This window comes from Fusarium tjaetaba (assembly GCF_013396195.1).
Source record: "Fusarium tjaetaba strain NRRL 66243 chromosome Unknown NRRL66243_c0000252, whole genome shotgun sequence".
Taxonomy (NCBI): Eukaryota; Fungi; Ascomycota; class Sordariomycetes; order Hypocreales; family Nectriaceae; genus Fusarium; species Fusarium tjaetaba.
This window is the reverse complement of record NW_023501448.1, coordinates 1-60,706: the sequence shown is the minus strand read 5'-3', so window position 1 is coordinate 60,706 and position 60,706 is coordinate 1. Positions and strand designations below refer to the sequence as shown.

The 60,706-nt window shown below is 49.4% G+C and overlaps 18 protein-coding genes across 18 annotated transcripts; 11 read left to right on the top strand and 7 right to left on the bottom strand.

Moving 5' to 3' along the window:
* Window positions 1–1,452: 1,452 nt before the first annotated feature.
* Window positions 1,453–4,490, top strand: FTJAE_10720 (neutral amino acid permease; the record flags this gene model as incomplete). The annotated part of the gene is made up of 5 exons (XM_037343590.1): window positions 1,453–1,608; window positions 1,663–1,924; window positions 2,113–2,208; window positions 2,259–2,659; window positions 3,495–4,490. 5 exons carry the CDS (start codon window positions 1,453–1,455, stop codon window positions 4,488–4,490), a joined length of 1,911 nt encoding a protein of 636 aa, XP_037202243.1.
* A 501-nt stretch (window positions 4,491–4,991) lies between these two features.
* FTJAE_10719 (TGF beta receptor associated 1) lies at window positions 4,992–9,042 on the bottom strand (the record flags this gene model as incomplete). The annotated part of the gene is made up of 5 exons (XM_037343588.1): window positions 4,992–7,988; window positions 8,036–8,460; window positions 8,522–8,780; window positions 8,823–8,847; window positions 8,903–9,042. 5 exons carry the CDS (start codon window positions 9,040–9,042, stop codon window positions 4,992–4,994), a joined length of 3,846 nt encoding a protein of 1,281 aa, XP_037202242.1.
* A 179-nt stretch (window positions 9,043–9,221) lies between these two features.
* FTJAE_10718 (homeobox cut-like) lies at window positions 9,222–11,494 on the top strand (the record flags this gene model as incomplete). The annotated part of the gene is made up of 3 exons (XM_037343587.1): window positions 9,222–9,333; window positions 9,389–9,556; window positions 9,606–11,494. 3 exons carry the CDS (start codon window positions 9,222–9,224, stop codon window positions 11,492–11,494), a joined length of 2,169 nt encoding a protein of 722 aa, XP_037202241.1.
* A 1,700-nt stretch (window positions 11,495–13,194) lies between these two features.
* Window positions 13,195–14,101, top strand: FTJAE_10717 (malate dehydrogenase; the record flags this gene model as incomplete). The annotated part of the gene is made up of 3 exons (XM_037343586.1): window positions 13,195–13,408; window positions 13,462–13,999; window positions 14,059–14,101. The coding sequence occupies 3 exons, from the start codon at window positions 13,195–13,197 to the stop codon at window positions 14,099–14,101; spliced, it is 795 nt and encodes a 264-aa protein (XP_037202240.1).
* A 1,457-nt stretch (window positions 14,102–15,558) lies between these two features.
* Window positions 15,559–18,120, top strand: FTJAE_10716 (f-box containing protein; the record flags this gene model as incomplete). The annotated part of the gene is made up of 1 exon (XM_037343585.1): window positions 15,559–18,120. The coding sequence occupies one exon, from the start codon at window positions 15,559–15,561 to the stop codon at window positions 18,118–18,120; it is 2,562 nt and encodes an 853-aa protein (XP_037202239.1).
* Window positions 18,121–19,042: 922 nt separating this feature from the next.
* On the bottom strand, window positions 19,043–19,973 carry FTJAE_10715 (60S ribosomal protein L17; the record flags this gene model as incomplete). Its single annotated transcript, XM_037343584.1, has 4 exons — window positions 19,043–19,195; window positions 19,246–19,433; window positions 19,551–19,764; window positions 19,971–19,973. 4 exons carry the CDS (start codon window positions 19,971–19,973, stop codon window positions 19,043–19,045), a joined length of 558 nt encoding a protein of 185 aa, XP_037202238.1.
* Window positions 19,974–20,618: 645 nt separating this feature from the next.
* On the top strand, window positions 20,619–21,811 carry FTJAE_10714 (rrna 2 o-methyltransferase fibrillarin; the record flags this gene model as incomplete). The annotated part of the gene is made up of 5 exons (XM_037343583.1): window positions 20,619–20,742; window positions 20,799–20,846; window positions 20,903–20,967; window positions 21,032–21,695; window positions 21,753–21,811. 5 exons carry the CDS (start codon window positions 20,619–20,621, stop codon window positions 21,809–21,811), a joined length of 960 nt encoding a protein of 319 aa, XP_037202237.1.
* A 763-nt stretch (window positions 21,812–22,574) lies between these two features.
* On the bottom strand, window positions 22,575–24,283 carry FTJAE_10713 (cytochrome P450 monooxygenase monooxygenase (lovA); the record flags this gene model as incomplete). Its single annotated transcript, XM_037343582.1, has 4 exons — window positions 22,575–22,999; window positions 23,053–23,818; window positions 23,872–23,997; window positions 24,047–24,283. The coding sequence occupies 4 exons, from the start codon at window positions 24,281–24,283 to the stop codon at window positions 22,575–22,577; spliced, it is 1,554 nt and encodes a 517-aa protein (XP_037202236.1).
* Window positions 24,284–26,894: 2,611 nt separating this feature from the next.
* On the top strand, window positions 26,895–29,302 carry FTJAE_10712 (uncharacterized protein; the record flags this gene model as incomplete). The annotated part of the gene is made up of 4 exons (XM_037343581.1): window positions 26,895–26,975; window positions 27,220–27,524; window positions 27,577–28,872; window positions 29,020–29,302. The coding sequence occupies 4 exons, from the start codon at window positions 26,895–26,897 to the stop codon at window positions 29,300–29,302; spliced, it is 1,965 nt and encodes a 654-aa protein (XP_037202235.1).
* A 4,059-nt stretch (window positions 29,303–33,361) lies between these two features.
* Window positions 33,362–35,212, top strand: FTJAE_10711 (methionine synthase reductase; the record flags this gene model as incomplete). The annotated part of the gene is made up of 1 exon (XM_037343580.1): window positions 33,362–35,212. The coding sequence occupies one exon, from the start codon at window positions 33,362–33,364 to the stop codon at window positions 35,210–35,212; it is 1,851 nt and encodes a 616-aa protein (XP_037202234.1).
* Window positions 35,213–36,905: 1,693 nt separating this feature from the next.
* Window positions 36,906–37,523, top strand: FTJAE_10710 (nitroreductase family; the record flags this gene model as incomplete). Its single annotated transcript, XM_037343579.1, has 1 exon — window positions 36,906–37,523. The coding sequence occupies one exon, from the start codon at window positions 36,906–36,908 to the stop codon at window positions 37,521–37,523; it is 618 nt and encodes a 205-aa protein (XP_037202233.1).
* Window positions 37,524–37,916: 393 nt separating this feature from the next.
* On the bottom strand, window positions 37,917–39,643 carry FTJAE_10709 (phosphatidylserine decarboxylase; the record flags this gene model as incomplete). The annotated part of the gene is made up of 3 exons (XM_037343577.1): window positions 37,917–38,994; window positions 39,041–39,172; window positions 39,228–39,643. The coding sequence occupies 3 exons, from the start codon at window positions 39,641–39,643 to the stop codon at window positions 37,917–37,919; spliced, it is 1,626 nt and encodes a 541-aa protein (XP_037202232.1).
* Window positions 39,644–40,612: 969 nt separating this feature from the next.
* On the top strand, window positions 40,613–42,983 carry FTJAE_10708 (uncharacterized protein; the record flags this gene model as incomplete). The annotated part of the gene is made up of 2 exons (XM_037343576.1): window positions 40,613–40,906; window positions 40,980–42,983. 2 exons carry the CDS (start codon window positions 40,613–40,615, stop codon window positions 42,981–42,983), a joined length of 2,298 nt encoding a protein of 765 aa, XP_037202231.1.
* Window positions 42,984–43,972: 989 nt separating this feature from the next.
* FTJAE_10707 (ubiquitin carboxyl-terminal hydrolase L5) lies at window positions 43,973–45,057 on the top strand (the record flags this gene model as incomplete). Its single annotated transcript, XM_037343575.1, has 3 exons — window positions 43,973–43,994; window positions 44,050–44,063; window positions 44,122–45,057. The coding sequence occupies 3 exons, from the start codon at window positions 43,973–43,975 to the stop codon at window positions 45,055–45,057; spliced, it is 972 nt and encodes a 323-aa protein (XP_037202230.1).
* A 472-nt stretch (window positions 45,058–45,529) lies between these two features.
* Window positions 45,530–47,812, bottom strand: FTJAE_10706 (major facilitator superfamily transporter; the record flags this gene model as incomplete). Its single annotated transcript, XM_037343574.1, has 9 exons — window positions 45,530–45,848; window positions 45,898–46,022; window positions 46,075–46,555; window positions 46,607–46,716; window positions 46,763–47,120; window positions 47,180–47,273; window positions 47,338–47,434; window positions 47,487–47,576; window positions 47,633–47,812. 9 exons carry the CDS (start codon window positions 47,810–47,812, stop codon window positions 45,530–45,532), a joined length of 1,854 nt encoding a protein of 617 aa, XP_037202229.1.
* Window positions 47,813–50,224: 2,412 nt separating this feature from the next.
* Window positions 50,225–52,082, top strand: FTJAE_10705 (uncharacterized protein; the record flags this gene model as incomplete). Its single annotated transcript, XM_037343573.1, has 3 exons — window positions 50,225–50,742; window positions 50,792–51,291; window positions 51,340–52,082. 3 exons carry the CDS (start codon window positions 50,225–50,227, stop codon window positions 52,080–52,082), a joined length of 1,761 nt encoding a protein of 586 aa, XP_037202228.1.
* A 492-nt stretch (window positions 52,083–52,574) lies between these two features.
* Window positions 52,575–55,029, bottom strand: FTJAE_10704 (ankyrin repeat PH and SEC7 domain protein; the record flags this gene model as incomplete). The annotated part of the gene is made up of 4 exons (XM_037343572.1): window positions 52,575–53,913; window positions 53,963–54,048; window positions 54,488–54,731; window positions 54,788–55,029. The coding sequence occupies 4 exons, from the start codon at window positions 55,027–55,029 to the stop codon at window positions 52,575–52,577; spliced, it is 1,911 nt and encodes a 636-aa protein (XP_037202227.1).
* A 1,884-nt stretch (window positions 55,030–56,913) lies between these two features.
* On the bottom strand, window positions 56,914–58,392 carry FTJAE_10703 (G coupled receptor like; the record flags this gene model as incomplete). Its single annotated transcript, XM_037343571.1, has 3 exons — window positions 56,914–57,760; window positions 57,810–58,076; window positions 58,127–58,392. The coding sequence occupies 3 exons, from the start codon at window positions 58,390–58,392 to the stop codon at window positions 56,914–56,916; spliced, it is 1,380 nt and encodes a 459-aa protein (XP_037202226.1).
* Window positions 58,393–60,706: the final 2,314 nt, after the last annotated feature.

The following is a 60,706-nucleotide window of genomic DNA, read 5'->3' as shown; positions in this document are numbered from 1 at the left end:
CCACCACCACCACCACCACCACTTTATAGCGACTTGGCGTCATCGACCACACACACCAACGATCACCAACTGCAACCCCTCTCTTAAAGTATACGAACAAAAACACACCGAAAAAAGGCATAACGGGCGCGGCGTAAGCGGGGCTGTATTAGAAAAAGGGAACACCCGGGTATTTCGGACACTATTTTATGACTGGGTTTAGGCTTGGATTTGGGAAACAGGACACATCCGCTTATGAAGAGGCATAGGTCGAGAGATTCGAGCAAAAGGAAAGGAACGGAAAGGGAACTGATTTGCGCCATGGAGTTGACATATCGATACCCATGTTTTTACTGTTGTTTTATCTGGGATTTGGACTGGTACCTCACCCATTGATGGCTTAATGACAATAATGGACTATCTTGACAGCAATACTTATTTGAGGACTCTGTCCTAATCTGCATATTGTTCAAGCACTGTTTGTTTGTGGTGATTGGTGTTTTCCTTGAGTGTCTGCTGAAGTTGGTGTACAAAATATTTGGACTGGAATGGGCTTGCGCGTATGTTTCAGGATATGGGAGTTTCTGATGGCGTTGGTAGCTGAAACAAGGATGTATAATAATACGACTTAATAATACCCCGATCTGACATGTTACTAGACTTGTGATGACCCATAACTAACTACCTTGGACATCATTTGCGTTTCTTACTGCACCGCATCAAGCACGAACATGTCCACGTCCAGGCCTTGCTTGATAGATCGCCTCTTACTCGGCATGGTAGCTTATCTTAAGAGTGTAAAATAGCTTGGTGCCTCTGATTACAGTTGGTTACCTAGTAAGAACGTGGAAAACAAGGTTGGTAAGGTGATCAACAGCTTAGGATGAGCAAGCCCTAAAATAATCTAAAGTTATCTAAACTTAATCTAATAAGATTTCTATTGCAGACTATAATTAAGACGCATGACCTTCAATTGCATGCTTTAATAGATAGAAACGAAAACCCAAACACTCTACCAAGATGCTAAAGACCAAAGGGCCAGTTGAGATAATACGAGTACATCATTACGATACAGCCACGGACTTTATGCAGTCGTCCCCCCCCACGGCAAAGCAACTAGATTAAGGAAACTGGCCAATCTTGAGGACCATAGGGGCGCGTGAGAATGGATTCATTGAGATGTATTCCGTTCCGATAGGCTTACAGGTGATGTGAATGCACGAGCGGACCATTCAAGATGAGAGAGATGCTCTGATACGATAGAACCACTTCATCATCGAAACGAGAAATGCCATGTGAGCATCAAGAAAGTGCATGGGGGAGAAATGGGCGTCCAGTGTCCTGAGAGTAAAGTTCTGGCGGGCCGAATACGTGAGGAGAGATGAATATTGAAAGGATATATACATACGGTCAGCTATCTTTTTGATCTTGGCAGCTTTCATTCTTCTCATTTTCTTCTGAATAAAGAGCAACATGGGTATCATACACGCCAACAATCGAGAGTCTGGGGCATTGGACCCAGTGCCAATTCTTTCACAAGATGGTCCGAATCAAGACGACGCTCGCCCAACCGTAGCTCACGACGAGGTCTTTGGCGATATCACAGAAGATGGACCCAACTACCGCGATGTACGTGCTCCCCACAGGTCCTCTGCAGCACCAAATAGTTACTGACGCCAACAGGTTGGTTGGCTAGGCACTTCTGCACTCATGATGAAGACCCAAATCGGACTGGGCATCCTCTCGATCCCGTCGGCGTTTCACACTCTGGGTCTCGTCCCCGGCCTCATATGTCTGCTCGTCATTGGAGGCATCACCACTTGGTCTGACTATATTATTGGGACATTCAAACTTAACCACCGCGAGGTGTACGGTATTGACGATGCAGGCGGTATCTTGTTTGGGCGCTTCGGACGAGAGGTGCTTGGGATCAGCTTTTCTTTGTGTAAGTGAAGTGAAGTGATGTGAAGTGAAGTGATGACGGACGGACGCTCCGAGTTGAGCTCACTGCTGATCATGACTGTCTGTACAACCTAGTTACCATTTTTGCTTCTGCATCGGGAATATTGGGCATCTCTATCAGTTTCAATGCTTTGTCGACGCATGGGACATGCACAGCTACTTTTGTCGCAGTGGCCGCAATAATCGTCTTTCTATGTGCTAGCATCCGCACCCTGGGTCGCATAAGTTGGCTTGCATGGGTGGGAGTGATCTCTCTCCTGGCAGGCGGTACGTTGAATATCTACCATCGTTGTCATTCATACTGACGGAAGAATCAGTCTATGTCGTTACCATAGCCGTCAGCATCCAAGACCGACCCTCAGCAGCTCCAAAGATAAATCTCCAACACGAATGGAAGTCCGACTACCAGCTGTATGGAAAGCCGAGCTTCACGGAAGCAATGTCGGCTCTCTCGACAATGGTCTTTGCCTATGCTGGCACACCCCTGTTTTTCCCTATTGCTGCAGAGATGCGCGACCCTCGCCATTATACCAAAGCGATGCTGCTCTGCCAGTCCGTTGCGACGGCGACATATATCATTGTGGGAGTTATCATCTACTATTACTGTGGCTCCTATGTTGCCTCGCCTGCTCTGGGTTCCGCTGGCAAGACTATTAAGCAAGTTGCTTACGGCCTTGCTTTGCCAGGTCTGATTGTTGGTGCAACCATCAATGCTCATGTAAGTACTTACCTGCTTGATATGATTAAAATTCAGCCTTGAAACAAAATGGGTACTGATACAAAATCTCTATACCTAGGTTACAGGAAAATACGTCTTCGTTCGAGTCCTTCGAGGCTCAAGGCATCTCACAGCCAACACTGTCACTCACTGGGCTACATGGCTAGGCCTGACCTTTTCTGCAGCTTTGTTGGCCTATATCATAGCGAGTGCAATTCCTGTCTTTGGAAGCCTTGTGTCTCTTGTAGGAGCTCTCCTAGGTACTCTGCAAACGTTTCAGCCATATGGTTGCTTCTGGTTATACGATAACTGGAGCGCAGGAAAGCAGGAGAGATCCCTAAAGTGGGGTTTTATGGTTACATGGAGTAGTTTTGTGATTCTCTGGAACATTTCTGATGATTGCTGGAACATATGGATCTGTTATCGGCGTTGTTGACTCTTACAAGGCGTCAGGAGGGTCGGCAGCCTTTTCGTGTGCTGACAATTCCAACTCTGTGTAACTCGTCCAACTCTGGGTAACGAAGGCGACCAAGTATGGCATAGAGATAATATGCACCGCAATGTTATGAGCAATTTATGAGTCGTCTGGATGCTACGTACATCTTATCCTTAGGTAGTTAGGTAGTCTCTGAAAAAGCGGTGCGGTGCGGACTTAAGCAAATTTTCTTATTGCCCTTGCCCCACAATCGTTATCCACGCCTGGCTACCTACGTTAGTGTTACTCAACTCATCCTTATTCTGACTAGTCTTCATCTGTACATTCCCGTGGCCATGTTCTTATTTGTGTCTGTCTGAGCTGCTCAATATCTGATCTGCTGTATGATACGCCATATAGGAGTACTGTCAGAGTGATCGGTCTTATAAGCAAATCGAGTCAGATTATCGGAGCAGAGATATTATATTCGAGGGGATCCAATTTAATGAGGTCATGTCTCTCACCTGGCGCATCTCAGTCAACGGGGAGACTGATAGCCCTGAAGACTATCTCTCAACTGCCTTGGGCGTCATCTTCCCCGACGATATCACGAATCAGCATGGCGATGATGAACACAACCTCTCATATGCCTCACCTCATCTCCCCAAGTCCCTTGTTATCGACCTCGCCGACCCTGTAAAGGAGGATCACCGCAAGCTGTTCTCACACTACCTCTGGAATTCTTCCCTCCTGCTCGCAGAGTTCATCGAGGCCGACTCTCTCAGCATTCCTCTTGAGAACCCTCGTGAGGCACAGGATACCATTTCATTCAACGTGAAGGGGTTGGAGACTCTTGAGCTCGGAGCCGGAACCGCGTTACCGAGTATCATGGGTGGCCTGCTAGGCGCAAAGCGCGTCGTTGCCACAGACTATCCAGCTGAGCCCGTCCTCAAAACCCTTCGCACCAACGTCGCTCGCAACATCCAACCCTCTCTATCACCCGCTGGCGCTGAGGCAACTCCCTCCTCTGCAGTCTCCGTCCAGGGCCATTCCTGGGGTGAGCTCGATGACACTTTCAGCACATCAGCTGCTCACTCGTTCGACCGTGTCATTGCCGCCGATTGTCTCTGGATGCCTTGGCAACACCAGAACCTTCACCGCTCCATCGCCCACTTTCTCAAGCAAATCCCTGAGGCTAGGTGTTGGGTTGTCGCTGGTTTCCATACTGGTCGAACAAAGATGAGCGGGTTTTTTGATGCAGCGGCGCTTCAGAAGTTCGGACTCGAGGTTGAGAGGATCTGGGAGAGAGACTGCAACGGCGAGGAGAGGCCATGGGATACTGAACGTGAGGACGATGTTACGGTGCGCAAGAGGTGGCTCGTCGTCGCTTCGCTGAAGTGGATTTCAACCTCATGAGGCTTATATGAGACTTTGATGAGGAGCCCGGCAATTTCACTGAGCCAGAGGGAAGAGAAGAAGCTTTAAGCATCACGACCATCTCACGCTCGGACTCTAGGAAACACTTCAACTCATCGTGGCGGAGCAAGACACTTGTTCTAGTTGCGTCTTCTCTGTCTCATTGATTGGCTCACCTTGCTGAGAGGACTCGACTCCCGCCCGCAGAATGAGGCGGAGCAACAGCTTCGTAGGGGACGGATACGGAATAAGATGGTAGCTCTCCGTAAAAACAAACAGGGCAGTCGGGTGATGACTGGTTAGAGTCGTGGAGAAGTCATGCCAGGTGAGGAAAAGTAAAAACTGTACGAAGATACAAATGTATTAGATGCATAAGATCACGATATCAAGAATAAACAGGCAATTCCTGAATTACGATGTATATATTCTCGGCACATACGCTTGCTATGTATCCCCCTCTTTATATAATGAAACAGCGCAGCTTCCTCGGCTGGGGACGTATTAGTTCGATGCTTCAATGCTCGGCCCCTTTTCATCAATCTTGGCAACGCGATCGTAGCTCACGCGCAAGTTTTGCGCTCCGCTCAGGGCGCGGGTCAGCATCGCTTCGTGCCGCTCTCCCACAAGACGTTTAAGTGCTCCAACTAAGAAGCCTGCGATAATGTCGACAGACCAGTCATCAGGGATAAGACTGAGTACGTCGTCAATCTCAAACCAGCTGCCAAACCGCTCCAGGAGCGCTCCAGTCTGCTCGACACGATCACTGATATTTTCAAGAGTGAGCAATTCATGGAGGACAACATTGAATAAGCGGCGTTGTTCCTCAAAAGATGGTCGTAGGGATGGAGCAGCGCCAGTTGTGCTTGCACCACCACGTAGACAATATGAAACTGCAGTATCATAGTCACCCAGGTTATGGACCAGCAGGCGTAGGGCATCGTCGTGTTTGCATTCTCGGCCAGCAAGTATAATGGTCTCGGGCACCAAAAGATCATCAGGCAGTTTAGAGATCCGATCTCTGATGGCTGCTGCATCATAGTCATTGGCTTCGCCTAAGAGTTGAAGCAACCTCAAACGGCTGTGCCAGACCTCGTTGTCCTCTGGGGCGTTGTCCCGAAGGAAGTGGCTGTATGCAGGCTTAGGAGGCTGTAAAGCGCGGTATGCCTCATATGTCGCTCTGATCAAAGTTCGGCTCTCCTCAGATGATTCTAGATCATGAACCACCACGTCGAGGTAGTACGCCATCAGGTCGTTGATATACGTGGTATGGCCCTTGCCAAAAACCAAATGTTCGAGGTAATACTTGACTGCATCAGGTGCCTCCTCTCGTAAGATTGCAACGGCTTGCGCTGGCTCAAATTTGGGTGCTCGTCCCTTGTCTTCAGTAAAAACTTGGACACCAAGCTTTGGGTTGCGATTTGCAAGCCACACACCATATTCTTGGACAAGAGCCTGGCTGCTGATCTTGGTCAGATACTCACGAACTCGCTGTTCCCCCTCACGGAGTTCCTGCCCTACGTCCTGCTCGCCTTCGATGATCCGCCTCCAAGTGGCCAGAACATCTCCTGACAGTTTCCGGCTCTGGTACAGGCGACTTAGCACGAAGAGTCGATGGTATGTTTCGAGTAAATCAACTGCACGGTCAAAGCAGTCGACACCCTTATCTACAATCTCGTATAGCTCAGATCTCACAACGCCCCCCTTACCCAACCCCTTGGGTGAGTGTTGATCAATCTCGAGAAGGACGAGCAGCAACGCCGCATCAACTGTATGAAACACTTCTCTCTCGTCGGCCACACTGCCGAACCCTTTCTTCTTGCGCCATGTTCCAAGAAATCTTCGAATAAAGTGCATCGTCCTCGGCTCCAGTGTCCCAATACTGTCCTTAGATGTCATCTGGAACTCCCTGCTTCTGAGGTAAGCATCGGCGGTTCTTCTGACGCCGCCATATATCCAGATACCGCGTGAGCCTTCTATTATTTCGTTTCGAACGCTAGGAATCAAGGAAAGGACCACTCTGGGGTCAAGACCACTCTCGATTAGCACTTCTTCAAGAGCTTTTACGTCTTTTTCCGTAAACTGCTTATCTTCAGGAGACTTCAGCAAGTTCGTCAAAAGCAAGATGCCAGCTTTCTGCCGTATATATCCATAAGTCATAAATTCCAACTCGCTTTGGGGTTCTCGGCCCCTGACGGAGTTGATAGTGGTGAATATTGCCTGTCTGTCCAGCTCGGCGGGGCTAAAAACATCTCCAACGCAAGCTGCTTCCAAGGCGGCATCAAGTTGTATAAGTAAAGGATTGCGAATAGCCCACCAGATGCGGCTTCCACTCCAGACTGCCAATCTTGCCTCAGCCTTGGCAAGTTGTCGAGCAAATTCCTCGCCCTCTGCATTGCGATTTGCCTCCCACTCTTCTGGTAATGATTCTTCGTCTTGTGAGTCAATGTTTCTGTCAAAAAGTTCCTTCTCTTTTGAGAGATGTTCTATTGACAGTGCTGTCCTCGAGTCTGGTGTCTTGGCTGAAGATGAAGGATCCGGGGTGCCAGGCGATATTGAAACAGAGAAAGGAGTGTATCGCCTTTGCGATAATTTCTGAACAATCTCATCGAATCGCGTTTCTTCGCTGCCAGCAAGCGAACGAATGCCGTAGACCCCATCAGCCTCTCTGGCCGTCAACCAGAACTTCTGTGGGTTTGGGTCCGAACCCGCATCAAATCTTTGAATCTCTAGTCCATATTCCAAGCCTTTCTTTTCTCTCGTCATCGAGGCCAGAACATAACCGTCTTCTTCCTGCATTGAAGATGGCTGTGACGAGTTAGCATTTAAAGGCGGGCTATCTACGACGACCTCCTTGGGGTATCTGGTAAACTCGAGAGTAGGCCTCGTGGGATCGCCATCCAGGTTCACAAACATGCCGATTCCGGGCTCCAGGGGGTCAGTTCCAGTAACAATCAGGAATTCGTCAGGAGTCGGAGAAGTGATGTGAGGCTTTAGAAAGACGGACCCAGGCCTTGGTCGAGGGTCCGTAGACTGAGAAGGTGTGCCGGATGGTGACGGGGCAGCTGGGAGAGGTTTATCGAGTGAAGGAGGATTTGGTGTTGAAGCTCTCTCCATTGATGGCCTGGGGCTTGTCGACGGTTGCGGCGAGGTGTTGCGGCCAAGGAAATCTTCACCCTCGTTGCCGCGATGATCTTGTCGACGGATACTATCCAATATTGAGCCCCCCAAGCTCGTGCTCCGACTATGGCTTGGGACTTCGCTAGACGTGCGGTTTCCGGCAGAAGAGGAGCTTCTAAGCAGCCCACTTGTTGTGTCCGCTCCAATCCTTTGAGCATGTCCAATTTCACTGGGCGAAGTTGTTTCTTCCAAGGATGAAATGCTCATCAAGGGAATCTTGAGCTGTTGTTCCACATCAATAAGCGCATACGACTTAGAGTCCGCGACACAAGCGATTGAGTCCCTACGGACTGAGAGTGTGCTTCCAGAGAAGTCGATTTTCTATATTATGTGAGTGGTGGACAATCACTCCATGCGCTGATACGTACCTTAAAAGCGCGCGCGTCCTCGCCTACACGCACAACCTGGATCTTTCGCATAAGAGAGAGGAGGATAGTGACACCTCCACCCCTCTCTGCACTTCCATCGTCGAGCAAGGGCTCATTCAAATCAACACCACCTATCCAACTACAGTTCTTGACTAGAGTTGTTCCAAAAACGGGGCTAAGTTCGGGCAGGGAATAGAAAGTGACGGTCCAATTGCAAAGGATACACGCTTTGCCGACACGAGGTAGTAGGAGGATTTGCTGAACGCCGGGTCGCGAGTTCGGAGTGCCTGGAGTTTCGACATATTGAGGACATAGTCGAGATGCGAGGATATAAACGGGCTGCCCCGATCGATCGTTTGGGTCTGGTGGAATTTGTACGAAGTGAAGTAGCTCGGAGGCAGATGTGCCAACGTACAGATTCGCATCTGCATGTGCAAAGGTCAACTGTGAGCGCAAACACTCAGTATCAATGCCGGAACTACTTACCTAGATAATCTATGCAGTTGATCTTGATATCATCTTTGGAGCCGTCTGCAGATAGTGGCACCTCATCCAATAAAGTCCTGAGAACATAAGGGCCAACCTCGCGACTGGTACTGGTTAGCCCTGGGCTTGTAATTGAAGGCCCATCGCCTGAGCCATCTGATGTCATAGCGGCGTTGTTATCAACAGCATCATTTGAGCGAACAGCGCATGTCGTGTTTGCCTCTGCGGATTCGAAAAGGTTGTATCCAGGCACCCGAGGCTGGCTGGCGTATGTTGACATCAATCAAGTGGATCTACGTACCTGAAGCTCTGGGAGCTGACGGGACCTAGGTACCTTGAGTGGATAGTCGCCGGGCTTAATTAGTGTCTATGTTCACTGACCTGCAAGGCTGCGGGGGATCAGTCCATGGAACTGCCCCTGGAACCTTGGCGTTATCAGCCTGACAGCTCTTGTGGCCAATAAGCTTGTTATGACACGCGCAACCTGGCCGCAAGTTATCGAGGAGGGAGACGAAACACATTCCTTCCTATTCATCAGCACAACCTCATGGCCCCCATTTAACCACAACAGCAACGACCTCCTACGACCATTGAACGACAGCATCAACTGCAAAACACTCGCTTTAACACATCCGCGGCGTTCGAGGCTGCCATATCCACTCCTTTGCGCCGCCCCTGATCGCCAGCTCAATACAACGCCATGACTGACGCAGCCGTCGAGGCTGCTCTGGCGAGCACAACCGAAGCCCCTACACCTGCACCCACCTTTGAAGGAGAGAACAAGTTTCAGCATGCGATATCAGCATGGAGAAGTACGGTTTCCAGCGAACACCAGTTGTAGCAGTTACTGACAGATTGCCTGGATAGCCATCGATCTCACAACCCTAGTCTCGACTCTCGACAATACAGCTTCAGACATTGTCGCATACCAGCGGGACTCAACTGTCCAACGTAAAGAACTCGCCCAAAAGACCAAAGAATTCCGGAAGCTCGATGATTCGGCCAAGCTTACAGAAATCAAGGGGCTATTGAAATGTACAAGCAATATCCTATCATATACTGATACAGACTAACATCATCGCAGCCTATCAGACCTTTATCGACCTCCTTACGAACCACTCCAAGTCTGTGAACTCGGCATTTCTTCAAACATATGCATCTTTCTCTGATGCTCCCGATCCGTATCCACTTCTTGAGGCCTCAGTTGATTCTATGCTCTTGTCCGAAGATACCTTACCAAAGATTACCGAAGAAAACCAGCACCTCCAAGAGAACGTCTCGAAACTTTCAAGTCAATTGGAAGAGACCGAATCAAAGCTCCAGAATGAACGAAAGGTTCGAAGAGAGCTGGAGGACAACCTAGAGAAACGTGTTAAGGAAGTTGAGACGTCATGGAACGCTGTGCTAGAGGAGAAGACAGATAACTGGGAGGCCAAGGAGAAGGCATTGGAAGATAAGCTGGAGAAGCAGGAGCGTCTTCTGACCGAGATGCGCGCAAGTTATGAGGTTAATCAGCGCCTGGGCAAGAATGGCGACGACCAGGAGGCTCATCGCAACAATGTTTCGAGCGCTGAGCTTGAGATGCTCCATGCAGATTTGGATCGCACAAGCTCTCGCCTAGCCGAGGTTGAGGCACGAAACGAACAAATGCGACTGGAGCTGGCACAAGCCAAGTCATCAGCCCAACAGCAACCTGAGACAAGTCTTGAGGACGATCCTGGATATATGCGTGTGAGGTCAGAGAACCAGTCCATGATCCGCAAGCTGGATGCCGCTCGTGTGGAGAAGGAGGGTCTCAAACGAGAACTGGATGGCAAGTTGCGATCTATTGAAAGAGAGGTGAACATTCTCAAGGAGGAGAGGGATACCTTGAAGAGCAAGGTTCAAAAATGGAGTGACTACGAGGATATCAAGCAGGAGCTTGAGGTTCTCAAAAGTATTGAGTTCTCCACAGGTGATGATGACGAAGTAAGAGAGCACCTTGAGGCAAAGGATGCGGAGGGTAATTCTCTGGAGAAGCTTCTCTTGGCGCGAAACAAGAAGTTGGGCGATGAGTTGACGGTGCTACGTGTTTCGCATAACGATTTGCAAAGTCAATTGGAGGATCTTCAAGAGGAACTCTCGAAAACTAACGCCGAATTGGAGAGAGCCCAGAAGCTCAACCAGAAACTGGAGAGTGATTTGGAGGCAATCCAAGAAGAGGGTGCCAACGCATTCCCATCTGGTGCATCTGTAGCTGGAACATATGTCACCCGGGCAATGGGCCGCAAGAGTGGCAGAATCTCACCAACATCATCAATCATTAGTGGTATGGATCCTCGCATGGGAGGAGGCGAGCCCGGCGAACGAGTCTATGGAGGAGGCTCGGGCATGTTGCCCATGGTCACGGCCCAGCGAGACCGTTACAAGAAGAAGAATGCAGAACTTGAGGAAGAACTGTCAGATACGCACCGAACAGTCTCGCAGCTTCGCCAGGAAGTCGCAGCGCTTCAGAAGGATAACCTGAATCTCTACGAGAAGACAAGATATGTTTCGACATACAACCGAGGAGGAGGTGCAGCGACATCGTCGGCGTACGGGGCGAATCCAAACCCATCAACAGTGTCGATTGGCGAAACGGGCAATCCTGGTATCGCTATGGACCGATACCGCCAGGCATACGAGTCCAATATTTCTCCGTTTGCAGCTTTCCGTGGGCGAGAGTCTGCTCGAGCCTACAAACGGATGAGTCTACCAGAACGCGCAGTCTACTCATTGACGCGCACAGTACTTGCTTCGCGAACTAGCCGAAACTTGTTTGCTGCATACTGCGTAGCACTCCATTTGCTGGTGTTTGTAACATTGTATTGGCTCAGTTCGTCAGATGTCCAGCGGGTAACCCATCTTGAGTCCGCCGCGGCAGCGGCAGCTGGAGTTGCCGGGGCCTCACTTGGCAGTCCAATGGACGGGGCGCCTAAAGATCCTGCCAAGTAGAGGGCGATGCGCCGTCTTGTTTTGTAAGTGTTTTGCTCAAAAGCCGGAAAGGGAATGTGTCAATGAATCTCCGCGGGAGATGGAACTGTATCAATATCAGGATAGACCTGCGTTAAGACCGGGTCGGCAGTGGAGTCATTGGATACTGTATCTGAGATCTCGTGCTATGTGCTGTACATATCAGGGAAGCAAGCGATATCTCGTGCGTTTGAAGCGAGATCCATGCCATATCATGCCAAGAGGGATGGTATTATTGTGTTGGGTGGAGAGTACCTTGAATTAGACCATAACATGATCCACCTAAGCAACCCCCTCAAGAGAAAATCAAGTAAACATGTGACAGACTTGTTCTAGACAGCCTCTGAGGTCCGCTAAAACATGCAAGTCATGATGTCGATAGAAGCTTGGCTATATTCGTCTTGATGTGCGAAAATAGCCCGTCCCAATAAGAGGGGTCGCGGGGCCAGTTGCTATTTTCTGCAGCCGCTGGCCGCCTATCGCGGCCCGCAGACATGCATGATCCGCGGTCCAATCAGAGACTCGGAGGCTGGCGGCAAGCTACACATGGCCCTGTATGTAATTTAATACGGTCAAGGGACTTTGTTTCTCGTTTCTTGGGAGGTCTTGGATGTTTTGATGCTGGGCTGAGGTTGGTTCGTCAGTGGCGCCGAGAGATCTTGGGATCTATTAAAGGGATCCTTGGGTTGGCTTGGGGATGGAGCGTGACTTGAACTCGAGAGTTTTCGTAGCAATGCGGTCATACAGAAAAGGGAAGCGAATGTAGTACAACGGCGGCTCTCATCAATGCTGGCTGGGTACCGTTGTATGACATGTATAGGCCATCATAACTTGCACGTAAACAGTCGGTCTATCTGGAGAACGGGGTCAGATATATGTCTGTGTATTTTTTCAATGACAGACTCGGCTGCACGAACCCAGATCGCACATGGCAAAGTGCATAAAAAAGCGGAATTGTCATTGTCGTGGCATTTCCTCGTGCTCATCTCCATTTCTAAACGCCCATGCATGCACCCATGGATGGATGCATATGCCGACGCCCGAGCCAGGCGCTTAAACTAATCACTCCCGCCAATCACAACCCCAGCAACTCTCTTGAGCAATCAAATGGTTGGCTCTCGTTGCTCAATCTTGTTCCCGGATCACATATGAGCCAGACGTGCATGCCCATCTCAGACATTGCAAAAAGGCTGGTGTTTATTTTTGTGTCCAGATCTTGGCAGATAATCCAATCATGGATGGCCATTTGCTCAGACCTACCGCCCGTACTGCAGTGTACTGTACGCTTAGGCGCGTATAACAGGGTCTTGGCCTGAGGGGAAGGCTGGTATATTAAGAGATGGGTTCGTCGCCTCACGGTGTTGAGAAAGAAAGAGGCAGGAAAAGAATCTCTCTGCATTTGTCTGTCTGTCTGTCTGTATACACTCAAAGACGCTGAGCGTTCTTTTTCCTTTTTGTCTCTTTTTTCCTTTATCTGTTATTTCCTTATTTCCTAGGGTCAACAAGTTTTCTATCTCAAGTCTCGTTACGGTCGATCATCTATCTATAAACATTGGATTTCTGTTGTTTCTTGGGTTCAATTTCTCTTAACGGCATACGTCTTGACGACTCGAAACAATACCGACACGCTTATACCCTCGATATCACACACAAACCTCTCTCTATACTCAACCAACTTCAAGATGCAATTATCAACACTTGTCGCTTCCGTCCTCGCGGTGACTGCCTCTGCGGCACCAACCTATCCTACTGCTACTGTCACAAATGCTGGATCCGCCATTGACACATTAGGGTCATTGTCTGGTTACTTCAATTTGGTCGCGGATAAGGTCAAGGCGGTCAAGTCCTATGGAACGGCTCCTGTCTGTGATCTCTCACAAGCCAAGATGCCTCTCGGTACGTCACCACTATTCAGTGCTTGTTCTCTTTTGGCTAACAAGTGTTTTCAGATGGTCAGCTACCTTCCCCAGCCAAGGGTCTGAAGCTGGTTCATGTCGCTATCGGCCGTGGTACACAAAACTATACATGCGATACCAGCAAGCCTTCATCAGCCCCCGTCGCTACCGGTGCTGTAGCCACTCTCTTCAACGGCAGCTGTGTCGCCGCGATGTACCCAGATCTGATCGAACGCATCCCTGGAATGGCCGTTCACTTCCCTCTGTCAGATGCCAACAAGCTTGGCCCTGCATCTCTCGCTGAGTCTGGTCACCATTATTTCACCGCCGGTGGTACGCCCTTCTTCGACCTCCGCACTCCCAACCAAGACATTGGCGAGGCTCCATGTGCAAAGAACAGCAGCGCTCCTGCTCCATCTCTCTCTGCCAAGGGACAGCTGGGTGAGAATGCTGTGCCATGGCTCAGACTCACCACCATTGAGGGTGCTACCCACAAGATGAAGGAAGTCTACCGAACTACAACAGCTGGTGGCAGCGCCCCTGCAACTTGCCAGGGTATGGATGCTGAATTCGAGGTTCAATATGCCACATTGTAAGTGCTTCTTAACAAGATCGAGTAGATATAGAGCACGATGACTAACATTGTATCAGATATTGGTTCTGGGCTGGCGATATTGAAGAAGATGATGCGTAAAGTGAAAGAAAGGGAGCAAATGGATTTTCATGGATTGGTATTATTTTGAATTTGATGGTATTCTTCTCTTATACACGTAGATAGTATTGTTTTGGACGTAATATCCCGGTTCTTAGCGACGTGGAGGTCAATAATTCAACTTGTGACTTGAGCTTCGATTCTTTTCAGTGAACTCGTACGGTCGGGGGTTTTACCGGAGCGGAAGACTTTTAATCATATAAAATCATATCATTTTAACGCCGTGATGGACTTCGTAAGCATACAGTACGCATTTGGTCCCTCTAATGTTGTAACGCAGCTTCATGATCTCCGGCATTCTCCGGGCTCCAGGCTACCGTCCGTATTCCGATGAATCTCCCATGGGGATGCCCACAGGGCTAATCCCTGAACTCAAGTTGAATCGAAGCTGCAAAACGGAATTCAGTGTAACTTTCTTTTAGAGGTAGTGATGATGATTTGCATCATCTCATAGCTTCTAAAGAGAGTTAAAAATACGCCTCTCCGTCCTAAGCGAGCAACGATTACCTGTAATTCAGAAGAACACACTTTACGCTGTTCGAATGTCGCTATAAACTCTAGGCACGAGGAAACTCAATCCTAGAGGCAACATACTTACTAACGGCAGCAAGCCAATATAACTTGAACAGAGAATTTCACTATTACTCAATGCTTAGTACCTATACAGCATCCGTACAAAGATTTGCAGGCGGCTTCACTTCCAACTTGCACCCGTCGTGAAGGTGTATTTGTGCCACGGAACATGGCCGATGGGGCACTCAGGTACCCTCCAAAAGTGGATCACTCGCTACCCTGGACTGCCCATGTCTCTCCCCCACATCCTAAGGTTAGGTTAGTTACCTTTACGTCTAACATAAACATGCCATCCCCATCTTCAACTCTTTAATTTTCTCCCCTCGGAGCCGCAATCGCACAATTAACCCCGGCATAGATCGACAGCTATTCTACCAACTACCGGGAGACGAGGGCCCTGTCCCCTCGATTTCACTTTCCCCCAGACACATACGTTTGCCACCAGGCATTGGCTGCATCGATCCGATCCAACCCGCTCATGTACCTCCAGTCTGACCTTGACTACAGCCGACCGAGCACTACATCACGGATTCATCCATTCACCTATTCACACTGATTACGACAAAAGAGAGACATCCCCGGCGGCTATTCACCTCCAACATTCATCCTTGTTGCACGACATCGAATTATTACTATTATTTTTCTTCTTCATACCAAACCCCTTCGTCCTCTTCTCTCTCTCTCTCTCTCTCTCTCTCCAGTCCCTGCTGCTCCAACGCCCCGCCATCAGAGTGCCTTGACGACATCTTCGCCCAACGTCCGACCGAAAGTAAATCGCCTCAACCGTTCCTTCTCGCACTCACTCGATTCTGACAGCGCTTTCTCTACGAAACCCAAGACTTGCAGTCCGTCCACCCATCGCGCACATGGATCCTAATTGGATTGACGCCATCGACCCAGCATTGAGCCAGAGAAGACCAAGCACTGCTCCTCCGTCCTGTGACGAAGAAATGCCCACTCTCCTTGAACTGCCAGATTCCCATGAACGAGGCCAAGCGATGTCCGCCGTTACATGGCCCACGAACGAAATTCCGGTTGAGATTTTCGAGATCATTATTTCGTACCTCACCCGCCTCGAGGTCAGATGTTTGCGACTTGTCTGTAAAGAATTCGAGAACAAGGCTTCTGCACAGTACTTTCGAAATGTTGTCGTACCCTTCAAGTCGGAGCTTTACAGCAAGTTGGATCGTGATGAAAACGGGGCCTTTAAGCGCACGTCCTCCGCTCTTCTCTCAAATGGGATGCGCATCTTCCAGTCTTTTGGTCCACACATTCGGCGCTTTGCCCTGTCTTTGGAACTTGACGAGGACACGCTCTCATACCCTCCAGTGAAGCCTTCTCAGGAAGCTGTACCCTCTTTCTGGGGCATATACCGCTGGCCACATGGCACTTACCACCGATATACTGATCTTGAAGGTCTCGAACAAACGGCTGACGAAACCGAGGCCATGAAGGAAGCGCTCAAGTGTTTGGTGAAAGTCACAAATCTTGGACTCTGTTGCGATGCTGGCCTTGGATTTCTGTCGGGGCCCGATCACATCGCACGAGGTGCAACCACTCTCCATCCTGTGTTTGCAACGCAGAATTGGCGTCACACGCGTTCTGAGTCACAAGCTCGGAAGCAACCAATCGTCACCATGTCCGACCTGAATGAAATGGTCAAGGATTTCAGAAAGCCTGTGTTTGAGAACCCCATTAGTTTCAAGCGAACAGTTCTGCAAAAGATGGCCTCAGATGCTGGGTACTCAGGCTCCCAGATCAACGAAGCTGTACTCATGCTGTTAGAGACTGAAGGCACCAACATCAACGCGATTGACTTTGATGAGAGAGCAACCATAATCACTGAGATGGAAGCTAGACGAGTAATGGCGCAAAACACACATCGTGCTGACTTTGAACCAGCCGCCCCAGAGGCGGTCAACCACCCGCTGATTCCCGCCAGTCTCACAAGAGCACAGAAAGAAATGCTCCTCGAGCTCGAGTGGGCACATCGCGCCATGATCCAGTCCTATGTTATTGGCCTTATCGACAATGCCCGGGACGACTGCTTCAAAAATCTTACCACCATCACGATTGCTAAGATTCCCAGTAGCCATGTGTATATCCTTTGTCGGCATGAGCTGTGGCAGAATCTATCGTCTCTCACCAATGTTTCGCTGGGTGTTATTGCCGACTGGCGACGCGTTTCCAAGTCTGCACCGGGCTGTGTGGAAGATGACGCAGTTTCTCCTGTTGAGGCTGTTGGTAAGGTTTATCAATTGCTCAACAATTACATTGGCGCTCAGCGACACATCGAAAGCCTTCACTTTGAATGGATCTGTGGTGGAGAGTTCGCTCCTGGGACATATCAGCGAAACCACCACATCCTTCCAGCACCGTTCTTTGAACAACCTCAACTCATGACTCGCATTGATAGCCCCAAGACTAATACGGACGATCTCTTGTCATTGCCGTTTATTAAACATTTATCACTCAAGAACTGCTGGGCCTCACCGCATGTCCTTTTGCAAACAATACGCAATATGGCCTTGTCTACACTCGAGAAGCTCGATCTGGAATCTGTATCACTTTCCGGTCCACCGACTCTCACTCCCCAAGCTCCGCTCCAGCAAGCTGGGGCAGCAAACAATGCTCATCTGTTGAACATGATTGGGATGCACCCTGCACCTCCTGGGGTGCTGGTACCTCCGCCTACCAATATAGCGAATGGAATTGTTGCACCATTCCCGTTCAACGCAACGGCTCAGCAGATTGCAGGAGTATTCGGAGCGGCTTTCATGCCACCGCCACCACCCAACAATCAGGCTCCTCCGCCGCCCCCTCCACCTGCAGCTATGGATATCTTACAGCAACCAGATGTATTATCTTGGGCAGGCATCATAGAGCATTTCTCCCCAAGCATCAAGATCAAAGACATCTTGAGTGCCAGAGACGAGCTGAATTTGAATATCTCGAGCCTGCCAGCCCCTGACCCGGCAGAACCCCTAGCGCAGCACATCCCTGCGCCGCAGCGCCTACGCTTAGACGAGAAGAAGTATACCTTGAAGTGCCTCTCCTTCAAGTCCTGTGGGTATGTTACAGTCGACTCACCGGCTTTAAATACTCGGAGTATCTTGCCGCATGGCGCTCAGGGCCTCGGGGCCAACGGCAATCCGCACATCCAGGATCTATCGCCTCTGATGCAGAAGTGCCGGGACAAGCTTCTCTGCCGGATCGTTCCTTGTTTAAGGAACCAGGAGCTACTGCAGCTTACAACTGCTTTCGGTATGGACATGGGATGGGCCAATGTATATGATGAGCGTACAATTTACGACGCTAGAGCTGATGGTGTTGAGCAACCCGGAAAAGGACGATTTTCGGGCACAGTTGATGCTGCCAGTATTGCAGGGGCACGAGATGGCGAGGCCATGGTGAGCCTAGACTTTTAGTTCAGGCTCTATGGTGACCATACTTGATTCCCCATTTTCGTACATGTCGCTGTCCTTACCGCCGTTGTGGGTAATCCTGTCAATCAACAACCATTTGGCTTACCGCTCAGTAACCAAGATAATGGCCAGACGCTTCCGCAAGGGCTGGATGATCAGGACGGCGTATAGTAACCACTGCTGCTAATAAATGACGACTCACCATGGACAGATGGTGAGAACCGAACGGTTGGGCTTAGCATTGCTGTAATAGAAAGGATGGCAGAGGCGTTTGGTAATTGTTCACGAAAACTGGCATGGGAAAGGCAATCGGGCCTCGCTGAATTGGACGGGATGGCTAATGTCGTAATGATCGCTGAGTGAAAATCGAGCCAGGGGCTTTGCTCCCATCGCATTCGCTATGTTGCTAGTTGGAATCAGTTAAGTTTGCTCAATCGATAGCTGCTAGCAAGCATTGTATAAGTAATGATATCGAACACCTTGGAGGAGTGTGATATATGTTCAGTGTCGCTAAATCCAGCCTGATTAATGCCTCACTCGTGACCAACTATCGTGAGTCTACAGGGCGGATGCTGACTTTTACTAATTAATCATGTCAAATTGCTTCTTCTGATGCAGGACCGGACATAGGAGGACTTGAATGATTTTATTTCGTCAAGAAAACCTTGCGAACTTTTGCATGAATTTCCCTTTAATGCCATGCTCACCGTAGCCTGCCATACACCAGTTGATGAAAAGCCACGAACCACCCTCGCAAAAACCCTAGAACAATTGATCGAGTTTTGTAATGTAATCTTGGTGTAGTGTCCCTTTGTTCAAGAGTCTTGTCAAAAGTCACACAGTTACAGCACAGAAGATGCCCGACGTAAACCCAGTGTTCAACCAGCGCTTAAATTTTGTCTATTTGATAGAGGTTGGTGATTGTTTAAGCGGCGGTGATAGCCTTGCGGAGACGGGCACCGCGCTGGCGCGAGTTGAGGTGCTCGCGCTCGACAACAGCATCGGACTTCTGGACAACCTCCTCACCCTCGGTCAGGATGAGCTCGATGTGGCAGGGGTTGGACATGTAGGGGTTGATCTGTTTATGACGTTAGATGAGTCTCGAGGCGGAAGAGTTGGACAACATACACGACCGTGGGCACGGTATGTCCTTCGTCGCTGCTTGGGGGCCTGGTTGACCTGGATGTGCTTGACAATCAGGGCACCGGTGTCGAGACCCTTGGCATCAGCGTTGGCCTCAGCGTTCTTGAGGAGGCCGAGGAGGAACTCGGCGGACTTGACGGGCCATCGAGCCTTGGAGACACCGAACTGCTTGCCTATTGATTGAGTCCATCAGCGTTTTTGTTCTTCTGACGCATATATCCCAGCCATTTGCGATCTCCGAATTTCTCACAAGTCCATCGCTAACGGGGGAAGAATTGGCCGAGTCGTACCTTGGGCGGTGCGGCCAGTGCTGCCGGCATATCGTCGCATGGGGACGGCCTCCTTGTGCTCCTTGACGTTCTCGAGGAAGGTAACAGCGCGCTGAAGCTTCCAGCCGTTGATGGCCTGGGCGGTCTCGCGAGTGTTCTTGAAAGACACTCGGAGGTAGGCACCGCGGGCGCGGGCCGACTTCGAGGACTGGATCTCGGTGGCAGCGTATCGAACCTATATGCGTAGAAAAAGTCCAGAGTCAGCCATGGCACATCTTCAAAATCCCTGCCTTCACAGCCATCATAAATAAAACCCAGCGGTTCCGGGCCAAGATGCACGTTTCGTCAAAAATTGCACGAGCAAGTTCGTGACAATTCGCACAGCACGAATATCCTCCTCTTACTCATGATGGCGGTCGACGGGGGCTCGCAGTTACTCACCATCTCGGCGACTTGGGTGGTGAGTGACGGTTTCGACGTGGGTTGACGGGCGTGAAATTGATAAATTCTGAGCTCTTGCCCTAACAGATCGGAGGGACCACAAACTCGCTTTCCCCACTCCTTTGGGAAAGAGCCTTAGGGCTGCCTGCCCTGTTAGTGCGATTTCCGAAAAGCAACCTCGAACGGCCAAATGAGATGCGAGAAAATGGAGAGCAACGAGTGGAAGACTGTGATGAACTGGAAATCGTACTTGAGTAGTATTGAGATATTTTATGACTTATTGCGCTGTGATTTTGTATATCATTTTGCACACTTGGATGTAATTCAAGTCACCTGACTCTTATCAACTATCACCACGTGACTCTATCATAACCAATATCCGCTCTATCTCCGGACCCGCCTCGGAGACGGAGAAACTTGGACAGACAAAGTGGGCCTGAGCTTCATAGAGCTTCAAAAAATTCTTTCTCGAGTGTCTCTCAAAACGCCCAGCGTCCCCAGACAAGGCTATACAAAAGACAAGTTTGGACTTTGATCCACGTCCGCCTTCTCTCGACGATATCCCTTCGTTTGGAATACTTTTCGCCAACGACATATAGTCGTCTCTAATTCTTCCAAACTTATTCAATTCCTCTTCATCCCATTAAGATGGCTCCTTTCACTCCTCGAGGAGGCGGCCGTGGTGGTCGTGGCGGCGCTCGTGGAGGCCGCGGTGGTTTCGGTGGTGATCGCGGCGGCTTCGGTGGCCGTGGTGGTGCGCGCGGTGGACGAGGTATGAATAGTGCTCTCGCGGTGTTGTTGAACTTCAAGACTGACTGTTTCGCAAAGGTGGTGGCCGTGGTGCTCCCCGTGGCGGTCCTCGCGGTGGTGGCCGAGGTAAGCATTAGTCCTCCTCAACAGCATCATGATTGCGATACTAACAGAATGAAAAGGTGGTCCTCGCGGCGGTCGCGGCGGTGCTGGTGCTGGTCAGCGAGGTGGTGCCAAGGTCATTGTTGTATGTTGATCCTCAAAGTCTAACTTTTTCGCCAAGTTTTGCGATCTAACTTTTTTCTTCACAGGAGCCTCACCGTCACCCCGGCGTCTTCGTCGTCCGTGGTGGTAAGGAAGATGGTCTTGCTACCCGCAACACAACACCTGGCGAGTCTGTCTACGGCGAGAAGCGCATCTCTGTCGACGAGTCTGTCCAGAACGACGATGGTACCACTACCACCACTAAGATCGAGTACCGCATGTGGAACCCCTTCCGAAGCAAGCTTTGCGCTGCCATCGCCGGTGGTGCTGATGAGATCTACATCAAGCCTGGCTCTCGCGTCCTCTACCTTGGTGGTGCCTCCGGTACCTCCGTCTCTCACGTCGCTGACATTGTCGGTCCTACTGGCTACGTCTACGCCGTCGAGTTCTCTTCCCGATCCGGCCGTGATCTCATCACCATGGCCTCCAAGCGACCCAACGTTGTTCCCATTGTTGAGGACGCCCGTCAGCCTGCCCGTTACCGCATGATCGTCCCCATGGTCGATGTCATCTTTGCCGATGTTGCCCAGCCCGATCAGGCCCGTATTGTCGCCATGAACGCCAACTGGTTCCTCAAGGTTGGCGGTGGTGTTCTCATCTCCATCAAGGCCAACTGTATCGACAGCACTGCTCCCGCTGCCGAGGTCTTCGCCAACGAGGTCCAGAAGATGCGAGCTGAGTCCATCAAGCCCAAGTTCCAGCTTACCCTGGGTATGTTTTACATCCAACAACCAATGACTTTTGGTCCATCTGACTAACATGTTACAGAACCCTTCGAGCGTGACCATTGTTTGGTTGCCGGTGAGTACCAGCGCTACAAGTCCTAGACGTACTAGGTCGAGCTTCTGTGTAATTCGCTTCAAATGAAGATTGGAAGAGATGGTCTGCTTTGTGTCATGCGGTTTCCCAGGTATCTCACGGTTCCCGGTAGACTTTTTGTCTTCAGCTTGTTGCATAAGGGAAAAAAATGGTTGACGGCATTTTCTTCAACAACGGCGAGGGGCGTTCCGGGTGGGTTGGATCTGTAAATATCAATGTTTGTCCGAATCTTAAAGCTTTTTTGGTGTTGCGCATCCCAAAAAAGAATCTGAAAAGGAACAAGGATATCAATTACTTATTTTGTTTTCTTCTTCAAACGACTACGGATCTACTTTTCAGTTACAACTGCACCTTTGCCCTGGGACGCGCCGTTGGTTAGGCCGTTGGGAGAGAGATGGCACGGGATCAGAGAGGATTGTACGATGCTATAAGGCCAGGCCAGTGGCTCTCGTCTGCCTGACCTACGACTTGATGATACCCCCAATACGATAGCCGCGCCCGGAGTCCCAGTGTTGTGTCTTTGTTAGATTAGAACAGTTCGAGCAATGCAATTCGTTACCTCTAGTTGTCTATGCTCCGACCATCGCTCACGCTTAGCTTTACACACAAGTCTCGGGACTTTTTGAACTAGTATTTTGTTCTCGAGGCTAGTCAATCTTATGCGTGTCTTTCCTACTGCGCATCTACAATGCCACGTCTATGTTCTATGTACAAGCTAAGCTAAATGTACTGGGTATCAAATAGTTCATGATCAGATTATACTCCCTTCCTTCAAGCTGCCCATGATCTTCGTCGAAACTCCAGTTCGGTATCTGGAGAGGGAGCCTTAGCCATGACCACCGCCATGGCCTTTGGTCTATCTTCGCCTGCTTTCAAGCGGATGTCATAGTTAATGAGTATATGTGCCAGCACAAGTTTGATCTCATTACTGGCAAAGAAACGGCCCGGGCACGCATGCTTGCCTGCGCCGAAATTGATGTATGTATCGTTGAGGGAAGTGAATTGCCATCGATTGCTGGCTTCTGCAGATTCTTGACGAAGCTTGTAGAAGCGGAAGGCATCGAAGCGTTCGGGGTCGGGGAAATAGCGCTCGTCGAGAGCGATGCCGGCTTGAGGCGCGAGGACTTTGGTGCCTACTGGCAGTTCGGTGCCATCAGAAAGGGAAATGGGCTTCATGACCTTGCGGATGAACGATGCTATATCATGGTTAGCTTTCGTCGAGATGTCGAAGGGTCTTGTTGGTACTCACTGATGTTTCCGCTGAGACGCTGGACCTCTCTCATGAAACTATCCAGCTTCTTCAGCTTGGCCATGCTCTCCTTGTTCTCCCATCCATTGTCAACTTCCAGAATGCGATACGCCTCTTCTCGAAGCTCTTCTTGTACTTCTGGGTATGCTGCTAGGTCGCAAAGGCATTCGCAGAGCAGGTTGTTGGTTGTGTGGATTGAAGCCGCTGCAATAATCAACTGCAGTTCTGCCTGGGTTGTGAGGTCGGCCTTTTCCTCCTCTGGCAGTGCTTCAATAAGCCATTGGATCATATCGTCTGGTGCATCTCCACCGTTGGAAAACTCCATATCGTGGAGTCGCTCTTCGAGGATTGGCTTTAGCATTTCCTTGGCAATCTTGATGTCCTTGCGGATCTGGCGAAGCTCTGAGACAAGATGCTGGCCTACAGGCCGAGCCCATTCAGGGATGAACTGGAGCTTGACGCATGCTGTAAAGACGTGAACGGCAAAGTTGATCGAAGTGTCCATCCACTTCTCGTCTCGGTTGATGGATGGTCCAACAAAGGCTCTACCACTCAGACGGGCTACAGCACGAAGACTGAACGGTTGCCATTTCACCGGTGTCCAGTCTTCGCAGGCTGGGAACTCAGTGGCCAAAAGATGTTCCAGTTCCTTTTTCAGAAGGGGTACCACTCGAGTGAGGTTCTGTGTAAGTTTTGTTCTGACCAACAACGCCAGTAGTTCACCGTTGTGGCCTGGAGAGAATTTTGTGTACTTGCTTTGGAGAGCCTAATGGTTGTTAGTATTTCAAGTTATAGGCGGACTTGAAGAATTGGACTTACATCTGACACGGCTTCTGTTGCACTGAGGATATCTTCTGGAAGTCCTTTAAGTTCACCAACGAGACGGGCGGGTACTATGACTTGAACTCCCTCGGTAGCCTTGATCTGATAAACCCGATCCCGAAACTAGTGCAGCATAAGTATATATGGAGTAAGTGATACCGAATCGACCGACCTTTGTGTAGCTGTCTTTGATTAATGTTTCGGCATCGAATATCCATTTGGTCTTTGAGGCCTTGTAGAAGGGTATCTCGAGATGGGATGTCTGCTTCTTGGGGAAAAAGAACCACGCTGCAATAAGGAAGATGGTGATGGTGATGTAGTATCCAGTGCAATGGCCCTCACTGACGAACTGGGGGAGCTGATAATCGACACCAATAGGTGAGGCAGCAAGACTTGATACGTTCTCCATACTGAGTGTGAGGGTGGGTGTAAGAGGGTTCAAGAAGGGAAATAAAGATAAGAATAAAAGAGGCTCTTTGGTAAATAGATAGATATCAAAATTGATTCCTCCTTGAATACGGTTTCAAGATGCAAGGCTAGTCTATACCGAGGGTGTGTTGAGTTATAAGTGAGTGGTATCAGTAGTGTATCAGAAGAGTGTCCCCTCCATGAAAGGAAACGACACTGGAAACTCGATCGGTGATGGACAGATTCGGCGAGACTCGTACTAAACATGCGAGACACAAAATACCCGAAGCGAATCACAGACGGAGTTCTTTACAGTAGCCGTTGCTTATGCAGATGATATGTGTGATATAGAGAGAGAGAGAGAGAGAGGGCGATGGTGGTGGTACAGAGGCAGAGCCAAGACGGAAGCCGTACGGGACGCCATTCCTTTTGACAACTGGCTCAATGTTGTTGATCTCTTGAGTGGACGATTACATTTCTGTGCCGTCTCTGAGAAAAGGTCTGAACATCGTTGGTCTGTGTTGCTCTGAGACAGACTTGTTCAAAGAGCCGCTCTCGGGATGTGGCATTTCCGGGTGTTAGCCTGACGTTGGGTATCAGACTATCAGTAGCGTGAGCTGGCTGGTTCTATCTAGTCTGTGGTCTTGTATGTATACAGAATTGTCTCTAATAAATTGGAGACTTCGCTCATGTGGATGGAATTTGACCGTCCGTCTTTACCGATCATCGTTGTTGATGAATGGAATGAGATGGGCGAGGGAGTTGAAGATCTTGACTCGGTCCGTTTACCGTACGTAGGTACTGTACTGTACTCTATGGAGGTGGTCAATCTCTTGTCTCTTGTCTCTGAGTATCTCATTTATTCTCATTGATGTTATTACCATCTTGGATGAGGTGCTTCACTTGCAGTACAGTATAGTCCAGTACAGCTCATCACACAGCTTCAGTGATGGTCATTACATGGCCGTGCTGCGTGTGATGCATCGTCCTAGTAGTGAGTAGTGAGGCCCTAGTTTCTCGGATGTCGGGACTTCCACTCGCTAGCGTCACTGACCAGCAGCGGAAACTCCAAGTTCCGTCGGGTCCTTGCGCTTCTGGGATATTTCGATCTGCCCTACAGCTAACGGCAGTTGTCGAATTCCATCTGAGACCATCTGGATCTGACACTCGGTCGCTATCCCTGATGATAAAAAATCAATAACTTGCGGCCTGAGATTTCGGATCTGGATCTGACTTGGGCGCAAACCCAAGTCCAGCATGAGAGACAATAGATGCCCTTCAAATTCGCTTCGCTTCGTCTCGCTTCGTCTCGCTTCAGCTCGATACACAGACGAGGCAGCTTTGGGGTAGCATACGTTACATATCTGTTACCGCCATGTTTGATAGTGTAATCAGCATTATCCAGTCATCAACTCCACGCATCAGATACTGTTTCTTTCCGTGTCTCGTTCAGATCCGAAAATTATTTCTCAAACGTGTCCGATGATACGGTATCATTAACTACTTGATTAGATTTCTCCTTGATTTATGTTAACTTGGTTAATACCCACCTTCGACTCTCACTCTGAACACCTTTGATCCTCAAGTTGGCCAACAAACCCTTGCCCGCCCATGAAACCTCGAATATTTATAAGGTCTTACTTAGCCCAGGCCTTTTTCGCAATGTCAATGTGATGGGCAAAAGTTTGTCTCATTTAGCGGACATTGCCGCTCTTACAATGGAACCACGAGAGGAGCTTCAATCTAGACTTTGAAGCACGACTTCATACTTCTACGGAACAAACCTTCCTGGCATCCTTTGCTCATTCAGCTCAACAACCCGCGGGCTCAGATCTGCGTTATCAATTGTTTTGCAAATGAAAATTTTTCACTCATGCCGCCAGTCAGTCAGAGTCAGCCTTGTCGCGGCCATGTCAGCGTCTTTCAAACGATAGATCAGATCCAGTTGCACGACTGGCACCTCGATTCCTGCTGCGCAAGGTCCCCTTTACCGTATCGAGCGGGATACATGGTTACACAAGCCATATCTATTTGATAATGAATAGTTCGCCCGTTCACTATAGATGTCTCTGCGATCCGCTCCGCTCCTCCTCTTGCGTGCCGTCCCCCCACACTGTTCCTGTTTCTATTATGCACTTCAGAAGCAGGCAGTGCTCGAGAACCAATCATGACAAGCAATGCTTACCCCAGACGCCCGTCGTTGAAAGGTTTTCACATCATTCTTCGGGGACCCTGGCCCTAGGGATATTTTCCGTCTTCTCTTTGGCTGATCCGGGTTTATCTATCGTATGCGTCTGCCTTGCCAGCAATCAATTCATTTCGAACGAGGCACCCGCAGCCACGTTGATAATGTAAAGCCAACCGGGCGCTATTCAGCCCATATGCGAACATGATCGACGTCAGAACGAGGGAGCCAACTGCAGAATGGGAAAATTTTTCACTGTCTTTGAGGGGGTTGTGACATATGGGGTGATGGTTGTTCGTGTACTTGCCAAGCTCTCTTGATATATATATCAGACATCGATCTCGCGTGCCCTCAGCCGACATTATAATACATCAAGATATCTCAAGCTCAATGGTCCCTGGCATGCCCCTATTCCGTGCACTTCAAAATGGCAGACTTTCAAGGACTCGGGGCCAAGTTCGAAGGCTTCCAGAGCTCGACAAGTGGTAGCTCATCAAGTCCATTTGTAGTGAGTGTTACTCCTGTGATACACCCAAGGCTGTCTCTGACTTCAAGAAGCAGGCTTCTGATACATCTTCACATACATCCATATCTCTCGCTTCAAATGGCTGCTTGCCACCTCTTTCTACTCATGATACAACAAAGTCGCAGCATCACATGAATAACTTCCAGCAATTTGTCGACGATCTTCAATCTGTACTTCCATCTGTGATTCTGTACTACGTACTCTCAGGATTATTGACAGTCTTTAGGCCGCCAAGCGAGCGTTTCCCAACTCTGCGTATTCTCGTTACACCGAGGTTCAAGTACTCCTCATAAGATGGGAAGAAGACGAACTCGAAGTTGAATGGGAACTCAACGAGCTACAAAGGGTCTTACACCATCTATACGGCTTCACAACAGACAAGTTTCTCATCCCAACCCAAAATTCTCATCGTAAGCTCAATCACAAAGTATTGGGCTTTGTGGAAGAGCATGAGAATGAAGATACCCTTCTCATCGTCTACTACGGCGGGCATGGGATCATCAACAAAGCCAGGCAGTCGACCTGGTCTTGGTACGAATAGTGTTCTCCCTGTCTGACTCAAGCTGACTCGGTGTCTCAATAGTAAGGGTGACACAAGCTACGCGACTGTGGAGTGGTCTGCTATCCAGACTCTCTTTGAGATGGTCAAATGCGATGTCCTTCTTCTCCTCGACTGCTGTGCTGGTGCAAGTGCCGCTCCTCTGACTGAAAGACCGACAAACATCAAAGAGACCATCGCTGCCTGTGGATTTGAGACGTGGACACCTCGTCCAGGCGCGCAGTCCTTTACCCATACACTAATCGAGGTCTTGAAGGAGTGGGCCTCACAGCTCCCTTTCTCGGCCGCAATGCTGCATAGCGAGATATTAACTCGACTCAAACACGCTCAGCCCGATCGGTCTTCGCAAGGAAGGTTGATCGAGTCAAGGAAGACACCTGCTTACATCCTCTCAACGTCTGATCCACATGCTGCTTCCATCACCTTGGGCAGAATGTTTGAAGAAGAGTCTAGCTCGGTGTCGTCATCTCGGGCAATACCTGAGTCAGATCTCAGGAGTCTCTCGGAGAGAGTGCAGTCAGATACTTATATCTCGTCTGAGGACCGCATTCAGGCCTTGTTGGCTGTTGGTGCAAAAGGACAGCGAGCGGCCCCGCATGTTCTTCTCACTATTGCACTGGAAGAAGAACAAGTCTATGATGCAGCGAGTTGCGCTCGATGGCTCAAGCAGTTTCCACTCTTGGCAACTCATGTAAGTGTGGAGTCTGTCTACCGCAGTTATTCAACCCTGCTCCTACTTTCTGTGCCAGTCGTCCTTTGGGATTTACTACCAGAACATCCGGCGACTCAGTTTGTGGGCTACGTCAAGTCCCGTAACCTCTTGTCGATAGACATGGCAAAGGATGGAGCGGCTACGCCAATCCCCATTGCCAGACAAGTGACGGGTGACAAAACTGGCGGCGACTCCTTTGATTGCGTTTCTCCGCTAAGATCAGTATCAGGCCTCAGTAGCTTGGATTCTGGATACGACTCCTGTCTCTCACGACCCGCAAGCTTAGGTGTGGCATTGAGGCATAATCGACTACCCATGGATGGGACAATGGGCTCCCTGGCTAGCCAAGCACTAGCGAGCAAGAGAAGAAACAAGTTGTCATCAACGGAGCTTCTGGGACCAGAGAGGCCAACTTCTACACCAGTCAATGCACGTTTCAAGCCCAAACAGGGGTCTAGTTTGAAAAGTCGTAGATCAAAACGGCTGGTCGTGTCAGTTGGCGAAGCAGAGCTGGACAACGACAAAATCGGCTACACTTGTGTTCTCTGGTATGGATATGATGTTCAACAAAGCCAGTCCACCAAGAGAACAACACCAAAACCAATATGGTAAGTCAGATGTTAAATCGACCAGGTTCGGTGAATGTGACTCCCCAGCTATGTGTTGTCATTTCTGCTGGCGCACGTTGAAAATCTACACCACGGCCGACACATTTATTCTGATTCAAGAGGGAATAATCGCTGAGATTGGTCTAGGAACGAGGACTTTCGGTTTGAAGCACATGACTCGCCAATGTACTACCATTTGAGGGTTTCTGTGTGGGGAGCGCAGATGCTTGAGCTCATTGGCGAGCTACATGTTGATCTCTGTGAGCTTGTATTGAGGGGACAGCTGCCAGAGCTCGGAGCATGGCAAAGTTTGAGTCTCAACAGTGCAGCGGTCGGGAGAATTCGAATCAAGCTGGCATACATGGATGCCAACGAGTACGAGGAACAGCAAGCCACGGCAACCAAGGTTTCTGCAGCGAAACGGCAATAGCAGCGGCAGAAGTTGGAACGACAGCAGAGCGATGACGGGCAGGCTCGGGTTCATCAGATGGACTTCCAGGTTTGGTAAAGAAGTGTTGGCCTCGGTATCAGGAGAAGTCAGGGAACAGCGAGTCGGGTCGGTTTGTTTAATCCGGTAAACTTTCAACGAGGATTCTAGCAAGCATGACATGGCACTCGTCCTGCAGGTAAGTGTATTACTCGCGCTGAGCTAGCTGAGTACGTTGAAAAAGGAGTGAGGAAGACAGCGGGGATCATTGAAGCGATCGAATGTGACAAGAGAAACCCCTGTCTAGTGACGGGGACGGTACTTGGTAGTCTCCCCACACGAGGTAAAATTCCAGCTCCTTTCCATCTTATCAGATCGTGGCTTGCTGTTCCGACTCTGACCCATCGGGCTGGGTCAGGGCTGACGATGGCGTCTTATTTCCCACAGTGGAACAAGTCCCAACATTAACAAAAGTTTAACAAATGCAATCTCATTTCCATCCCTGCTTGAACAAGTTCTTGTCCGTCGAATAGCGTGATGCCAGGCTTTGTCGGTGAAAGGTATCTATCCCTGAAGGTGCTGCCATGGCTGAGAATATGGCATCAAAGGGAGGTCAATGCTGGCACAGACCAGCTCACTCAGCAGGGAGTAGGGTTGACTGACTGTATCCTCTGTGTGCAGTACATGTGAGTACCACAAGGTTTTGATATGCAGCATGGGATGAATGCGTCAAAGAGCCAGCGAAGCAACCCAACAACAATAGGCGGTGGGTACGTTGGGCATTACCAGTAAGAGTGTAGTTATATCATATATAATTGAGGAAATGGCCAATGTGTCCTGTCCTGTTCTGTTCTATTCTGCTCGACGGGTTCCGAGATCGGTGAGCTTGTCCGTGTACATACAGTATTCGTAATTAGCATGTCGCATCTCATCATCTAAAGGGATTAGATGGGATTGATAACCCCCCAATCAATCTGATAACTTTTTAGCATGGTCAAGGCTGAGAACCATGGCTCGTTGGGACGATCCGATTGGCCAAGCCGTGGCAAGCCACTTGGAAGAATGGGAAAATGAGGGAAAAGTGTCCGGAACCGGGATGTCCTGGCAATGGAAGGCCACAAAAAGCAAGTTTCTGTGTCCAGAATTAATTTCACTGATTTTACGTAGTACGAAGTACTCAGTCTGAGCTTGAGGCACGAGAAGCCGAGGAAAGTCACGGGTCACCAAATGTTGTTGTTGATGTTGGCGTGTCAATCAGTTGAGTTTGGAGAATGGGGTAAATGAGGCATGTGACTCCCTTCCAAGGCGCACCCCTTCTCACTACTGACGACTCCCGATAGAATGAGCCGGGGAAGAGGAATGATTTACCGCAGAAATCTCGCACTGTCGCTTGGTCACGATCTGTACGATTGCGGGGAGGCTGAGGCAGTCACAGCTCATCAATTACCATACCCTTTACCCATCTTGGAACAGCTGCATCTGCATCTACACATCGGCTCAGCTTTCGGAATCAAAGATGGGGGGAACTTGGAAACTGAACAAATCAATAATATTGCGGGGGGAGCGAGGGGGAACGAGGGGAACTTGCTTGACAAACATCCTTCTTCAAGGCACAAATAGGTACTAACTAATCGTGATCAACGGGCTGGGCGATAACGACGGAGAAAGAGATAGCGTCTGCGGGCGCCGCCGTTGTCCAAGACGAAGCAAAAGAAGGCAACCCAACCTTTCCTTTTCCTCGGGACGCCCCACGGAAACGCTCGGTTCGGCCGTCGGACGAGTTCCGCCAAGAGGCTTTCAAACATTCGGCTGTGGACCGGATACTGATACTGATGGGTGAGAGGAAGAAGAGAGGTGAACAATCACCTGATTTTGTGTTTCCTTTTCTTCAGTTTGTCCATTGAGGTGATCCTCGGTCAATAAATCGTCGTAATCGTACCTGTCTGCTATATTATATTCGGTTGTTGGGGGACATAGACGGAATTGACAGGCCACAATTGCGGGAATAGACGGCATCTCTCTCTTGTGGTGGCCTGACCCGAAAGCTGGAGCCGTTGAACTTATTGAGTCCGTTACATTGACGCCTACCGTGAGTGGTCGGCTACAGGTCCCGGTCCTTGATCAGACAGAGCCTCATGGATATTGAAATCCTGGCCGCTGAGTATTGAGCCGTTGTTGACTGATGAACCGAAAAGATCCGCTTGTTGAGTAGCTCGTATGATCTAATTACATGAATGCGCCGTTCAAGTTCCTGAACTGTAATTTCCGGCTCTCTGTAAGTCTGTATAATATGACCATGAGGCGTGCGTGTAGCCCGTCAATGTCCAACAGTAAAATAAAGATTGAGGGGAAGTTGATCTCTCACTGTGAGAGCTGTGTGCAGCGAGTTGTGGTGTCGGCCAAGCCGATTCATCAATGTTGCTCTATGCAAATCATCTTACCCTAAACCGAAGTTTGAATTTTTCTAGATTTTCTAGCTTTCTGGCTACGTCTGTGATTGGCTCAATGACTAGATTATCAGATCATTGGTAATTATTGGTCGTCCTTCACCATTTTCCTTAATACTCCATGAATGTTAAGAACCGCAGAACAATTGAGGCGGTTCGATCAAATATTGAGATTAGAGAACGTAAGAACTAGGAATGCCAAGACTATGCACCAAATACTGCTATTCGCTACAAATGCTTGATGTGTCAAGACAAAGAATCGACAATCAAGTGGCTGATTGATAAAGGTGGCTCCCCAGCCAGGCGAACCAATCAGCGAAAATACTTTGTGCAAGCCGGGCAGCGTTGCACAAACCGGTCACTGGATCGGCAAGCATTAGATCATAGCCCGTCATCATGGAAAAGAAGCAGAGGGAACTCTTTCGCCGATTATCGATAATAAGATAACAAACAATGCATAATCGAGTGGATGATTGTTTTGATCCGGAGAAAGGATTCCCGTGGGTACTTTATGTTTATTACTCCGTAGTGACAGGAGAAACAATATTTGGAGATGCTGAGCCCACGTGCATGGATTCGATTAGCTCTGGTGAGACAAACACGCACTGACTGACTGACTGACTGACTGATTGATTAAGCATTGATTGATAACGAAATTGCGACAAGGGGAATGGTCCTGTTTCGGAGCTCCTGAGCATTGGGCCAGAACAATAGACAACCCTCGATGCCCCTTTTTCATCATCATCATCTCAAAGCAATTACTATGCATTTATTCAATCTATCCTGTGGCCTGTTGTTGTAAGGAGAGTTGCTAGGGGCCTAGATCGGGATCGTTCGAATTCGGGTTTTACGATGGGCTGGGGAAGAGAATAAAGATGCCTGTCGCTGGTGACCCGACTGCCAGGTGATTGGGTTACAAGGGATCCAATTATCGCGTGTACCTGAAAAACACAATGCATATTTGATGTAATTCGAGAGATTCCAGTGAAGACTTAGTGAAGGTTTTATAATACATTGCTCATCAATTGCATCTTACAGTATCAAATGGATCTGGATGGCAAAAGGCCCCAATAGGTACATCCCTAGCGATAGTGGTCGTTCGGGACTGGCTACAGCGCAGTAGTCTAAGGCCACACCCCCCTTTGCTTGGTCTGATAGCCCCACGGGATATCCCCAACCCGCATCGGGGGGCGCTTTGTGTTCAGTTCAGTGCAGGCCAGGCTCAGGTTCCCTGGATTTTTTAAAACCTCCCGCTGTCGGCCACTACCTACTATTTGAGTCTTTTGCCCCCTCCAGCTTTCTTCAGCTTCTTCCTTTCACCACACCAGCAAAGCTTCCTCAATTCAGAAGCACCTATCTTATCAATCGATTCTGCTGCAACTCGAAGTCTATTGATCCTACAATTTATACCTTATTCGCCTCTAGACGACAGACAGCACGCACCCGCATCCCTGTTAGTCGACCGTCATGCTCTTTGCGTCCTGACGTCGCTTTCGAATTATATCATACCACACAAACCGTCATAATCTACTTGCTGCGAAGAGCAATTCAACAACACCCACACCCGACTCTACTCAACTTTCAGCGGGTGGCTCAAACACAATTTTGGCCCATCATGACTGCTCCTGCTATTCGAATTGACGGCATCGTCAACCCCGCCGCTCCACCTCATCCCGAACTGATCATGGCTGAGGGTGCCCCTTCAATTGCGCCCTCATTGACTTACTCAGACGACTCAGACTCACAAGAAGATGAGCCCGTCATCCCTCTCGAGCGCCGTCGTCGCGCATCTACACGTCTGATTGCCCAGAATGCCAGAGACATTCAGCGAATCACTGGTGAGACACCAGCTGAGTATATGGATCGCTGCTGTGGTGGCGCTTGCTGCATGGGTGACCGAAATAATGTCGAGTATGAGCAAGTTACTCTACCTGATAACGATGCTTTCAAGTCTCTCGGTCTAAGACTTGAAAACATTCCCACCAACTTGACTGGCATCATCGATATGCCTGAGCAAACTGTGTCTTTCACCTCAATCCCTCGGCCAACTTCTTCGCCATCCGACTCGGCCATCTCTCTCGGCTCCGACTCTGAGTCGTCGTCTACAGCCACTACTTCCAAGAGCAACTACCTCGTTCCTGGACCTGGATATGAGGGTGTTGACACCTCAATTCAACCCCCTCGCTTTGTTCAACCTCATCCTCCCCACAATGTCTATCCGGCGAGGATCCACAACACCCGTGAGCTCACCAAGCCTGGCGCCGAGAAAAGAACCTTCCACTTTGATCTCGACATTACCGACTACCCTCCTGAGGAGGTTTTCGACTTCAAGGTTGGTGGTGCCATTGGTGTCATGGCTCCCAACGATGAGATTTCGGTCGATGAGATTCTGGATGCCCTCATGATCCCACGCTTCCAGCGTGATAAGCCTGTCCTCATGAAGACCACCAAGGGCCGCTGGCCTACCGTGTGGGGTGATGACAAGCCTCGTGAGCTCGTCACCACACGTCGCGAGCTCCTTACTTGGACCACCGATATTCAATCTTATGCCCCAACCAAGGAGCTCCTCCGTGTCATTGCGGAGCATGCCACTGCTCCTAACGAGAAGAAGATACTCATGTATCTCTGCTCCAACGAGGGTGCTAGCATTTTCTCCGACTTCCGTGGTGGCCCTCACGTCACTCTCTCACAGATCCTCAACGCGTTCCCCAGCTCGCATCCTCCTATGGATCAGCTCCTGTCCGTCCAAGCTCAACTCATGCCACGATTCTACTCTCTCTCCAACGATCCCACGGAATCATACACTCTCCGAGAACATGCTCAACGCCGCTTAATTGAGATTGCCGTCACAGTCCACGACTCCATGGATTGGCGACGTGGCTGCCGTGCTGGCGTCGGCTCTGGATTCTTTGAGCGACAGGCCCACAAGTTTATGCGAGCTCAAGCTGCTGGCGAACGTTCCCCTCAGATCTTCATTCCAATGTTCAAGGGCCTGATGGCCAACCCTCTGGCTAAGCAATTCAACTCGGATGGTCCCATGCTCCTGATTGGTGCTGGTGTTGGTATTGCCCCTTTCCGTGGCTTCGTCCAGCGCCGCCTCAAGCAGGCCAACTGTGCCAATAAAGTCTGGGTCCTGCAAGGTATCCGGGACTCGCTTGTAGATGAGATCTACAGTGGTGAGTGGGGTGTTCATGAGGAAGAAGTGAAGCGTGTTGTCCAGAGTCGAGTGGGTACCGGCAAGTATGTTCAGGAAGAGGTTATGAACCAGTCTGATCTGGTCTGGTACATCATAAACTCTCTGGATGGTCGAATCTTCGTGTGCGGAAGCAGCAAAGGCATGGGCGAAGGTGTCGAAGAGGCTCTTTGCGATGTGGCCATGGAGAAGGGCAACCTTGAGCGCGAGGAGGCCCGCAACTTCTGGAAGCTCAAGAAGGAAGAGGGCAAGTACATCTCCGAGACATGGTAGATGTTCTAGCCTGCGAGTCTATTCTAGCGAGTTGATTGGGAGGTTTTGGATGACGTTTGTTTTATACTGAAGAGGAATTATCGGGATCTTTGTAACAAGATAGGAAAAGTTGCAAACCGGCGCAAGCTGGATGGTCGCATGAAAGAAGGATAGCATATGGCATTATCTGATTCGAGACAAGAGGAGCATTGGGCTGGGCATGGTAACGGCGTTATGGGAGTTTAAAGTATAAGGTGGCAGTTCGCATAGTGCTACTATTTTTCCTACAAAAATACCCTCGGCAGCGGTCTGGACGGGATAGGATTGACAAAGAGCTTGCTCTATCCTCGCCGAGAAATCAATTTACAAATATAGAGAAACTTATTCTACTGGAGTTCCAGAGATGATGTGACTGTACAGTTTACTTATCTCGAGTCTTTGGTGTACTCTACTCGTCTGATTTTCCAAGGCTTTTTACCGTAGTTAGTTGTTATTTGTGCCTTGTACCTATCACCAATCAAGGATCCTCCTCACATACAAGCAGGTGATTAAAATCTCACCAACAGAAGACCTGTCAAACATGAGCCTCCCGTTGTCAGATTTCCTTTTTTGGCATCTGGTGAGATATGATAGGGCAGATGTGTTCGGCATCCAATCCAAGCGGGAGCTCCAATGCATGGGTTCGTCTGCGTATAAAAAACAATTATGGTTATGTCAGCGGATCTTTGTACCATGAAGCCATGCGCCCGGGTGCATTATCGGTCTCTCGCGCGCGCGCGTATTGCAAATCACCAGGCGGTCAAGAGTTAGGAAGTCTCCGAGTGTACTCCGTACTCGAGTCTCGCGATTAATCAGATGAGACAATTTTGGAACAGAATCAGTCAGTGACTGACTTGCTCGAAGCATGTTTTACGAGTGCCCGAGGGAACGTTTCAGAGGATACGCAGCTGAATACCCAGTATCTAACTAGCTGATGCTTTGCTTACACGGAATTATCAAGCTGCCAGGGCTGCTCAGTGCATCTGGATGGCTGGTTACGTTTGTCAGCGGAATTGTAAAGTCTCGTTCCGATTAATATATCCGAGTTTCTCCAAGCTCCACCATGCGAAGAGTAGTCTAGGTACTTCGTAGAGAATTCAAAGCAACTATCGCTTCAAATACAGGAGATAACAGAAGAAACTACTACTCGCAGTGATACTATTTTGGCAATCAGCTGAATGATTATCTCCATTCGTTATCCAAGAAACGAAGCCCAATTCAATCGTGGCTTCATTGCTTTAGGGTAACTCCAGACAGACGCTAACCTCTTTTACTATATGTATATCCGGATGGAATCGTTCGGAAAGATATCCCAAGTCTAGCGCGCGCGAGCAGAAATTATTAGCCGGTAGCTGACAAACTGATTACCTAGACAGGCACAGAACCCTTCACTGATGCCATCCCGGCGCTGCATTAGTCGCATTAGTCAGTGGAGCTTGGCGATTGCGAAAAGTTGGCAGGGTCTGATGTGTTTCTGCTCTTTACGAACGGGACAATGGGGAGGAGGGGTCGATATGGCGGGGCCGTTACTTTGATACAGTAGTTGAGGGTTTTGTTATATATACTCTAGTTGATTCCCCGTGTTGTCTGTCCTTCCAGATCATCATCAGTCTCTCAGCTCATATCACTTACACCACTAACACTGACACCTACAAACACCTACAAACTATTCACAATGGCCGCTAAACTCTCCGCCAACGCCCTCATCGAGCTGGCCAAGAACCGCCGCTCCATCTACACTCTCTCCAAGAACCTCCCCATCTCCACCCAGCGCATCACCGAGATCGTCAACCAAACCACTCTCGAGACCCCCTCATCCTTCAACTCCCAGTCCAACCGTGTCGTCGTCCTCTACGGCGCTGAGCACGACAAGCTCTGGGACATCACTACCGATACCCTCAAGGCTATCGTCCCCGCCGAGACATGGGAGGGCACCTCTAAGCGCATCTCAGGCTTCAAGGCCGCCGCCGGAACTGTCCTCTTCTATGTCGACAACGCCGCTGTCGAGGCCATGCAGACCAAGTTCGCCATCTACGCTGACCGCTTCCCTCCCTGGGCCGTTCAGTCCGCTGGCATCCAGCAGTACCTCCTCTGGACCGCTCTCGAGGCTGAGGGTCTCGGTGCCAACCTCCAGCACTACAACCCCCTGATTGATGAGAAGGTTGCTGAGACCTGGAAGATTCCCTCTACCTGGACTCTCAACGCCCAGCTTGTCTTCGGTGCCAAGACCGCTGAGGCTGCCCCCAAGGACTATGCTCCTCTCGAGGAGCGTGTCAAGGTCTTTGGCGCTTAAAATACCTTTACGAAAGCATGAGAAACGTCAACTAGAATTGGCATAGAAACCTGCATTTTTAGCGAGTTGCAATTGAAACATGGAGCCCCGAGCTCTTGCTTTCCTTCAATAGACAAAATTATCAATCCCAATATAAGCGTTTGCATTGACGATGCCCTTCTCCTCTGACCGACACTTGAACATCCATGTTGACTATCTGCGCATGCACCACATGCCAACCCAAATCATGCCATGTTCTAATGGTATTTCTTTCTTTGTAGCCAATATACGAAAGTGAATTTTGAAATATTCTTCATAAAACGTGACATCATGTATAGTAGTATACAATTATATATATCTGTAATTATCCAAACGCTTAACTCGCTTCTTGGCTCTGCATAGCCATGCTGTACCTCACTCAATGACCCGTCCCAGTGCTTGCCCCATTTTCACCTTCTGTCCCTTCTGTACAGCCCAATCCCAACCGACATGTCTGTTGTTCTCATCTGTTTTGCTTGAGGGTGCCTCGAAAACGAGTACGATGGTGCTACCCAACTGGAAACCGCCCATTTCTTCACCGCGTCGGAGCGCATGACCCCGCAGAACAGGGCTGGCTGCTTCGTATGTCGCTTCAGAAAATCCATGATACACTTCACCCCTACGGGCAGCTTCCTCCGCTGCACGGTCTGCTGCCGTGTCAGTCAACAGACTATTGGTTCGGAGTTCCTTGTCAAAGTTGATCACAATGGAACCGACGTTGGTGGCACCAACTGGGACATAGCTGAAGAAGCCCCAGCGCCAACGGCCCAAAAGAACCACGCGCTCGTTGAGTGTGAAAAGACCCGGGAGGGTTCGCTGAAGATATGGGGATACGCTATATAGTTCTCCTGCAAAGTGGCGTCGGCGGTTAACAACCCAGTTCGTGGGAGAGTGAAAGCGGTGGTAGTCGCCAGGAGCCAAGTAGATAACTGCATAGTAAAGCGATGTGGTATTGTCGGGAGATATGAGATCGTACCAAGGTCGCTCACCGAGAGCGAGTTCGGCACGAACCTCAGAAACTGTACCAGGAGACGCGGGCATAGACTCGTCCTTTGCCGAAGGAGCCTGTTTTCCAGTGCCGGTGAGAAGATCGGGAAGAGTGTATGAAATGCCATTGACTTGAGCAAACTCCTCGTGTTGCTTAACGAGCGACTCCTCCTCTGAGACGTCACCTTGGCTTGTTGCGGGAGTTGAAGTACCGGAGGCACCAGAGATGCTTGGAGCAGGAGTATTCTTTCCAAGAAGAGCATCGATAGTGTAAGTCATACCCTTCACTTGCTCAATGTCGTTGCCTTGAATCTGGCCGAACTGAAGTACTTTTCCATCGGAAGGGCAGATGAGCGTATGGGGATCCTGATTAAGTGGCCGAGCACCGGGCTTGAGCGTACGGTAGAAGAAGGATGCGAGGTTGGGATAGACGTGGAGATCGGGTTCGGCGACTTCGTCGAGGCTGCTATCGTTAGCAAAGGGATTTCGAGCGTTGAGTTGAGGGTACAAACTTGACACCGAAAATCCAAGAATAAAGCTTGAAACCGGGAACTCGAAGATAGTAAGGAATAGTAAGTTCGTTGAATCGACCCCAAAGTCTAGAGATAGCCTTTAGGGGTAGAGTTGACATGACCTGGACCTGCCTGGGATTGATTGAGTTAGCATTGATGGGAATAGGGGCATAAATAAGCAACATACCAAGGACCATCAGGTCGGATTCTGGCACGCTTCTTGGGTGCCCTAGAACCCTCCTGTCCATCTTCATTCTCGAGTCTCTCCTTCTCACGGGAAGAGACCTTATAAAACTGGACGAGGCCGAGGAAACCAATACCTAGACCGACAGGGATCCGGTACCATTGAATTTTGGAGTTTCGCATGGCCTCGCCGAGGCGCTGGGAAAATCTTGGTCTCTTGCCCGAATTGGAGGCGAAGGTTCGAATTGAAGAGACCGAAGGCCGTGATAGGCATCGCGATCTTGTAGAGGCCAGAAACATGTGTCGCGAGGCAGATGGCGAGTAACAATTCGTCCAACGGCCGTTGGTGTAGAATGAGTTGCGGAGCATGTGACTACCGAGCTTGGAGGAGCCAGGCCCAAAACCAAGGGTTGGAGCCATAGCGGACAGTAGAGATTGACAGCGATTGAACGCTGCCTCCTTGCCTTTTGTACAATTGCGTAGAGTCTTTGGGTAGAAGAGAGGTAGCTGAAGCCTCTCAAAGAGGACTGGACCCTTATTTTCGATGGATGCTGACGTCAAAACCAGCGATGACGATGGATTGCGGCTGCTCGAGCTTGTTAGCCGCACACAGCCAAGACACACACAGCTTCTTAGACAAGCTCTCGGAAGCAAAAGACGCCGACCGCCGAACGATGATGATCCATCCATTGATCTCGAAGGGGCTAACTAAACAGGGGGTTTTAGGACACTGGCCAATCAACACTAGCGCTGTAACGACCTGATCTCAACAGACCGACACCGCAACAGCGGGCTGTCACTCCCCTGGCCGTTCCCCATTGTCGCAGGCTAAGGTGAGCGTGTGCCTGAGCTTACCTGAATATGGCCCCAACCCAAGGGCAAAAGGCCACCCTAACCATTGTCGTAGGTTGCCATTGTCTTCCATGTCTTGATTGTCACATAGTAATCAACCATCAACTATCAAAACCTTCTGTTCCCTCATTTCACCAAATCCTATTTACACAACGAATCACTGCAATCTATTTGAGCACATCTTTGTGCTGCTTGCAGCCGTCGCATTTTGTCATCCCTTTCTGTATCATCTGTCGCCAGACTCCCTTGGACATGCGACCCTTTTAGTGTTAGTAAGACGACACAACCGACGTCAGTTAACGAGTCGGTGCTTTCTCTCAACACGCGAGCTCTCGTAGATCGACAGCCACGATTAGGAAGCGGCGAAACCCTGCTGTCGATTACCGACATATGTTCCTGAATTATAACTTCATCGACGACGACCCTACCTGTCCTTTCTTCTTCGTCGCCATTCCTTGATCCTGATACTTCGGGCCACTTCATCCTCCCTCAGCTCGCCTGCCTACCTGGGGGTGGTATGCTATCAGCTTGATCATCATGGCTTCCATGCCTTCTGCTACTCGTCCTCAGGACGATGGGCCTTCCGCCGCCTCTACTGCGACGGCCGACGAGCAGACTGTCAACCTGCAGGTTGTGTCACCGTCTGTTGGTGTGAATCGACCATTACTCTTCCCCAACATTGCTGCAAATACTACGATCAAACAGCTCAAGGATAAAATTCGCCAGACTCTTCCTTTGCGGCCCGCCGACGACCATCAACGATTGATCCATAGGGGACACGCACTCGTCCGCGAAGCGGATACACTAGTTGACATCTTTGGCGCTGATGCGGTACGTGACTCCTGAATGGTGATCTGTCCAAAGAGTTGCAACAAGCTAACCCGACGACTTGTCATAACTACAGGTTCGCACTTCCGAGCAGCAAACGATTCATCTTGTCCTTCGCGACATGTCCGATAGCACATCTTCAACTCCCAATGCGCCCTCTGCGCCACCGTCCCTCGCCGCTCCTGTACCTGCACCTGCACCTGCGCCTGCGCCAGGTCCGAGTCCAACCGCTTCTGCACCACCAACGCATCCGCCACGCCCTCAACCTCAGCAAGCCCCCGGTCAAGCTTTTGGATACCAGATGCCTCCAGCGTGGCGAAACTCGATGCCTCCGACTTCCAACCCGTTCCCTCAACCACGCATGCCATCCCCTTCGCCTTCGCACACTCCCGAGCAAGCGGCCGCCTTTCAACACCAACATCAGAACATGACACAGTGGTTGAACAGCATCCAACGAGAGGCCATGGCTAGAGCTCTCAACCAGAACCAACGAACGAGAGCTCAAATGGGGATGCGCGGCGTTGGTGACCCCAATAACCCTGGAAATACTGGTGGAAACAATAGTGGCCGAGCAAGCCCAGCGCCAGGCCATACTGTTTACCGTGAGCACGTTGGACCAAACGGGAGCACCTATCAGTTCGAGACTGTGATTCGGACTATGGTACCCGGACAACAGGGTAATGGTGGTGCTAGTGGCTCAATGTCTCCCGCTGATGTACAGAATCTTTTTCGAAACGCTGATATCAACCAAGCTACGTCGGCCATGGCCAGCGCAATGCAACGAAGCGCTTCGAGCACATCTCTTCACAACCGACCTCAACATGGACTGACGGCGCCTATGTGGCCCATGTCCCAGCCCATGACCGGCAGTGGTCGTGGAACCCCTGATTCGTCTCTTAATCGACTCAGCACCACTGTAGCGCCTGGAAATTCACAGACCAGGCAAGGACCCGAGGTATATATTCTCTCGTCGCCCGAGGGGCCCAGAGCCTTGCTTTTAAACAATACTAGTTCTGAAGCATATATCACCCCTCGGTTGCGAACTCAGACGAGTCTACCTCACCTTCGACAAGCCGCTGCTCTTAGTAGTGCCGCTCTGGATGCCCAGAGTCAGCTGCGAGCGAGACACCACCACCACCACCACCATCCTCATCATCACCACCATCACCATCCTCGATCCCAGATCGCGCCGCAGCCGATACCTCAGCTCCAGGCACAAGGACGACCTCTGAACCTACAACCCCCTCAGCCTTTCCAGCAGCAAGCTCAGCACCCTGCGCCGCAGCAGCAACCCGCATACCCGGCTCAAGTTCAAGGCCAAAACCAGGCGCAAGAACCGGACCCTGCGGCGATTATGGCTCCCCTGATGCACCGGGGAAACCCACCTATGGCGGCGCTTCCACCTCTCCTTATGCAGCTCTGGCCGCAAATCTGGCTACTCTTCCGGCTGGTTCTGTTTGTTTGGTTCTTCACTTCCCCCAACGCAAGCTGGTCCAGATGGTTCACCATCATCGTGATTGCGGTGCTCATCTTTTTGCTTAGCACTGGGATATTCAATGGCGTTCCAGATCATGTTTGGCAGCCTTTGGGACGACACCTAGAAAATCTGATTCCCGCTGAGCCCAGACGTCGCCAAGCTATCGCTGGAGAAGACCAGCAGAATCAGCAGCCTCGACAAAACCCAGATCCTACTGAGATGGCACGTCGACTTGTAGCTCAGCACCAAGGTCCTGAGAGTTGGCTGTTATCACAAGTCAGACGCGTGGAGAGAGCCGGTCTCTTGTTTCTGGCCAGCATCGCACCGGGTGTTGCAGAAAGGCATATAGCCAATCTGGAAGCAGCTGCACGAGCGGAGAGAGAGCGTCGAGAAGCCGAGGAGAGAGAGGCCGAAGCTGCGGCGGCAGCAGCGGCAGCTCAAAATGAAGAGAGCCATGAGAACCAGGACCAAGGCGAGAATCTTGGTGAAGAGGCGACCACCAGCACTGGCACAGAGCACAATATGGAAGTACAGGCGGAGCAAGGAGTTCAGGATGATAACCAGCGAAACGAGCCAGCCAGGGAACAGCTTATTGAATTGTAGCGTGAATCCTTACGATGATAATTTAATTGATGGTTGAAATGTGCTCAAGCGAGATGTGGGATGAGTGGAAAAGTTTAGACCAACGCTATATGACAAGCATTGGAACGAGGTGGAAAATATTGGAGTTGGTGGTGTTTTCTTTTCATATGGAACCTGGCTTAGTCCAGTTTTGTTTTTATTTCTTGCATTTCCTCAATGAGCGAAGATATTTACCGCAGAATAAAGTCGAGCCCAGGCCTTTTTGCTATTTGGCATCGATGATTTGATAGTTATCGAAGAGTGTTTGTTGCTGATACTGAAGATCAGAAGGATGCACTGTCCATAGATTTGATGTGGAATTTGAGTGTAGCTACCTACAGGTATGAAAAAGAGGGAAGGCTCTCAAGTTATTAGTAGTTAATCATATGTCGACAACTGGTCTTGCAAGTGTGGCACAAGTTTGAGAGACATTGATTTCAAGCTTATTCAAGGCAAAGAATTGGAGATTATGTCGTGTCAAAATTGTATAACCCTTTCTTTATAGAGGGAATTCTGCATTCCAATACCTGAGGAAGGACTGCTAGGGATAGGTAGTCCTTGGGGAGCAAGAAAACATCAGAGCTTTATATAACGTTTTGAAATAAAGTCAGCAAAAAGGTATCCTAATCTTATGCTAAGTTACCTAAGGCTTTTTGTCATTTTGGATCAAGGTCCTGGAGTGTACCTTGAATGATGTCGTAGCTTGTTGCTGCCTTTGGCTTTTCTTATCTTATCAGCAACAGATGATATCAGTGTCGTGTGGCTCCAAGCTCAGTTGTTTGCCGTTGAAGTTCTTACTTTTTATTCTCTCCCTAGAACAACTTAATACATCCGAGAAACGTCCACACTCTATCAATCGAACTGCATACACGTTGAGGGACTGCGTTCATTCTTGTTCCTTCAGTTACCCTACTCATAACCTCTAGTTCTAGCTAGAGTTGCTAGTAGGAGACCCCGGACTTGTCGCAACAATGAGTGGCGGATGGAATACCAGTTAGTCTCCTGCGGCGTGCATGGTCTTGACTGATATACTGACTTAATTCTATAGTTGAGTCGGATGCGGTATGATTAAATTCTTCTGCGAATCGTTGAGATTGGAGAGCTAATTCGAGGCTGTCAGGGTGTCTTTACCTCTCTCATCGAGAATCTTGGCGTCAAAGACGTTCAATTCGAAGAACTCCTTACCCTCGACCCATCTGAGCTTCTATCCTTACAGCCCATCTACGGTGTAATCTTCCTCTTTAAGTACCCGACTGATCAGCCATATGCGACACCCGAAGGACCCCGCGACGGCTCGTTCGACAATGCCGCATCCGAGAACATCTTCTTCGCTGCCCAGACGATTCAGAATGCATGCGCCACACAAGCTCTTTTGAGTGTACTGCTCAACAAGACAAACGATGTTGAAATAGGCGAGAAGCTCGGCGACTTCAGAGAGTTCACCATGGTGTTGCCGCCCGAGTTCCGTGGTGAGGCGCTGAGCAACTCTGACCTCATCCGTGAGGTACACAACAGCTTTGCTCGCAGCAGCCCTTTTGCCGACGAGACAGACAAGACGGGCGCCGAGGCGGAGGATGCTTTCCATTTTATCGCTTACACACCTATCAACGGTACACTCTACGAGCTTGATGGTCTGCAACCGGCGCCCATCTCTCACGGTGCTTGTAGCTCTGAGGACTTCCCCACCAAGGTAGTCGATGTTCTCCAACGTCGCATTGCACGATATGATACCACCGAGATTAGATTCAACCTCCTTGCCATGTGCCGAGATCTACGACAGCGTGCGCGCGACTTTGGGGATGAGGAGCTGTTGGCAAGAGAAGAGCGCAAGCGACGAGATTGGATGTTTGAGAATGCTCTGCGAAGACATAACTTTGTGGGCTTTGCGGGTGAAGTGATGAAGGGCGTTGTGCGCAGTAAGATCGCCGAGGGTGGTGACGCTGCCTGTGAGAAGTGGGTGAAGGAAAGCCTAGAACGGAGGAAGAATGCAGAGCAGGCCATGAGGGGTCGAGCTGGAGGTGGTGACGGCGATGGCGATGTTGATATGGGAGCTTGAAATGCTTAATGAATGTCATGGTGGAGATAGATATACCAGGTTCTATGACTGAACACTTAGGCAGACGCTCCATGATACCAGGTCTACAATACTAAGAGCTGGTGCTTCTTGATAGACGACATATAGAGAGAGAGCGAAATCTCCTGTTGTATCACTGCACAGTCACCTTGTCGTTTGCAGCGTAGTGATGTTCATGGCTCATAATTGCTTATATACGTTACTACATCACATTTGACATTTCAGTATCTTGCCCCCTTATTGGTAGTTCCCCTCCATCCCCTTTTCTCTGGTATCGACAATACCAGGCTGCGCAGGCTCCTATATAATGCCTTGAGGGCGATACTGACCTTTTCCACTGTCATCATCCAGAAGCAAACATTGTCCCACAATTCCAAAATGAGGCACCAGCTCTCAGAAATTGATCGATACAGAGAATAGAAAGTGTCATGTGTCAAGGCTGATCGTCGTGCAGTCAACGCTCCCATCGTTCATTGGGCGACATAGGCTGATCGTCTTTGCCGCTGGAAGCAGTTCTGGAGCTGCTGTTCTCACGACGATTGTCGTAGTCAAGATCTCTCATGGCATGACCAGAATCACCTGGCTGGTCTTCATCATTCTCCTGGCCAGTGTTTCGACCGTGGCGAATGGCGCGAATGAACCAGGGAGCGCGGCCTGAACCCTTCCAGGTCCAGTACTCCTTGAGATCGTACTCGCGAGGCTCAACATAGCCACGTGTAACCCAGACAACAAGGCCGACAAGGCCATTGAGGACTGCGTAGACGAAAACACCACTAAGGGCTTACATTAGTAGGCATATAAAGGAAGAGATGGGGCACTTACGCGATGAGACCATAGGCCACACTGTAACTGAAAGGGATGAATGTCATGACGACGAAAGAGGGCAGGACGTCGCCAATATATCGCCAGTTGATTTGTGTGATTTGTCGGATCATCATGCAGCCGACCTACACATCTTGTTAGCTGTGATCCGAGATCTAAAGAAAGAATACAAGCTACCAGAATCAGAGTGCAACCAGTTGCCCAAGGTGGTACAGAGGCAAAGATGGGCGCAAAGAACACAGCAGCGGTGAAGCATAGTCCAGTGGTCATGGCAGTCAACCCAGTTCTTCCACCTTCAGCGATGCCAGCGCCACTCTCGATGAAAGCGGTAACAGGCGAACTGCCCAACAGAGCACCGACAGAGATGAAGAAAGCATCAGTGCAATATGCAAGAGTCGAGCGAGGAAAGTCACCGTCGCGAGGGTTCACAACACCACAAAAGCGAACCATGGAGTAGAGAGTAGCGGTAGCGTCGATGATGTCGACATAAAGGAAAGTGAAGAGAGCGAGGGCGAATTGAGATGCCGAACCACCAAAGGACCAGTCGAGCTGGTTAAGAGTTCTTTCGATTGGGTGCCACATAACAACTTGACTGAAGAAGCCGAAACGGGAGTCCCCCTCGTCAGTGTGTGGAAAGTATGTGATGGGCGTGTTGCGACTGTGAGGAAGAATGTTAGTTGATGTTGGAGGATGAAGGGGGAGAACATACGGCCATGACAGAACAGAAACGAGGGCAATGCCAAGGATGAGGGCGTATTTGACGCGGAACGCCATAAGAAAGGCAGTGACAATACCGCCGCAAAAGACAGCAACCCATAACTACCTGAATAAGCACACGAATCTTGACAGAGGTCAGCCAACTTACCTTGGGACTCGACATCTGTCCTTCTGTACACATGCCAGTCACCTCATCAAGCAGTTCCTGGGGACAGCCTCCAAGCGCAAGAGGGGTAGCCTTTCCACCGCCGGTGATAGCACCAATACCGGCAGAGTACGAGAGACCGATTTCAGTAAGGAAGAAGCCGATACCAACGCCTGTGGCAGTTTTGATGGTAGAAGGGATAAGCTTAACGAGCCACTGGCGCATGCCCGTGAGAGCGAGAAAGATGAAGATAAGGCCTTCGACGAAGACAGCTGTAAGTGCGAGACGGTAAGAGATGGGGCCGCTTCCGTTGTATCCGACAACTTGGAAGGTGAAGTACGCGTTGAGACCCATACCGGGGCTATTGGGAACCACCATCAGCATCATATCATAGGTAGTGTGAGAAGGCGAGAGACTTACGCAAGGGCAACAGGGAGGTTAGTAAGGAAGCCGAACATGAAGCTTGCGAGACCGGAGACTGCAGCCGTAGCAGTGACGATATCTCGTCGAATGTCTATTGCACAGTCAGCATCTGTCCCCCCATGATGTTGGAAGTCTGTCAAGACATCTTGACTCACCTTCTTTGCAGGCAACATAAGAATCAATCTTGTCACAAGCATGTCTATCCGTCAAGTCACATACACAAGTGCCACCAGACTGAGCGAGCAGAGCAGCCTATCTATCGTTAGCCAACTGACTGCGGCAAAAGAGAATCGAGAACTCATACGTTGACGGCGATGATGTATGCCATAGTCGCAAAGGTTGTGATGCCAGCGCGAACTTCTCGAAAGAAGGTCGCTCCAGCAATCTCTTGAGGCTACAAAATCATCAGCTTAGACAATTCCCAGCAAAGACAGAAACAGCGCATCTTACGTGTCCAGTGCCGCTGAGGGTGAAGAAGTACCCAAAGGCCGAAGTAGTGACATAGTGGTCAATACGATCAAAGAAGTCACGAAGACCAAAGTATCGAGAGCGGCCAAAGTGTTGAATAATGTCGACATCTTCTTGGTTTGGAGGAGGCGTGACGCCTTGCTGTCCTGGTGAGGTTTCCATCTCGAAGTCAATGTGCGTTTTGTGGTGTTTGCTTTGAAAACGCGAAGATGGAGTGGAGGAGAATTGGAAGATAAAAGGAATAAAGGGGACTGATTAAGTGTGTGATAATGTGAAGAAGAAATGCAAGAAAGAGAGGAACAGAGTGAGGTTGGTGGTGGCGTCGATAAACGCTGTGAAGAGGAGGAGGTGACACCAGAAGAAATGAGGAAGAGAGATGCTGTCTTGGGGCAAAGTTGAAGAAGCAGAAGATTAGATTATATCAGAGAAAATCAAACAGAGGCTCTTAGTTTCTGGTGTCAAGAGGACGAACCACAAGAGCAGAACTGTAACCGGCAGACACTGGCAGCCGTCTCGCACTGCACTGCCAACAACCTCGACGTCAGTCGGTATCTACACCTCGAACCCGATAAGATGAGTTCTCTCTCGTCAACTCTTGTTACCGAATTAACGGGTATGCATCACAAGACTCGAAGTTCGAGTCCAAGTTGCGAGTTGCGCAAGATGCACACACACGTACAGACAGACACAGCATAAGCCCAGAATGAACAAGAACAAAAGTGAACAAGATCTATAAGGCTGTGGGTGGTTTTGGGTACTTTTATGTGTACACAGCGTTGAGAATGTTTGCCTTGGTCAAAGGGGAGGGCATTGTTTCCACGGCCCGTCTGTGTAATATTCGTTACCTTGGTTCGAGGGCTGGACCTAGCATTTGGGTCTTGGCTCCTCGTCCGAGCTTATTGTCAAGGTGATGCGTTTGAGGCGTTGTGATAGTGAACATGCTGGCAAACGGGCCTCATTATAGGCAAGTCTGGGATGAACAGTGATTAAGAAAGGAGTTTGACTCATGAGGATGTATATTTATACTGAACTGATAACTGAGATACAGTCGAGATCAAATCCATCTCGACAGGAGCCATTGGATACCTGAACATGGCCAACAGTCCGAGTTGATTCACCTACCACACATATCCTACCCCTGAATTCACCAGAAAAGGGTATTCTTCAATGAGATCATGATCCAGGGGGATCCCGTTTCCACCACTGAGTTCCTGGTACCGACCCCTAAGGACACGGGTTGAGTGTCGTACAGACCAGGTGTTCGTCCCACCACATGCAGCTCGCCGACGTTCGCGAAGCGAGAAGGCGTCGGGTGTGAATGGTGACAAAAGGCGTGGTTGGCTGATACAGATGTAGGACAATGCCCGGTATGTCTGTAGCCGAAATGGACTGGTTCTTGCTGGTGTTCTATCGACGTGGGATGCAGGCAGAGAACTATTCGGCGGAAGGGGGTCACTCATGTGTTTACGCTCGATAATCACAGCCGAACAAGAAAGAACACAAGGAAAGACATGTCTATCACCATATTGTATAGTAGGTTCTTTATCCTAAGTTAATGCCTAACAATGTGACTGACCATTGGTTGATATCTAATGCACTGAAAGTCGCCCCCTTTCACTTACACAGAGAGCTGGCTGAAAGTCATGTGGTCTTTTTGTGAAACCAGTCAACATCCTGTATATCAATCACATACAGGCAGAGAATATGATCCTCTTAATCAGGGACGATTAGCATTGCCCGCATGGCTTGATGCTGACATTCTTACCAGGCTGTGAGGCCCTCAATGACACCTTGCTGCATATATCAACTCGTCTCAACTTCTGCTGTCACACATCCGCCCCGAAATCCACACTGATTAACTGCAGTAGGAATATTTCTGGAGCTATTTTATGGGGGCCAGTGAATCTGTGACATGAGTAAACCTTGAGTTGATCATCCCAACACTTGATCTCACACCTAATCATCGTCCTGTCTACCAAACGCGTATAAGTGACCCTTCGTGACCCCAGAATTACTCCTCACAGTAATTTAACAAACTCTCACGTCATTGCTACTTCTGTAACCACTGGCTCTTTTTTCTCCGAACTGGGACCGACATTCTCGTTTGACACTCGCAATCGCTTGGTGCACCTGACACTGACACGCGGGTGCTCAGCAACTGTCAACCACATACTTCACTTGATACTTAACAGCAGTTTTCACACTCTTAATACTATTATTTGGACCTTGTACTAGAGGCTAGTGACTCTCTGAGGCAGCGACCTTTCGTTTACCTTTACTCCTCAACTTCTCGCAGCCTCCACCCCCACTCCTCCGAAAACACACACATTTATCTAACAACACCACCTCCTTCGCTATCAAGAAATAGAAGATAAAGGCATCTGGTTTTTGTTTCCGAACCCCTTGAAGCTTATGCGAAGTCTACTTCGTAACCCATTCTTTCACCTAGAATAGATACATTTATTCACTGGACCTACACACGACTTGCTCCGATCTCTCTCATAAACAACAAAAAATCACCCACCTTAGAATAAACCGCAACAACTAATATAAAACCATAGAGCACCAAACACAATGTTCGACGTCATCTGGGTCGACCCCGACCGCGAGCTCGTCGGCGAGCATCGTGCCAAAAAGGAAATAAAGCGCGAACTGAAAAACAAGGAGAGGGAAAAGGAACAAGAGAACTCAATTCTCAGCCGCTCAATCTCCGTCACAAGCACTCGATCCTCTACAGAATCTCGCTTCGGGTTTCTTCGACCCCGAAATGGCAAAAATGCAAAGGGCAAAGAAAAGACTCCGTCGGGTCTTTTGACTCCAAGTCACCACTCCTCACGCTCAAACTCGGGGAGCTACCATCGCTCGGCACTTATGGCAAACTTGTCGAATGTTTCCCTCGGAGCAGAGCGAGCACACAGAGCGAATACTCCGGTTTCCACTGATGCGTCGTCTTCACACGTTGTTAAGCGCAACGAAGTCTCGCAGCCTCGACCATCCGACTTGGAGAACTCAGACCTGTGTTCAGAGGTGTACGGCTGCTCTGAGCTAGAAGGCGATCACCCTCCAACGCCGACTGGTTCCATGGGAGATAGGTAACTTGATCACTCACAGAGAGGGAGAACACCACTGACCTTCTTGTAGAAACTTCCCTGTTCCGATACTCCAGCCAGAATCACCCAACAGTCTCGTACCAAGTCCTAGTCTCTCCAAGGAACCGAAAGCTCCCATTGTGATCAACTTCCGACCCAACGATCCCGACTCATGGCGCCCACCCGAAGAGTGGGAGTACATCGACCGACAAGCAGAAGAGGCGCGAATGCTTGAGAATCAGGAAGATGTCGAGATGACCGTTGATGCAGAAGAGACGGTTCGAGTGAACCCGTGCACAGACTTTGAGAGTGTAAAGGATCAAGTCAAGGGTATGGCGGCTTCGAGTCCCAGCATGATTCTTGCGCGTATCAAGGAGATCTGGACCGTTACCGACGAGAAGCTCCATGGAGAGTTGAACATTGAGCTGAAGCGATGGATGCTTTCTGTCCTGCACTATCTGGACATTGAGGCGAGGGATAGTGCTGGTGTTGCTTGCGCTGTCACAAATACGTCTGACAATCTTGGGGTACTGGCTCTCTACGAGTCTGAGAGTGAGTGAATCTGTGACTACCATAGTCGCGTAGTGCTAACAACATTAGACACGGCAACATATATTGCAGCTCTTCACTCAAGCAGGGAAGTATACACTTTGACAACAGCGTCCTTCCAAAATAAAGAGCTTCCGGACATTCACCCGGTATTGGTCCCGTCCATGACTCCCTCGACACTCCCGATTGACCAGCACTCATTCACCATCGTATACTCGCTCTCTTTACCCGCCGTGTGCTCTTCACCCGAGATACCAGGGGTCCTCAAGAACATCAGCAACCGCCTTCGAGTCGGTGGTTCCCTGCAACTCACTCTCATCGACCCGTTACCCTGCGCAAGTACACTCGGTCATCGCATGCGAGCATGGCTTCAAGAGCATTTATTGATCAACCTCGAGCGACATTTCAAGTGCACGAACCCAAGCAGACTGTTCCCAGAATGGATGGGTGATGCTGGGCTGCGCGGTCAAGGAAGCACTCTCACAACCTCAAAGTTCTACGCTGTATCAGCCAGTATTCGGAGCCAAGCCGACGACAGCGACCCTTTCATAGACAGAATCCCTTCTGAGAGAGAAGTGAAAGCAGAAGTCCGTAGCATCATCGGTCGTCTGCTTTGGATGGAAGTCTGGGGTAGTTTCGTCACTGGGGATAAATGGTGGTGGGAAGACGAAGGCTGCGTCAACGAATGTCTCCAGCTGGGCACAGTTTGGGAATACCACATGATAGATGGCGTGAAGCAAGGTCAAGAGGACATTCCAGAAGAGGTAGAAGACCTCGAGAACTTGGAGCACTAGAGATACAGGGAAGATGAAAGACGTTGCTGATTTGTGTTTTTGCACTGCAGTTATCCTCATTTCATGCTTCATTCGTAAGAAAAGAATCAGGGGCAAGGGCCCTTTTTAGAGGAAGATGCCACACTATGGAAAGAAGGGATTATAGGGCGAGGATAGGTATATGGTCGGATATGTTCAGAGAGATAGAAGCAAGTTTTTATTTTGAGGTTGGCCAGTGAGCAACTGTGACGAGATGTATATGTAAGGGAATTGTATGATCAGACGAATGGTAGAGCCCTTCAAGGTAGAATTCATGGCATCCTCTGTTAAATGGCACTTATCTGAACTACCTAAGTATCTTATAACCTTGACCGTGTTTCTTAATTCAAAATCCGCGCTTGCTTCTGCCCTCGTATCGACGAATCTTGCAACATTTTGATATGGACTTTTGACATGGACCCTGCTGCTGTGCTGTCTGAATATTTACCTTTATACCCGACGGTGTCACCAGTTTTATTCCCAGGCTGCCTGGGCATCATCCTCATCTTCGGCCGATTGGATAGAATCATCTGAGGTTTCAGATCCCTCTTCACTGACTGATTCCTCACCATCAAATTCCCATAGGTATCCGTATCCTGATGGAGTCTCCCAAACTGGGGTTGCGAGTTCTTCTTGCAAGTCTAGTAGATGATCCTCTATATGTTCTGTTGCCAATTTCCATTCCGCGTGGTTGATTCGCTTGTCGACAGCTCGATACCAAGCAACCAGATTTTCACGCTCCCGCCGTTTCTCTTTGTCAACCAATAAGGCTAGGTGTTCTCGCGCGACTGCAATATCCTTCTCTTGCAACGCAACAAGTACTCGCTCAAGATTCTGAGTATCATTCTGTAGGGCTTGATCTCGAACGCCTTGATAAAGCTCGACAAAAGCCTGTTGCTCAGCGAGGCTAGGCCTACGAGCTCTTCCCAAGTCCCATTCGTCAGTAATATGAGAGAACTTGACGAGATGATCAAAGGGTGTGTCGCCAAATGAGTCTTGTTGATATGGGTCAATGCCGGATAGGTCCAAGTCAGAGATATAATGAAGTAGTCTTAGTGAAGCGTTTCTGGCGGCAACATGCAGCACGTTTCGAGAATCGTGACTAGAAATATTGACAGAGCAACCTGCATTTGCCAAAGCTCTGGTTACTTCCAATTTATCGCGACAAACTGATAGAAGGAAAGGGGTATTCCCGAGGTTGTTTCGTGCCTCGAGGTCAGATCCTGCCATGAGCAACATCTCAATGGCTGCTTCGATGTCTTGATGGTTGGTGTTTTCAGATTCGGCCAGATAATGAAGTGGCGTGTTACCAAAAGTATCTCGCTGCTTTACAGATACTCCTGCCGCGAGCAGAAGGCTGATGACCTCGGTGTTGGCATTCATCGAGGCGCGATGCAATGCTGTCATGCCTTCCTCTTCGCACAAATTAACGTTAGATTTGGAAATGAGCAGCATCTTTACAGCCTCGACGTTTTCTGCGTCGACTGCGATCATGAGAGGTGTCCATCCATTGTACGCTGGTTGATTAACATCGGCTCCAGCTGAAATGAGAACTTCCATGGACCTGACTTGGTTTTCATAAGTTGCAAGAAGAAGAGGGGATTCTCCAACGTCGTCAATCGTGTTGATAGCCCAAGGTTGCTCTTGCAATGCTTCTTGCAGATCCGTGCATTGCAAGATCGCCTCGTGAACCTTGGTCGTTGTCACTTCAGGAACATCCCGACAAAGATCAACGACTTTTTGAACAAGATAAGTTTGTTTGTCGTCGAGTTTATGGTATTGTAGTGATTCGGTGGCAGCAATCGCAGCACGTCTATCATTGTTCAGATAAGCTTGGATGAAAAACGTGATTGACGACTGACCTGGGTAAACCAACCTCTGTCAGGATGTTCTTCCATACATCTAGAAGAACCTCTAAAGCGGAGTAAAGTCGCTGACCAAGAGCATACTATTCATGTTAGTGCACACATACTGCTCCGTGGTGATTGGGGATTTTGACCAACTTCTATGAGTCCCATGCCATAAATATCCGTGTCATGAGGGTGAGTCCCATACTCTGTCACTGACCTCCTAACTACTTGGCTTGAGCCTTCTTGGTTAGCCCACACCACAGAGTTGTGTTTGATCGATCTAAAGGGGCGCAGGGCGCATGTCAACCCAGAGAGGCTGCTATAAGACGCACAAATCTTGAATGTTCTGATGAGAAACCATTTCGGGACTTGGTACTCCATTCTTAAGGCCGTGGTCCCCGTGCAGTAGCATCCTGGATACGAACAATCCTTTCTAGATGAGCTCTTACAACGCACAAGCCAGGACCCAAGGAGTGAGTGCATCCAACCAGCGCTTCGGTATTGACTCTCAGAGAAGTGACATCGGCACCGGCATACCGAACCAGATACTATTCTCTGATTTGGTATCATAGAATTTATCTGCACAGAGTCATTCGTGTGTTCTAGATTGCTGCCATGGCTATTGTTAACAGCCACTGCATCTAACTCTGGTGTGTCGTCACCCTGAAGTTGTTGAACTGGTGCTGGACTCTCTATGACTTCTGGTAGTTGCGGAGAACCTGAAGAGCTTATATGCATCGCATACATGTTTATCATCATCTGTCTCATTTCTGCCTGGAATCTGTTCACTTGTCAATATCGGAGGCCATAGTTAGGTTCTATATGTAACAAACTCACCGAATATCGCAGGACACGCGTGACGAGTTCAGAGCAAAGTGAAGAGTTTCCTTAGCTTGATTCATTCTCTGTTGGAGCTTCTTGATGTCGCTTTTCTCTACAAGCCATTTTATCTTCTTTGTCTTGCTCATCTTGTTCCCCTCTGGACCACTCTCGCGAGAACATATCCGTAATAACGCTTCGAGTTCTGCGGTGATCCCATTAAGGTTTCGAGCGGCAGTGTTGATGAGTCCTTGTTCCATTTCGGCGGGAGCCATTCTCGAGACAGCTTGGGCCATAGATTTGATCATCTCCAACTAAGAACCGGATGTTAGTCCAGACCACAGGAAAGGTTGTCAGCAAGTTAGGGGCCAACCTCCTTCATCAGATAGTCAAAGTCTTTTTGAATATCCGGAATCTCTCGAAAATAGAGATGGCATGCTTCCCAGCTGCCAACGCCTGCACAACAGCGATGGAGCTGGCTACGGCACCGAGGACCTCCATCGTAAGTGGTAAATTGTGTTTGTTCGCAAAGATAGCTTGTCTAGACTCGGGTCCGTGATCTTCACAGAGAAAAAGAAGAAGTCGGCATGGAAGAATCAAGGTAATCTCAGCTAGGGAAAAAGGCAATCGAAAATCAGGCTCTGAGAATGCCTACTTGGTTGGGCGAACCACCAACCAACCACCAATCAGATGTACATATTCACAGCCTCGACGAGCGAACATAGCCAAGGCATACCAAGACAAAAAACAATGGGATTTACTTGGTGAGATGCTGGGAGCCGACATCTTGTGTAACAATTCCCAAGCCTCAGACACAGTAACGCAGCTTGATCTGATGCATGGAGAGACGAGATTGAATGGGCAGTTTTGCACCTTCTTATAAGGCAAATCGGACATATATCTCTTTAATTCATTCCACGACTCCGATTCCTTTTATAGCTGAGTACGAACATAATTTCAATATCACGCCTTGATAGAAAAACTGACGGTGGCTAATGCCTGAATATCACTGGTGTTTTCAAAACACTCTGAGCAACAAATTAATGAAGAAGGCTAAATTATCACATGACATTTGAACTTTCTTCGCAATGTATTGAAAGTATCCTGGAAGTGTCGGGAACTCAATTGGATCCTGGAAAGCCACATCAGGCGAGTCTGTAGATGGCTTCATCTTCTCCGCAAACCACAAAAAGCCCATATCCAACCAAGGCGCAAAATACAAATGCATCCCGCTTTCCCCCGCATTTTTCACAATCCCTGACCTTTCAAGATCATACGATGTCCCCACCAATGATCTACCTACGTATATCACAGAACAAAAGTACGGCTAATAAGTCGAGACGACAAGCCCACCCTTGGGGGAGGCAGGAAAACCTGATGTCTCTTTTCTAAGTGATCAAATGACTTCGGTAAGCTCAGGGTGCCCTTTAGGACCTTTGGAACAGTTTCTAATAGCTTCTTAATTTACGGAGTACTGTCAAGAGCTTTCTCTCTCCCCGAGGACACCCTTGGCAAGCCACTGTCGATATCAAAGGGACCTTAACTCAAGCCCCCATGTCACATCCTTGACGCCATCGTCCTTTCTAACCCCAGATTCCGCATCATCTGTCAATCTGATTGCGTGAGTGCATTCCGGGGTAAAACCTGTCAGTGCTTCCTCCGGACGACCGGGAATGCATCGTCGAGACATGGATATCAAGCCATCCTGTCCTTGCAGGTGCTAAACTAGCTCTCCCCTACCTCGTGTTCCGCTCTTGACATGAGGGAGTCACACTCCAGCCACGTGTGTTGAGTAACTGATTATCAAGCTTAAAATAAGGTTGATTCATATTCGCGTGGCAGATATTAGTTTTTGAAACACAGTGCTGTATCACAAGATGGCAAAGGAGAAACATTCGAACTGTGGTAAAAGCACGTAGATGGCTCTCAGACTTTGATCAGCATTTAAATACTATTTGTAACAATACTGGGGTATCCATTATCCTCCATCTTTCGACGCTGGTGAAACCAACAAATGTCTCCCAACAAACTCCCCCTAGCTGTCTAGAGCACGCCTTGACCATCAAAGTCGTGTCTTCATCATATATAGTAACAAAAGAAAAAGGGTATCTGCAGCATCGTTTCCAATCAGACCCTTAGAACTGTTATACACGCACGTTGTCTCTCCGCTCATCGTCTGAAGTCGGCCGGCTCTCGTTGGCCAGTTCAGTCATGCTTTCCGTTTCGAACTTATTCGATCGCCGGAACTGACCGAGGTTGTGTCGATGGTGGCTGGTCATTGTTCTTGCGTTATTGGCCCCGACCTCTGGTGCCATTCCGCCAACGAGTTCTGTCACATCCGGCCTTCGACCCATACGTAGGTCGGTAGCCAAGTTCTTGCAAGCACTCCAGGATGTAACCATGTAGATGAGGGCATTCCAAAAGCCCTGAAGAGGAAGCACAAAAGCACTCATAAACTCAAGCGGTACAGATGAGTTTTTGGTGTGGAATACTGAGTACACACGGTTGGCGCTTGATGGGACCCATGTGATCAAGATGGCTGTGAAGAACAGCAGGGCACACTTTGTATATTGCCATGCTGCATTGCTGAGTTCTCGATTCCTCCTTCGAGCAGGATTGCCTCCTGATCGCTGCTGCTGCTGTGCAGGAACTTGAACACTCGCCCGTGTTTGTTGTCGTTCAATAGGATGAACTTCATCCCCAACGTCCCCGGAGCTAGGCTGCGCTGAGATATGGACCGAGTATGCGTTAGAGCTGGGATCACTAGGGTCGGGTGCTCGGCGGCCTCCCATGGGCTGAAGATGAATCGCATTCGGAGTAACGACCTCTGTGGTGACTGAAACCTCTGTGGTCTTAATAGTTCCCAGATGATCTCCAGCTCCATAAGTCAGATCTCGATCGGTGGAGCTAAAATCATCAAGCTCCTGTCGCTTGCGATAGATGGTGCTACCAGCACGGATGTAGATAAAAAAGGTAATGGCAATGACAACCCTGTGATGGTCAGCGCCCACTCCAAAGTCGAACAGGAACAATTACTTACCAGACAGGTCCGTAAAAGGTGATGATACGCCAGATATCCCATTCCATGCTCACCCAGCACCACAATGTGGCATTACCATACATTCGGTGTCCCTCCTTGTTCTTGATGAAGATGTATACGAAGGCGGGGACGAAAGGAATACCATAACATCCGATGAGATAAGGAATCTCCATCTTTCGTAATCTTCGAGCATCGAACTTGAAATAAAATGTCAGGTACACATTGATAGCCATGGACAGGGTCCAGAAGGCATCGGCAGGCATGAACCTAGTGCAAGTTAGTGTCTAGGAGCTTCGGTATGGTGTAAGTGAGCGTACATCTGGATGAGGAATGCCTGGAATTGGCAGCCCACAGAATTTGGTGAGCCTATATATGACCTTGACATCAATGTACCGACATTGGTCATCATGTTGCCAAAAGAAGCATAAAATACCAATCGGTTGATGGGTTTATGAAAGGCCTTGGATGACAAGAATGTGGCGATAATGAAGAGTGAGCCGAGTAATGAGAAGACAGAGCATGTCCGCTCAATGATGCTCAGAGCGCGGAGTTGCGAGTTTGAGAGATGTTCGGCGGAAGACATGATGGAAGTACCGAGACTCGAGAGAATGGACGGCAGTTAACTTGGGTCTTGGTGGTGATCACCAGGCAATTGGTGGTTCTCGTCGTCGAGCCGTGGTGGGGATGGAGAGTCGGTTTTATCGATAGTTCACCATTCTTCCAGCGTCTAGGTACTCGATACTTATGATGAGGTGTTGTTGGATGAAAAGAGGGAGACGCAAGTAAAGTAAAGTCCAATGCTCTATTGTCGGCCCAATCTTGGTTGGTTGGTTGGTTGGTTGGGTGTCCTCGGTATAGAAGGAGCGTTGGTATGCGCAACGGTCAAGTCCAAAAGCGTTCGAGGCTAAGGTAGGTAGTTGTGTCTAATAACAACCAACACTAATACCAACGATTGCACATTCAGGACAAAGGTGCAATTCCAAAGCGTGGCAAGCAAGGAGGAAACTATGCAGTGACCAAGGGGGGATGATTGGGGTTTTAAAGAAAACTGATGCAGATCACTATTGCATACACAATCTTAACCAAGAGGAGGGCGAGCAAGATGATGATGGCGGGGGGCGAGGGGGCAAGGCAAGATAAAAGTAGTTAAAGAAGAAGTACATAAGTGACAATTAGTCTAACCAAGAACCCGGCACAAAGGAAAGACCTGCTAGGTAGCATGTAAAGGAGGGGGGAGGGAGTAGATCTGTGTGTAATATGGCTCGCGGGGAGACTGAGAGGCGAGGGCATGGCAAAGCATGGCATGGCATGCGTATGCCCAAAGAGGAACACGGACAGAGCAAGACAGACACAGACGGTGGTGATATTGGCGCTTATGCTTATGACATGGGGTGTGGGAGGGTACAATAGACGAGTGATGAACTCGACGAGGATCCCCTGTAACCCTTGAGCTGAAGACGGACAAGCCTAAAGTCGATGTCTTATCCATGTCCCGGGGAATGCATGGGGATGAGAAATCTGTAAGACGGGCGGGCTCCACAGCTGCTGATGTGGTAACCAGTAGATCCTACAGCAAAAGAAAGACAGCCAAAGGAGATATGGAGACCCTTGAAGAACGGACATGTTGCCGATGCCGATAGAGGGACGTAAGCAAGTCATACATTTACCCAACGCCTCCTGAAGCCAACAGCATGGGAGAGGGCTCAAAGTTTCAAGCCACGGCGTTCTCGCCTAAAGAGGTATGATAGCACAGCATCTTGTGTCAAGACTGCACAGAGAGGGTATCACAGAAACAAGAAAGAGGTGAGTGAGAATGAGATCGTCTGTTTTGATCAAGTCAAGTGATGATAGTGCAGTGGTTTTTAGACTGAGAACATCCCAACATCTGCTGAAGATCCCCCAGAAATGATAATGGAACCATGCTTGCATGTCCCGGGCATGAGGAATTAAAATCCACGCACGTCAAAGATTAGAGAGTCGTGAGTGATATTGGTAATTGGTTGGCCGTCATCTGTTGGACCAGAAGTGAGTGAGAGAGAAATGGAAGAGAGAGACGAGAGGGTGGCGTCCAGCCCCAAGATCTTCACAGGTGGAGATGGATTGTGGAGTTTAGTCCAGTTTGCGGAGAGACCCCACTAACTTCACTGGAGCAAAATCTGCATTCAACTCATCTCATCTCATCTCAATCAGTGCAAAACACAACATTTGTGTTGGTCAGAGGTGGATTCGAGATGAGCATTGACCTGTTTTTCTGAACCAATTAATAAAAGCCAGATCGAAAAAAGAAGGCGACAACTCATCTGCCGTCATACTTTCAGGAACGGCGCCCCTTTTGCCGGCCCTTCTTTTAGCTGCCTTGACGCTCACGCTCACTCACTCACCACACACGGCACAGCACAGGCAGAACCCCCCTGAACATCCCCTAAAAGAAACCCTGGGCTAATGCGTGAAGGACAAGGCATGGACCAAAGCCTCCTATCAAAGGATTTGCAGCTGACATCGAGTCGAGTCAACTCTATGTATGAAATGCTCCGAGCACATGGCCGCCAGGCACTTGATAGTAAAGATCATCGCTGCCAGTGGGTTTTGTTTCAATTGCCTTATTCATTCACTGTCTGTTCGCATGTGCTAAAATGCTTCTCTCCTTCTGTCTTGGTCTTGGCGCTGTATATCCTGATATCCCCATCGCCAGAGACCCTCCCCCAGATTCTTCACTGTCTCGTGAGAGCTCCAGCTCCTTTTCAGCGTCGACGTTGCACTTGGCACGCGGGGGTTCTGCTGCGTCCACTGGCTTGACTTGGCTTGGCCTTACGGGGACTCGGTTGCTGTAGACGCTTGGCATCTGGGGGAGAACAGACAAAAGAGACGAGAGCGAGATATGGGAAACGGTAGATGGG